Below are 72,089 nucleotides of genomic sequence, written 5' to 3'. Positions count from 1 at the left end.
CTGAAGTCGCGATGGAAGACGACTCGAATCGCCTGTTATTGAGAACATGTTATGACGACGAATTACAAGTAAACGACAATAGTTTATGAAAGACTAGTCTGCAATGTCATGTGTGTCGATTTATATTAAATCATGGAAATTGTTATAGTTTATATGAAATGGGTTTATGATGTGATACTTCTGGTTACTCACCCTTGCATGTTGTGGTTGTGGTTTCCACCTACGATGATCGTACTTGTACGGGAGTAGATGGTATTGCAGATAAAGCTGGATTGGAATAAATCTTCGAGAGAGACGGGAAATAAAACTTGTTGGGATTTTTATAATATTTTCTTATTTATGTTCGTTTGATTTTGTTATTTTAAGAAACAATTAAGATTTGGTTTGTTGTAATGTATGAACTTATGATGTGTGTATGGTTTGTTTATGTGTGGTATATTTAAAAAAAAAAACACTTTCATAAGATTCATGCTTCAAGATTATTAATATTATTATTAATATATCCTATAAGGGGTGTTACAGGCCATTTGGCACGGCCCACCACGGGTTGGTCACTTAGTAAATCAACCCAACCTGACTCATTTATCAGCGAGTCAGAAAAATTCGAACCTGGCCCGACCTACCGCGAGTTGCCTCACTTACAAATTGTTTTTAAATAAAAAAAAATTACAAACTTTCTATAATTTAAATCTAAACAAATTTCACTCCCAAATCATGAGTGTTTAATTAATTTTAAAAATAAGGAACTTAAATAATTTTTTCAAGCAAAATCAAAATAATAAATATTTTTTTATAAAATTAAAATTAAATTTTAATAAAATAAATTAGGTAGGTGGGTTGGTGGACCAACTGGTCCACCACGGATTCAACCTGCATGAGCCGGGTTTAAATGAGTCGGGTTAAAATCTGACCCGTATAAAAAAAAAATACAATTTTTTCAAATCCAATCTAGCTCAAACCCGTAATGAACCGGGTTAGGCCACGAATTGTGATATTTTGACAGCTCTAGATATTATTTTTCTCTAAAGCATCTAAACCTGAAATTTGGTCATTGTACAGAATTATAAAAACAAACGATTTGAAGATGCAAGAAAATGGATAAAAGAAATATAAAGAAAAAATAAAGTGATAAATTAAAGTGGAATTTTTATTTTATTATGACTTAACTAAATATTAGTTACAAGGATATAATATATCAGGAACCATATACACGTAATTGCATACTAAAGTTTAATGTGACATACATCAGGAAGGCTTACAAGTTTATCTTGATGAAAGTTTAGGCCTGGTCCTTCAAACCTAAGACAACTACAAATATCTCTTATACCTTGACCATGGGGATAATCATGGCTCTTTTGAATGCATCTGATGCTGAATTACAGCAGTCTGGATTATGTTTGTTATTAACCAAATACTCTTCACAAAAGCTCAGTAATTTTTCATCCCATTGCATGTTGCAGGAATTTGAGAATAAGCCATTACAAACATCATTACTGCCAATACTTTCTTCTCTCCCATCTTCTCTTCACTATCTATGCCAATCCCAACTTTCTTTTCAATTTTATTCTCATTTCTACCGTACCATTGCTTATATATACACTTTTACTATTTATTTCTATAATCCTCTTGTGCAATCTTTTCTATAAAAACTATTAAATAACATTATTACAAAATAACAAGTTATTATTATATATTTAATTCCTAAGGATGCACAAACGCTTACGTTAAATGGAATTTTCAAAATAATGTCATGTTATTGTGATTTGATTAACCATTTGTAGTATAGCATTGCTTATATATACACTTATAGTATTTATTTCTAGAATAACTTGGAATCCTCTTGCGCAATCTTTTCTATTAAAACTATTAAATAAGATTATTGCAAAATATAATATTAAATGAAAGTTATTATAATATATTTAATTCCTAAGGATACACAAACGTTTACATTAACGTTAAATGAAATTTTCGAAATAAAGTAATGTGATTATTATGAACTTTGACAATAGTGTCAATTAGGTTAACATTATAAATTTCATAATCATTTCCCTTGGGTGTTTTCATTAAACAATAATTAGTATCACCACATTCATAAATATATTCCTTCTATACGTTACTGTTTCCCTCCGTCAAGTTGTGGATTAGAATTGTATTCTGACAACAATTCTTACAATAGTGCAGTTTTCAGTTAACTAAACTGAAAGTATTATAAGTTTAGGTTTATTAAACTGAACTAAATAATAGAATAATTAGTTTTTAGTTAAAATATATTAGTTTTTTTAGTATTAAATAGTGCAGTTAACTATAATTTAATATAGTTAAGTAATTTTTGCAGAGTCGTAATTAAGAGAGTAATTGTGTGGCTATGTAATAAAACTAATATTTTTTGTAAAAGACAACAATAAAAGAACTAATAAATATTTATTTTAATGACTCAATAAAACTTAAAGTAGCTGAACTTTGAGTTTTTCTTAGGATAATGATACTTTAACAACATTTTTTTTATAACATTTTAACATTACCTACGTGTCATTCTGTGATTGGTTCAAAATTACTTCACAATCAATAATAATAATCATAAACACCAACATGGACCAATCACAGAATGACACGTAGATAATGTTAAAATGTTGTTAAAAAATTGTTGTCAAAGTATCATTATCCTGTCTGATACCATGCTTTTGGCCATGTGTATACTACTTCGTTCATAAAATAAAATAAGATGGTCCTCTAAGTATGTTGAAGATCCAAATTGTTAACTTTATTTTTTCTTACCATCGGTCTAATAGTATTTCTATTATGAGAAAATAGAAGATAATAGAAAATATAACTAGATGTTTACATTTATCAAGAAGGATCACTGCATCATTCCCAAATTAATTACTTCATTATCTCTCATATACACCTTTTATGTGTGCATACTTCTTTAGAAAATTTAGCACACTTTGGAATATAATTTATAGTCTTACATAGGGTTCTTGTAAAAGAAAATAGGTTGATTTCAATGTTTTTTTTTTAAAATATGATTAATCAGGGGTTATCTAAAGGTTATTGTTTAATTAATTATTATCTTGGATTTTCAAATTAATCAATATAAATTCTCAATTAATTTATTGGCGTTCTCACTCTTAACCAAAGTACATTTTCAATTAAAAGCAAGAAATTTGTAATTAACCAAAGTAAATCCTTGATTAATACCACTAATCAAAGTACATTCTTAGTTATTGATAAAAACTCATTCAATCACATAAAAGTTTCTAACCTTAATTAAAGTAAATTCTCAATAAAAAATACAAACCCATAGACTTATATAATTGATTTTAACACCATGTTAACTTGTTATAATGTAAAAATCATTACTTTTACTTGATTAAGAAGCAAAAGACATAGATAAAAATAAATTACAACAAGAATCAAAAAACAAACAGATTTATTCATCTAACTTCAAAATCCAAATGATATATCAATTCCAAAATCGTGCATGTAACATTATAAAACGAAAGTTTCTTTAATAAAGGGTATAAGTAACTGAATGATAATGTATCACGGCGAGGACGAATATTACCCGTATAAAAAGATTAGATTAAAATTTTTTTTTAAATGAAATTATTTTAAAATAATTCTTTCAAATATATTTAAATAAAAAATTATCTTTAAAGTATAATCCAAATAAAATGACACAATATAATAGCGTAAAGTAATTTGATTTTTTTAAAAACCAATTTAATAAGCTCTACCACAAGTTTAAAAAATAATTTTAATTTCATAAATAAATGAAAATTTCCACACATGTCTTTTGATATAATTAAATAAGTGTATCACCAAATGAGTACAGTAAAAATCTTGGTGCAAGAAATTTTTCATTTTGATTGGTTTTTAAGCTAGCAAGTTTGGTGGTGAAAGTTGGCTAATTAAGTTGGTGCATGGTGCAAAGATTTGGAAAATTTTCAAAATCTTAGTTTTTAAGATTTAGTGGTTAGAATGCACTCTTTATATCACCAAATGAGTATTGTAAAAATCTTGGTGCAATAAATTTTACATTTTTGTTAGTTTTCAAGTTAGCCAAATTTGGTAGTGAAAGTTGGTTAAATTGGTGTTTGGTGCTAAGATTTGAGAAATTTTCAAAATTTTGGTTTTTGAGATTTAGTGGTTAGAATGCACTCTTTATATCACCAAATGAGTAATGTAAAAATCTTGGTGCAATAAATTTTTCATTTTTGTTAGTTTTCAAGCTAGCCAAATTTAGTGGTGAAAGTTGGTTAAGTTGGTGTTTGGTGCTAAGATTTGAGAAATTTTCAAAATCTTGGTTTTTGAGATTTAATGGTTGGAATGTACTCTTTATATCACTAAATGACTACTATAAGAATTTTTTTATTTTGGTTATTTTTATAGCTAGCGAAGTTTGGTAGTTAAACTTGATTAATTCGGTGTTTGGTGCTAAGATTTAGTAAATTTTAGTTTAAATATATTTACGAAGGTGAGTGTGAAATAATGACACATGAATAAAACTTTGAAAATATACTTTAAATGTAGATTCACTTGATCCACAGGCAAGAATTTATTACTATTAGAATGAATATTTAGAAACTATATGCATTTTATATTAGTTGTTATTAATTCAATTGTTTAACATTAATGTAATTTATTAATTTCTAATTTTTTATTGTAATTTTTTAATTTTATATATATATATATATATATATTAATTATTTTTTATGTTGACTGATTCACGTTCTACCATCATGCAAAAAAACTGTGAATAAACAAATAATATAAAATGTTATTTTTAACTCAAAATTTTAAAATATAATTTTATTGATTTTTTATATATTATGTTTTAACATGAAACTTCTATCTTTAAGTTTAAATTTTTAATAATGTTTATTTTCTTCTTTATAGAATTAAGAGATTATAAAAAAACTATTAAAATGTTATAAAATATTATATATATATATATATATATATATATATATATATATATATATATATATAAAATCAATGATTTATTACAATATAAAAAAAATCACTTGTTATTAATTAAATAATTCATTTATATCTTTTAAAATATTTATTTGATTTTAAAGAAATTAAAAGCTAATTAAGACCAAAAAAATTATTTTATTTATTTAGTATAATATTTTTTACAAAGATTACATTTTATTAAAGAATATGTTAGGAGTAATAACTCAGTTTTTTTTATAAAAATTACTAATTAATAAAATAATTAAATATTTAAGATGATCACACGATAATATATGCGAAAAATATATATAAAGTGTTATTTTATACCTAAAGATCGATATATTTGAGTATGATATAAAGAATATATTTGATTTAATATATGAAAATAAAAAAATGAAATGTTATTATATATTTTATTTAATAATATAATAATAAGTATGATATAAAAATATTAATTTAAATATAATAAAATTACAATATATTAAATTATCTAACAAAATATATAATTTTATATCTACGTGTTTGTTTCTAAAAATTAAGTAAAGTTTTCCGGTGAGTTAACTTGACTCTACTCTAACTTACTTGAAAGTGACTTTGGAGATTAGGACTAATTTTTTTAGCCCATTTGATAAATTATCTAAAATGGAACTTTTTTAAAAATAAATTAAAACTAGCCATAGACTATGGTTGAAAGTGACAACTCACTGTCACAAGTTTTGGTTCTCATTAATCTCATTATAAACTTCATATATATAAAATCTAGAACAATATTTTAACAATCCAATATACTATAATTATGTAACATAAATTCCTATTAATATATAATTTATTTAATATCAAATTTATTATTATAACTTAAACTTTACATATTACTAAAATTGATTATAACCTTAAATGTAATTTATAAATATTATTCTCTTAAAATAATGTATTTCATAATGATATTATTCGAATTTAATCTCTACATCTATTGATTAAGAAACATAAACCTATGTAACAACCTAAATAAATGGTTTTCTTTGAAATTTTATAAGCCACTTAATAAGATAAAATCAAATTATTTATTTTACTTTTATAATGGAGCAGCTCTTACTTTTTGGTATATATCAATAAATTTAAACAATAAAAACTAAAGAAATTACAAATAATATATATATATATATATATATATATATATAATGGTTACCTAAAAACATAGCATAAAAAACTAATATGTGTAAAGATTAAAACATAATAATTTTTAAATATAATTTTTTTAAGATAAGATATTTATACTTAAATAAATTAAAGGAGTTATAATAGAAAAATAAAATCTCCTTAATCTAAGTAGAGTGTTTCTCCCTATACCTCACCCATTTCGTCATGCATCTCCTATTAGACTTATTTACCCTTCATCTCTAAACTCTTTATATAAACCTTGTATGCATCTCCTTCACTAATCATTCTTCATTGTTAAGTTGTTCTTTGTAAAAACTTGTCTTCTTAAGTGCCATAGTAATACACTAGTGGTTATCGTGATCTGGCATTAGTGGTGGCTGTAGTGTGTAGTGTGATTTGTGGAGGAGAAAAGTGGGAAAAGACGGTGAAAGTCATTCGACATTCGAAGTTAGTAGTTATAATCGTAAATATCTTAACTAGCGTTGGAACTGCGATTAAGAGAGCACCAGTGTTCAAACGCCGGTTACATCTTGTTGTACTTCAAAGTTTGACAGACTTCAACCAAACTTTGAAATTCGATAAACCTCAACCGAAATTTGAAATTCGGTTTGACGCATTTCAAATTGCATTATTGTTTTTAGCGCATTTCAAATTTCACTTGTATATGTTTTTGTGTTAAGTTATTTTTTTAATTTTTTTATTTAGTTTTAGTAAAAAATTTTTATATATACTGTGTTGTTTTTTTTAAATAGTTTTATGCTTTTTTATTTGTTTAATACTTTTATGTTTTTTATTTGTTTATTTAAATTGTAATATTTATTTGTTAATCAACATGTTTTTATTTTTTTTCATTATTTCGTTTTTGAAAATTTAACAATGAAATATAAATTTTAAAATAAACAAAAAATATTTAAAAAAATTTCAAAATACGAAACAAATTAAAAATATTCAAATATTAATAAAATTACTAATTAAAAAAATTAAGAAACAAAATAAAAAGTATAAGTCATAAATAAATACATAATAAATAATATTTAAAGAGTTTTAAATTATAAAAAAACACAAAAAATTAAAAATAAATTAACAAACAAATCAAAAAGTCAAAAAATACAACAAATAATTAAATAATAATTCATATTAAAATAAATAAAATATATCAATAAATAATTAGAGATTAAAAAAAACAAACAAATGTAAATTTTGAAATAAACAAAAACTATTTAAAAAATTACAAAATACGAAAAAAATAAATAAAATTTCAAATTGAAAAATATCAAATATTAAAAAAATAAAAATTAATAAAATATTAAGAAATAAATTCAAAAGTATAAAAAAACCATAAATAAATACATAATAAATAATATTTAACCGTAAAACATAACGTACAAATAATAAATACAAATATCATAAAATATATACAAAAATAAATATAAAATATTATAAAAATATTTCAAACATATATTTTAAAAGAAATTTAATAGTATAAATAAATATCAAATAATATAAAAAATGTTAAAAATATAAATAAAAATTAAAAATGTAAAAGAAATCAAATTAAAATATAATTAAACGTAGCATAAGAAATCAAAAAAATTAAAAAAAAAATAACCATTCGAAATGCGACGACACTAAGGGGCAATGGAAATTAAATAAAATTGGAGGTGCAGATGATATTCGAGAGGTGCAGGAAGAATCTCTTGTCCAAGTGTTGTCTTCAACTAAAAGTACGTGTGGAATATTTGATGACTACTGTTCTGAGCAAGAACTCAAACGCTTACACATGATGTCACATTACTCAAAAACTTTTCAAATTCTCTGTTCTCTGTTATCTGTTCTCACACTTTTCTTTTGGTTCAAAGAATTTAACTCAAACAAAGTGAAGGTTGCGTTGTTTTGTGAGCCACGAAATCTTATTCAAATTCAATAGTAGAAGCTTTCCTCTGATCAAGTGCAAGCCATGTTCTAAAGAAAAGAAAGAAGCACAAAATTTGTAAGTTCAAAGGTCATTTTCCGTAGGGTTGTTTCTTATCCATTGAGATTTATGTAACTCTTCTTTCTGTGTTTTCAGGTACTTGCAGATTTTCATCTATAGTATGGAGTCATCACATGACACTGTTATCGAAGCAAAAGAAGAACTCATGGTTTCACCATTATCTGGTGAAAACCCAATTCGCAGAACTGCTTACTTTATCAAACCCTGCATGGAAGGCTCAGCAAATCTTCCTCGTTACATGTTCTCATCTGGGAAAACAGCCACTGTTGCTTCCAACCACGCAAAACTGCCACTTGAAGTGATATACAGCGGATGGCATCGTCCAAATCGAGAATGGAATACATGGGTTCAACAGATGCAACAAAAGTATGAATACATGTGGATAAAGGCTGGGATAGACCAAGCTATCAAAGCTTCTACTTTTCTTATCCATAGAAATGATGAGTTGATTCTTGAGCTTGCACAAAGATGGTGTTCAAAGACTAACACGTTTGTGTTTCCATGGGGAGAAGCAACTATTACCCTGGAGGACCTGAATGTTTGTTGGGGTTACTCTGTCATGGGAGTGCCTTTCTCTACACCTCTTGTGAGTGATGAGGAAACGGAAGTAGAACAAGAGTTGATTACTGTGTTTAGGATGTTTTTCAAATCGAATGCCAAAAGGGCAGATCATAATCCATGGATGGAGTATTTCATGAGTAATGAAAGCCATGTGAAACATGAGGCATTCTTGTCTTTGTGGTTGTCGAGGTTTGTTTTCCCTGGTAGATCATATAAATCCATTCTGAAAAGTGTTTTTCCTATTGCCATACAGTTAGCAAGAGGGACTAAACTAGCTCTTGCACCTGCTGTCTTAGCCAACATTTACAGGGATTTGAGTTTGCTGAATAACAAAATCAGAATTGTCACAGCAGTGAAGTTAAAAGTTACATTGTGGGCTCCTATTCAGTTGGTCCAAGTTTGGGCATTGGAGAGATTTCCCTCGTTGCAGCCGTGTCCTCAAGTAGTTGAGCAAGGCCAACTCTTGATGGCTAAATGGAACACAGTGAAAATGGTTAAAAATGACAACTTGAAATTGATTTTGGACTCTTCAAGAGCTGGAAATGACTTTATCTGGCGTCCCTTCGTGAATTCTCCTTCTCTTCAGCTTTACAATGAAAATGACAAGTGGGTATGCGAAAATCCCAATCTTAATGGTGAATTAGAATCCTTTGCTCGCTGCATGAGAGTCTCAGAGTTGGTGGGTATGGAGTGTGTAGAACATTACTGCCCAAATCGTGTTGCTATGCAGTTTGGGATGGATCAAGACATTCCTGGTATGCTAGTACCTTACAAAGAGAATCCTTGGATAAGTTATAGTGAGCCAGTAACAGATACAAATTTGTACATTGCGTTATGTGCCAGCCAAAAGCCAAATGTTACTTTTAGGTACTATCATTGGTGGAAGCAATCAAATCAAAGTAAGGAAGAAAGCAAACATTATGATTGTGTTGGAAGTAGCCCAAAATATGCGTTACCAATATCATTATCTGTGATGAAAGAGAGCAGCCTATCCTGTGGCCCACCACCTGGTTTTACTTGTAAGATTAAGAGAAAACAAGAACGTGATTTTGATGAAATGGAAAAGCGTCCAGTCATTGAGTTGTCCAGTTCTTCAAGTGAAGATAGAGTCATTGAGTTGTCCAGTTCTTCAAGTGAAGATACATGTGTCGGTGATGAAGAAGTTGAAAATGTTTCCAGTCCTGTATCTATTGTTTTTCCATCAATAAGTGTTGAAGAAGCAAGAAGTGTCAAATACGACAGAAATGGAGTCAAAATCAAGAATTTGTTTGGTGATAGAGATGGTGTCAGTAATGTGGATAGGAAATATGCAAGCTCTTGCATAGAAAAAATAGCTTCTGATCTTGAAAGCCGGATTGGAAGGCTTGAAAGAGTGGTCGCCAAGCTTAAAGGAGAAAATTAGGTCATAAAGTTTAAAATATTGGAGTCAAAGCTGAACCAAAGTGTCCTTTTTTATAAATGAAGACCAAGAATCCTCTTATGCCATTATAGAAAAGAGTTCCTAAATCTAGCTAGTAGAACAATATGTGAAGATTGCTAACTTGTATTGCTGCTTACTTTGATGTGATGTGTAGTTGCCTTTACTTGTTTTTTAGCAATGGTTATGTTAAAATGAGATATTTGAATTTTGTTTAATTCATTGATAATTCTCTTGACCGAAGTAACAATATTCTTTGAAACATGAATATTGTACTTAGAAGCAAATTTAAATTATGTGCAGACTTGTATGGAACTGGTTAAAAGAATAGCTAAGAAAATTACCAAGTGTGTTTGATTCTGCTTTTGCCGCACGTTCATTGCTTAATTCAAATCCATTTCTATCTCAAGTTGTTTTAAGTTTCTATGCCTTAGGATTAACAAGGATTAAATATGTTATAATTTATACACAGTGTAAATTTAAATATGAAAGATGCTACTTGGGAATTTCCTAACTCTATTTGCTCGTGCTTTCTGTGAGATCCCGGAAGATTAGGGACGTAATTAGGTGTCAAATCAGTAATTATTATGCTGCTGATTCACCTAGTAGCTTCCATAAATGAGCCGCGCCACACGTCCAGTGCATTAATTGCGCACTAAACTCTGCATGCACACACGACACTTGTCACGTTGGAAGCTTCCAATTCAGAGTTTGGTATGCAGGTGTCAGCGTGGGAGACGTTCGTTCAAACGAACGTGAGTTAAGCAAAAAGAGTTTTCGAAAACCCTCCACTCACCTGTATCACTCATCTTCTTCCTCTGAAACTAGACTTCCATTTTCTCTGATCTCTCTCTAGAACCAGTAATCTTCTCTCTTCTGTAACTCATCTTCTTCTTCTCCGATTCACTTTCCAGAACCGTAAGAACGTTCGTCCAGCTGTGATCTTTCATTTGGACCGAACAGAACTTGGATCGGAACTGGTAAGTTCTCCTGTCTAAAGCTTCGTCTTTCTGGTCTCATGCGAACCCTAGTATTGGTTGCATGCATGGGTTCTAGGTCTGAATTACATTGATTTTTGGTGTCTTAGTTTTACGTGGGAACTGTTGAGCGAAAACTGGGTGTAAGACGTGGTTAGAGGAAACCCTAAAATCTTGCTTTTGGAAGTTCACTGCTATCCAGGTAAGGGAAGCTTACATATATTTAAATTTATACGTGTATGATTGTATAAAAGCATGATGTGGATTGTCTGTATGAAATCTCTGTATACGTGATTTTCTGATCTGCATGAACGAGCCCTGTTGTGCTGTTATGAATGATACTGATATGATTTTCTGGGTTGTTGAACTGCATGTTGGTTGAAACGTATGAGTGATGGATGAATATTATAATGTATGGATTGTTAATATGTTGATTATTGGATATGAATTAATCTGGAAGTGAAAGTATAAAATTCATCAATTTGAGATTCATTTGAAGTATAAAGTATAAGTTAAATGGTTAAAATCTGGAAAATGGTTAAGGTTGAGAAATCTGCACTTTAATCCTGCCTTTGATAATTGACGCTCGTCACTGTACGGTCTTAGACCGTTCGGTTTTCTTTAAAATAACTTAAAATGGAATTCTTTCATTTGGAAAGAATTCTGCTCGAGAACGAGCGTCCCCATTTGAGTAAATGAGCGTTCGACCTTCTGTCGAGCGTACGTCTTCGATAGCGTTCGACCTTCTGTCGAGCGTACGTCTTTGATAGCGTTCGACCTTCTGTCGAGCGTACGTCTTTGATAGCGTTCGACCTCCTGTCGAGCGTACGTCTTTGATAGCGTTCGACCTTCTGTCGAGCGTACGTCTTCGATAGCGTTCGACCTTCTGTCGAGCGTACGTCTTTGATAGCGTTCGACCTTCTGTCGAGCGTACGTCTTTGATAGCGTTCGACCTCCTGTCGAGCGTACGTCTTTGATAGCGTTCGACCTTCTGTCGAGCGTTCGTCTTCGATAGCGTTCGACCTCATGTCGAGCGTTCATTTTAAATAGCGTTCGTCCTGAATGTCAAATAGCGTGCGTCCTGATTTTTAAATAGCGTTCGTCCTGAATGTCAAATAGCGTGCGTCCTGATTTTTAATAGCGTTCGTCCTGATCTCAAAATAGCGTTCGTCCAAACAGTTAATTAACGTTCGTCTTTTTATGGAAGTGTAATAAAGAATGAAAATGTGATGTTGAGAGAATTATAAAATGAACGAACCCTATATGAGGTGAATTTATGAGATTGATATTTGAACGAGCGTTCCAAGGAGGAACGACTCTGGTTTCTATATTGGATATTATCTTTGGTAAAGTATGACTGTGGATAAGTTAAGACTCGCTGTCCATCCTGATGTTCCGTGATGCGCCTCTTCAAGTAGAAGGGGGTATTCATGTGTGGGAACGGCAGGAGGTCCTTAGTCCATAAGTTAACATGGGCGACGTAAGAACGGACTTACCTCGAGTGGCAGCTGTTTGGTGTTATCCCAGTTACTACATCACTCGGGTGCAAGGACGCTTGTAACTACACAGATTCATACAGTCCGGACGGTCTGTCTAGCATTAGTATATTTATGTTCTGAATGATGTTATATGTATATGTGTTGATTGCGGGACGGTTTGAATACAAATGTTGAAGTATGAATTTAAAATACGTAAGCTTACCCTTGTGTTTTTCCTTGTGTTGTCTTATGGTATCTGTACGTTCGTCTTGTCCTTGCAATGATCATCCGTGTGGATGTGAGCAGAGGGTGGAGCGTCCCTTGAAGCATTGCTGGAAGAAGAAAATTTGGAGGACGCGACACTGGTGGATGTGGAAGTAAAAGCCGAGCCCTAGAGTGCTCGCTCGTGTTTAGTTTTATTTGTATATTTGCGGACGCTCGGTTATAGTCTTGTAAAGCCGTTCGTCCTTAAACTCTCGTTTTATTGTAGCGTTCGTTATTTTTCCGTATGCTTTATGAACGTTCGACACTTTAGTGCTCGTTCGGTTTTTGTAAGACTGCACTGTTTATTATCTTAATGTAATTAATCTTGATTATGGTAATTACTATATTTTGGGATGTTACATTAGCGGTATCAGAGCAGTTTTGTTCTTTTAAGGACACTGTAGGGTTATGAGTGCACTGTGTTTTTGCTGTGTGCTTATTTTATGTTTAATGAGTTATTATTGCTTTAACTCTTAGACATAACTAACGTCCGTTTTTCCTCTGTGTTCAGAGAACGAATGGCACCTAGACTCCCTCCTCCTCCGCAGCCTAACGAACCAGACGCGTCCAACAACGCTAGGTTGTTGGAAACTGTGATAGACCGCCTACAACAACAAAATACCACCCTCATGGAACAAAACGCCACCCTGATGCAGCAAAACCAAGCTGCTATGCAGAGCCTGGAGTCCTCTCGTGCAAATTCTGAAACCACGCAGAGGCAGTTGATGGAGATACTTGCAGCAACTAGAGGTGCGTCTGGAGCATCCTCTTCAAACGCGGCTCAAGCAAATGCTGAATGGAGTTTGGAGAGTTTTCTCCAGCATCACCCGGCTAAATTCAATGGTAAGGGCCTCCCTGATGAGGCGGATCAGTGGCTAAGGGACATGGAGAGAATTTTCAACGCTAAGAGGTGCCCGGACGAGAACAGGTTGGCGTATACGGAATACTTGTTGACGGGAGAAGCAAGCCACTGGTGGGCGAGTACAAGAGCCATCCTGGTAGACGCTCAACGCCCTATTACTTGGGAAGTATTTCGTAATAAATTCTACGAGGAGTATTTCCCTGATAGTGTCAAGTTTGCAAAGGAGGTGGAGTTTTTGCAACTGGTTCAAGGTGGAATGTCGGTTTCAGAATATACCAACAAGTTTAAACACCTTGTCAGATTCAATACCATGGCCACTAGTGAGGAGTGGCAGTGCAGAAAATTTGAGAACGGTCTACGCAGTGATCTGAAGGTGGTGATTTCCAGTTTGTGTATTCGAACGTTCCCTGCCATGGTTGAGAGGGCTAGGGTGTTGGAGAAGAATTTGGCAGAGGCGGAACGGCACAAGAAACAGCAAACTATAAGAGGGCCGATTGTCTCAAGGGGAAATGTGAATCAGAGAGGATCCCCTTACGCTCGTCCAGCAGCCAACACGAGTGGATCTCAAGCCTTGGTTCCTGCCGGACAGTCTGGGCAGCAAGGTAGTGTGGTATGTTACAAGTGTGGAGGGCCACATTATCGTTCGTCATGTCCTCAACTGGTTGGAGTAAAATATTGCACTTGGTGTAGGCGAAATGGCCATCTGGAGAATGAGTGTAATATGGGCGGACGTGCAGTGATGAGGCCGCCGAACGCAGGAAGAAATCAGCAAGGGAGGGGTGGTCGAGCCCAAGCTACTGGGCGTGTATATGCAATCACTGGAGCGGAGGCAGCGAGCTCAGGTACGCTCGTCACTGGTACCTGTTTAGTTCATGGAATACCCTGCTGTGTGTTGTTTGATTCTGGGGCGACACACTCCTTCATCTCGAAGGCGTGTGTTGAAAAGCTGGGAATTGTGGAGAGAGATATGCAGTTCAACTTGGTGGTATTAACACCAGCGGCTGGAGAGCTTAGGACATCTACCGTATGCATTAGATGTCCTGTTGTGGTTGAGGGACATAATTATAAGGTGAACTTGATCTGTTTACCTTTGAAGGACTTGGAAATAATCCTAGGCATGGATTGGTTGTCTACCAATCATATTATCATAGATTGTGGCAATAAAGAGTTAGTATTTCCTGAAGAAGATGAGGAATGTTTGAGTGTGACGCTCGGTCAGTTAAAAGAAGATATTATGGAGGGCGCGGCTTGTTTTATCATCATGACGCATGAGGACCAAGAGCTGGGAAATTTAAGGCAAGAGCGAACGTCCATTTTGGAGGAGTTTCAGGACGTTTTTCCAGAGGAAATACCTGGGTTACCTCCTGTTAGGGAAGTTGAATTCACCATTGATTTGATGACAACAGCTGCACCTATCTCAGTTCAACCATACCGTATGGCGCCTGCAGAGTTGGTTGAACTCAAGAAACAGATTGAAGAACTCATGGAGAAGCAGTTCATCAGGCCGAGCGTGTCCCCTTGGGGAGCGCCTGTACTCTTGGTGAAGAAGAAGGATGGCAGCTCTCGGTTATGTATAGACTACAGACAATTAAACAAGCTGACCATCAAGAACAAATACCCGTTGCCAAGGATTGATGACTTGTTGGATCAACTGCATGGGGCAACGGTGTTCTCTAAGATTGATCTGCGTTCGGGATATCACCAAATCAGGGTGAAGGAGGATGACATCCAGAAGACAGCATTCAGGTCGCGTTATGGACACTACGAGTACGTGGTGATGCCATTTGGAGTAACGAACGCTCCTGCAGTGTTCATGGATTATATGAACCGCATTTTCAGGCCGTATCTGGACAAATTTGTGGTCGTTTTTATTGATGATATTCTCATCTACTCGAAGACCAATGACGAACACGAAGAACACTTGAGGGCAGTACTAAACGTGTTGAGAGAGAAGGAGTTGTATGCAAAACTGTCCAAGTGTGAATTCTGGATGAAGGAGGTGCAGTTTCTTGGTCATATTGTGTCCGCTGGAGGGATCTCGGTAGATCCAGCCAAGGTGCGTGCAGTTATGGAATGGGAACGTCCTCGTTCAGTCACGGAAGTGAGAAGCTTTGTTGGTCTTGCGGGCTACTATAGGCGTTTCATTGAAGGGTTTTCCAAGATAGTAGCACCGTTGACGCAGCTTACAAGGAAAGACCAGCCGTTTGCTTGGACTGACTTGTGTGAGGAACGTTTCCAGGAGTTGAAAGTGAAGTTGACGAGTGCTCCAGTGCTGATTATTCCAGACACGTCCAAGCCCTTTGAAGTTTACTGTGACACGTCTCATCAAGGGTTGGGCTGTGTACTGACGCAAGAGAAACGAGCAGTAGCTTACGCATCCCGCCAATTGAAAATTCATGAGAAGAACTATCCCACACACGACCTGGAATTGGCAGCTGTCGTGTTCGCATTGAAAATTTGGAGGCATTATCTATACGGATCCACCTTCCAAGTCTTCAGTGATCACAAGAGTCTCAAGTACCTCTTTGATCAGAAGGAGTTGAATATGAGGCAGAGGAGGTGGCTTGAGTTCTTGAAGGATTATGATTTCGAGCTGCTCTATCATCCAGGAAAAGCGAACGTGGTAGCGGACGCTCTGAGCAGAAAAGTGGTGCATATGTCGTCTATGATGGTGCGCGAGTTGAGCTTGGTGGAGAGTTTCAGAGATCTAAGGTTACAGTTTGAGTTTGAACCGAACAGCATCAAGTGCAGTAACCTTAGAATAGCTAGCAATGTGTTTGATCGAATCAGAATGAAGCAGCGTGAGGATGAAGATCTGGTGAAGATATTAAACTCGCTCGTTTCAAAGAAAGATAAGGAATTCAATACAGGAACGGATGACATGCTGCGTTACAAGGGTAGGACGTGCGTTCCTAACGATGGCGAGCTGAAGCGGATTATTTTGGAGGAAGGCCATCACAGTCGTCTTAGTATACACCCTGGCATGACCAAGATGTATCAAGACCTCCGAAAATCGTTTTGGTGGCCTGGAATGAAGGGTGATGTCGCTCGTTTTGTGGCATCATGTCTAACCTGTCAACGAGCGAAGGCAGAATATCAAAGACCTGGCGGCTTGCTTCAACAGTTGGAAATTCCCGAATGGAAGTGGGATAGCATATCCATGGATTTCGTGACTCATCCACCACGCACGGTCAGAAATCATGATTCAATCTGGGTGATCGTGGATAGGCTAACCAAGAGCGCCCACTTCCTAGCTGTCAACTTGAAGATGTCGTTAGCCAACTTAGCTAAGTTGTATATCCAGGAGATCGTTCGTCTGCATGGAGTACCTTCGAGCATAATTTCCGATCGTGATACAAGGTTCACTTCACGGTTTTGGCAGTCACTTCAAAGCGAGCTCGGTAGTAGGTTGCAAATGAGTTCAGCTTACCACCCTCAAACGGACGGCCAGTCTGAGCGAACCATCCAGACGTTAGAAGATTTGCTGAGGACGTGCGTCCTAGATCACTTAGGCGCATGGGATGAGGTTCTGCCGCTAGTGGAGTTCACGTATAACAACAGTTTCCAGGCGAGCATTGGAATGGCACCGTTCGAAGCACTCTATGGGAGGAAATGCCGAACGCCACTTTGTTGGTTCAAGGAAGGAGAGAACGTGCTAACTGGACCTGAGCTTATCCAACAAACGACCGAGAAAGTCAAGCAAATCCAGGAGAGGTTGAAGACGTCTTTGAGCAGGCAGAAGTCGTACGCGGATAAAAGGAGAAGACCGTTGGAGTTCGCTGCAGGAGATCATGTATTCCTTCGACTCAATCCAGTCACTGGTGTGGGACGAGCCGTTCCTCCAAAGAAGTTATCTCCCAAGTTCATTGGACCCTACCAGATATTGAGGAAGATCGGACCAGTGGCGTACGAGCTTGCGTTGCCACCCCAACTATCCAACCTTCACCCTGTCTTCCACGTCTCTCAACTTCGAAAGTATATAGCAAACCCGACACACGTACTGGAGTTAGAAGACATTCAGCTACGTCCAGACCGAACGTTAGAACTGCATCCAGTCTACGTTGAAGATAGCCGCACCAAGTGCTACAAAGGCAAGGAAGTTCGTCTGGTGAAGATAGTGTGGGACGCTAAGACGGGTGATTCAACATGGGAAGTTGAGAGCGCCATGAAGGACTTGTATCCTAATCTGTTTTTGGGTAAGTCTCTAATTTTCGAGGTCGAAAATTTTTGTAGATAGGTGGAATGTGAGATCCCGGAAGATTAGGGACGTAATTAGGTGTCAAATCAGTAATTATTATGCTGCTGATTCACCTAGTAGCTTCCATAAATGAGCCGCGCCACACGTCCAGTGCATTAATTGCGCACTAAACTCTGCATGCACACACGACACTTGTCGCGTTGGAAGCTTCCAATTCAGAGTTTGGTATGCAGGTGTCAGCGTGGGAGACGTTCGTTCAAACGAACGTGAGTTAAGCAAAAAGAGTTTTCGAAAACCCTCCACTCACCTGTATCACTCATCTTCTTCCTCTAAAACCAGACTTCCATTTTCTCTGATCTCTCTCTAGAACCAGTAATCTTCTCTCTTCTGTAACTCATCTTCTTCTTCTCCGATTCACTTTCCAGAACCGTAAGAACGTTCGTCCAGCTGTGATCTTTCATTTGGACCGAACAGAACTTGGATCGGAACTGGTAAGTTCTCCTGTCTAAAGCTTCGTCTTTCTGGTCTCATGCGAACCCTAGTATTGGTTGCATGCATGGGTTCTAGGTTTGAATTACATTGATTTTTGGTGTCTTAGTTTTACGTGGGAACTGTTGAGCGAAAACTGGGTGTAAGACGTGGTTAGAGGAAACCCTAAAATCTTGCTTTTGGAAGTTCACTGCTATCCAGGTAAGGGAAGCTTACATATATTTAAATTTATATGTGTATGATTGTATAAAAGCATGATGTGGATTGTCTGTATGAAATCTCTGTATACGTGATTTTCTGATCTGCATGAACGAGCCCTGTTGTGCTGTTATGAATGATACTGATATGATTTTCTGGGTTGTTGAACTGCATGTTGGTTGAAACGTATGAGTGATGGATGAATATTATAATGTATGGATTGTTAATATGTTGATTATTGGATATGAATTAATCTGGAAGTGAAAGTATAAAATTCATCAATTTGAGATTCATTTGAAGTATAAAGTATAAGTTAAATGGTTAAAATCTGGAAAATGGTTAAGGTTGAGAAATCTGCACTTTAATCCTGCCTTTGATAATTGACGCTCGTCACTGTACGGTCTTAGACCGTTCGGTTTTCTTTAAAATAACTTAAAATGGAATTCTTTCATTTGGAAAGAATTCTGCTCGAGAACGAGCGTCCCCATTTGAGTAAATGAGCGTTCGACCTTCTGTCGAGCGTACGTCTTCGATAGCGTTCGACCTTCTGTCGAGCGTACGTCTTTGATAGCGTTCGACCTTCTGTCGAGCGTACGTCTTTGATAGCGTTCGACCTTCTGTCGAGCGTACGTCTTTGATAGCGTTCGACCTCCTGTCGAGCGTACGTCTTTGATAGCGTTCGACCTTCTGTCGAGCGTACGTCTTCGATAGCGTTCGACCTTCTGTCGAGCGTACGTCTTTGATAGCGTTCGACCTTCTGTCGAGCGTACGTCTTTGATAGCGTTCGACCTCCTGTCGAGCGTACGTCTTTGATAGCGTTCGACCTTCTGTCGAGCGTTCGTCTTCGATAGCGTTCGACCTCATGTCGAGCGTTCATTTTAAATAGCGTTCGTCCTGAATGTCAAATAGCGTGCGTCCTGATTTTTAAATAGCGTTCGTCCTGAATGTCAAATAGCGTGCGTCCTGATTTTTAATAGCGTTCGTCCTGATCTCAAAATAGCGTTCGTCCAAACAGTTAATTAACGTTCGTCTTTTTATGGAAGTGTAATAAAGAATGAAAATGTGATGTTGAGAGAATTATAAAATGAACGAACCCTATATGAGGTGAATTTATGAGATTGATATTTGAACGAGCGTTCCAAGGAGGAACGACTCTGGTTTCTATATTGGATATTATCTTTGGTAAAGTATGACTGTGGATAAGTTAAGACTCGCTGTCCATCCTGATGTTCCGTGATGCGCCTCTTCAAGTAGAAGGGGGTATTCATGTGTGGGAACGGCAGGAGGTCCTTAGTCCATAAGTTAACATGGGCGACGTAAGAACGGACTTACCTCGAGTGGCAGCTGTTTGGTGTTATCCCAGTTACTACATCACTCGGGTGCAAGGACGCTTGTAACTACACAGATTCATACAGTCCGGACGGTCTGTCTAGCATTAGTATATTTATGTTCTGAATGATGTTATATGTATATGTGTTGATTGCGGGACGGTTTGAATACAAATGTTGAAGTATGAATTTAAAATACGTAAGCTTACCCTTGTGTTTTTCCTTGTGTTGTCTTATGGTATCTGTACGTTCGTCTTGTCCTTGCAATGATCATCCGTGTGGATGTGAGCAGAGGGTGGAGCGTCCCTTGAAGCATTGCTGGAAGAAGAAAATTTGGAGGACGCGACACTGGTGGATGTGGAAGTAAAAGCCGAGCCCTAGAGTGCTCGCTCGTGTTTAGTTTTATTTGTATATTTGCGGACGCTCGGTTATAGTCTTGTAAAGCCGTTCGTCCTTAAACTCTCGTTTTATTGTAGCGTTCGTTATTTTTCCGTATGCTTTATGAACGTTCGACACTTTAGTGCTCGTTCGGTTTTTGTAAGACTGCACTGTTTATTATCTTAATGTAATTAATCTTGATTATGGTAATTACTATATTTTGGGATGTTACACTTTCCAGAATTTGTCCTTGAGGAGAAGGCTAATTTTATAGAGGTTGACATTGATATGAACCATGCCTTAAAATTGGATAAGCCATTTCAGACTTATCATCGAAAGTCCAAGCCCAAATCTAGTTAATAATTTGTGTTTTTCTTTTGTGAAAGTTAGAAGGGGTAGAAAGAGAAATTTTTGTTGCATAGATTGTGATGTGTGCATTTCTGTTATAAACAATGTAGTGATGAAGAGGTATACTTTTGGAGGATCATAATTAGAAATTGGATCACAGAATTTATCATGCTTGTGGGATCTTTGACTCTCGTCCACTCCCATCCTTTCTTTTCTCTTAACTGCAGCTGTTTGTCACAATTATTATTTTTTATGTAACTTTGATATATCAAAAAGTTCATTTAATTTTTTTTCTTCTTATTTTCTCTCCTAACTAAGATTGTTAAACTCGAAAGTTTATATAAACTCGTGAAAGCCAATTAAACTCGACTCCTAACCCGTTGCATGAAAAACATATATAAATAACATCCTAATTCAAATAAGTAAACAAAATTATATAAATTCAAATATATAAGTTCATAGAAATATTGTAAAACATAAATTGAAATGTCAAAGTCTCTATGTCTAATCCTCTAATAATGTCATCATCATTTTCGTCATCATCTTCATCCAACTCTTTCTCTGATGAATGTTGTGCATCCTCATTGTCCCCAAATGTTATGTTATCAAGATCAAGAGTATCTAAAGTAGGATCTCTTGTTGCTCCATCTAAGTGAACATTTTCACCTTCAACTAGCTCAATCTCCATAACATCATCTGCCTCTTCAGTTATCCATTCATTATCTGATTCAATGTCATCAAATGGAAGAGCAACAATTTTTCGAATTTGTCTACTTTTCAACTTGGAGTTATTTATCACAAACTAAATCATTCATCTTTTTTTGATGCAAACGATTCCTTCTTTTTATATGAACCTAAAATGAAATATAATATTTTTATTGAAGATATAAACATAATAAAGAAAATTATAAATTAAAATAATTTAAATTACCATTTCAAATAAGCCCCAATTACACTCACATTCAGAAGAACTACAAGTCAAGCTTAGAATTCGAATAGCAAATCTCTTCAACTCTAGAGTCCCACCATTCCCTAGGATTTAACTCTTTCATGCACTCTTTTGCATCTTCCATTCCAAAAAGTCCTCTACCATAATGAAATTCAACAATTTGTAAATTAATTTTTCTTCTTTCTGCCATATCTGGTACCAATCTTCTCATGCACATATACAATCCTTCTTTCACCTCTCCACCATTATCACATCTAAAGTTAGGTTCATAGTGGAAATGGGGGTTCAAAAAATAGGCAGCTGCATGCAAAGGTCTAGGAAGTTGATTAGCCTATCAAGCATCAATTGTTCTCCAAACCTCTTCATAACTACATCAATTCTGCTATATTAGAGACAATTTCACACATAAGTAATTAAACTTTGAATGAGTAAGAGTTTGAAAATTTACCTCTTTTTGATATTGTTAAAGTTCAACCTAATCTTTTCTTTTGCACAATCCATCTCTTCATAAATGAAACCCATTACAGGTGTTACATCTGAGTCCACTAATCTTAAGACCACCATAAGAGGTGCAACAAATTTTAGGCATGTGGAGATATTCTTCCAAAACCAACTATCTAATACCACATGTTCTACTTTTCTCCCCTCTTGTGAAGTTCCAAACTTGTTTGTCTTCCACTCCTCAAAGCTAAACATGGTCAACAATGATGCCATCAATTCATGAAGACAAGAAAGAGTTAAATAAACCGTGACAAATCTAGTCACTCCCGGTCTTATCACCTCTCTACCTTTAGTGAACTTTTTTAACAAGGAAATCAACATTAATCTTCTAAATGTAAGTGGTAATCTTTCTTCATTTCTTAATTGTCAATTGATTGACCTTTAAATTTTTTTCTTCAAAATCTTCAAAATCTTCAAATATCAAATCAATGCAATGTGCCGTGCATGGAGTCCAATACAATTTTCCCTCTTTTGCATCAACAACTCTCGAGCTGCTTGAAATTTGCATCATTATCAGCGACAACTTGAACAACATTTTCTTCTCCAACAAACTTGACAACATCATCTAACATTTTGAAAACTTTATTAGTTATTTTTGGGTTTTTTTTTGGAATTTGATTCTTGCATTTTGGGGCTAGGGTTCTGGATTGTGATTTGGGAATTTGGGGTTTTTGTGCTTGCAAATTGTTCTTGTAGTTTGGGGAATTAGGGTTTCCTGAAATTGGGAAATTAGAGATTTTCTGGTGTATTGGGAATGAAAATGAATGAAATTGGGTTTATGATCTTGTTATGTTTTGCGATTAACGATTGTAGGGTTTTCGTGTTCAAATTGGGGGGTGGTTCTATTTTCGCGTTTTGGGTTTTTCGTTGATTTACGTTGGAAGGTTCTTTCTCACGGTGGTGGTTGCGCGAGCGGCGTCAATGTAGGTGTTGATGGGTGCGGCCATGGGTGTTACGGTGGTTGGCCCGTGGAGTCCTTTGTGGGTTTGACTTGGCCTGAGGTGTGTTTTGAATTAGGCTGGACTAAATGAGGTTGAACTAATTGGGCCGTAAGACTCATCGAACATATTTGAAATTGCAATTGCAGGAACCCAAATAATAAGAATAAGACAAAGGGAATTCAAAATAAAAACTTATGTCTTTAAAATTAAAATAATGGAAAATAAAATTAATTAAAAATGAAATTAGAGTTAATTGGATTTAAAGAGGAAATTAATGATGTTATAATGACAATTATATTAATATATGATTTTTTTTTGCTTGATATGAATGACATTTATTCATTCTGTAACCTATTGTTTGAGTGGACTCATGAGAGGTCCATATTGTACACACTGAATATTTTAAAGACACTTTAGATAATAATGAATGTATAATGTTAAGTAGAGAATAAGAATAGTTATTATATTTAGAGTTAGGATAGACGTTTGATTGATGTTGGAACACGAGTGAGTGTTGGAGTGCACCTGAGTGTGCGGTTGATGAACATAAGAGTGAGGATAGGTCCACTTGTTGTACCTAGTAAATGCTGAGACTATCGATCGTCTGATGGGAGATAACGACTCCCTTTGGCCGTGTGTGCGAAAAGGAGATGCTCGGGTATTGAACCTTCTTTGTGTGGAGGTGATGGTATTTGCCTTGACCTTGTGTGGCAGGAAACATGTTCCTTAGACAAGATGGGGTTTCTCAAGAAGATAGTAATGTCAACTAAACTATCCTATTATTGAGTTGAAGTTTAATCATTTTCAGTGGGATTAAACCTATGATGTTGTCTTGTTTTTCTTAGTATGAGTGTTCAATATTTCACGCTGGTTGGTGAAAGAACATGATATACTTTAATGTTTTATTATTGTTCTATGTTAATGCCAATTAGTTTATAATACACTCCTAAGTCTCAGTAATTTTGATCAATTTTATTGTTGTCATGTGTTTGTATGCATTGCAACTATAGTAATTGTTATGATGTCTTATTCATTGAATTATATTAATGAAAAACTGGTGTACAATGATTTTAATTTCTATCTTGTGGTGTTGTTAACGATTCTTATTTTATTTTATTTTTTTATGATGAATGTTAATTTTATTGTTGTTCAATATTTTTTTTGGCTATTGTTTTTATTTTTTTTCTCTGGGGTGTAGCTGGGTCAAACTTTAATTCTCGTACAATTATTTCTTTTGATGTGCCATGCCTATGTTTGAGTTACGACTGGAAATTGGATTAACTTTATTAGAATTAAACCATTAAGTTGTTTTTAGAATTGATGCATGCTACTGAGAAATAAAAGCTGACGCATGGTTTAATTATTATTACTTTTATTTAAAAGTATTTTAACACCGAAAAAAAGTGACGCATTGTACCATGTTTTTTTTTCTTTCTAATTTATAACGGTATTTGGGTATTGAAAGCTTTTAGGCAGATAATATTAAAGTTTAAAATATTATTTTATGGATTAACAATGGTTGCCCTGATTTAAAAATGACCTTGGTGCATAGATATTTTTTAATCGCTGGATAGAATTGAAATTGATTATGTTTGGTGCACTTTTTAGATGATACATTAGTTTTTTTTTATTCAATCCAATTTAGTGTTGTAATATTGTTACTTAGTAGTTCACATAAGTTTATATATATATATATATATATATATATATATATATATATATATATATATAAAATAGCACATTGAGAATCATGGTTTAATGCCTTTAATTGATGTTATGCAAAAGATGAAGCACTATTATATTTTAGAAATAAATGCTGGAAATTTTTAGCTGAATTAGAAATTTAATAATTGTCATTTTATAATATATTTTCTTATAATTTTTAGCCGAATTAATGTTTCAATGCATAATTTTGTTATTGGTTCTTATATAGATCTTTGGAATTTTTTTAAAAGGGAAAGCACGTATAGATGCATATAATTTACGATTTTGAATTTGATACAAAGTAATAGACTTGAATTATTAATATTCACTAGTGCAAAGAAAAGAACGCGGGTAATAGGTCTCGGTTTCCAGAAAATCGAAGCATATTTAAAGGCGGTGACGTTTTTGCAATTTAAACGAATTTCCGGGAACCGAGGCATAAAGGTCAAATTACCTCGGTTAATGGCCAAACCGAAGCGTAATGTTATGCTATTTCCCACCTAAATCTGAATCTTTCACTGACAACTTTTTGAATTTAACCTACTGCCTCGGTTGGTCAGAAGAATGAGGCAGAAGAGTTTTGTAATTTTACATGTGGCCTTGACTCTTGGCTGGCAATAACCTAAAAAAGAACCTACAACATCGGTTCCATTTAAACCCGAGACAGTAGAGCAACGTACGACATCTTGTCCAAATGCTGAGGGTTAGACTTTTGAACGTTGTTGACTTTTGAGCCTTTTAGGCTTCAATTTCACCCAGACCCGAAGCGTATAGGGTGAGTATAGGCATCGGTTTAAGGAAGGAACCGAGGCAGTATCCGTGTATTACCTCGGTTAAGATGATAACCGAGGCAATATAGGTTTTTTATCTTCACCCCACGAAGGAAGTTACCCTACTCTACACTGTTGTCTTATTCTTCCTTTGCTCCCACGAACTCCTCCATTGCATCCAACCTCTTCTTCATCGCGGTCGCTATAGGGTCGTCGCTCCGTCATCGCCGCTTCGTTGCCGCCGCTACATTATTATCGCGTTGCCTCTTCTTCTTCCACATTGGTGGTTCCATATCCCTACCGCTGTCTCGCCGCTGCCTCGCCGTCGCGTTGTCAAGACGAAGTTGCCGCCTGTTCTAGTGTGGCCTCCTTTTCGCGCAGTCCCCTCCTTGGCTCTCGCCGCCGCGCTATTTCTTATTGCCGTCGTCCTCGCTTCTCGACTTAGTAAGTTAAATTTTTTTTGGATATTTTATTCCTTGTTAGTTTGAGATGATCTGTTTTTTGTTGGGGCCATTGAGATGAAAATGGACCAATGGGGACTTTGGGTTTTCATGTTGGGACGGCTTGGACATTTTTGTGTTGTTCATGTTTTGCACTTTATAGTCTGAGCCTTGCATTAGGTCATTTCTTTAAAAAGTTTAAAAAGTTGTGGATTGGTGATTCCCTCTCAACCCATGGTCAATTTTTGCAGGGTCTTTAGAGATTGGATTACAAGATTTTAGTAATTAAGAGAGAAAGAAAACGAATGCTATTGAATGCTCCATTGAGCTACAATAGGCCTTATGCCAACCAAAAAAGGTTTCACTTTAACAACATCATCCTCCATTTATAATTATGTTGTAATTGTACAATGGTCCACCCTAAAATAAGTTCAAGAAATTTGCCATAGGGTAAAATTGGTTAGAATTATAATTTAGGGATTTACAAGTTATGTTCGGTCATTGACAAGAAGAATTAAGTTGGGTGTTGGAATGAAGCTAAAATAATGAACTTAGTAAAATTGTAGTTGTTGTTATTATTAAACCAAGATAGGAACGCGTGTGATGGATTTAGTATTACAAACATGTTCAAGAATCTATTTTAATGTCACTCATTAATTTATTGTTTGTTTTTGTCCAGATATTGTATTTTTGTGGTGAGATTTGATGGCTTCTAAAACGCCGATATTCTCCATTGTTGATCGACTTTCACACTCCCAAGTCAATATTCTTAAAATTTTCCTTTTAATATGAACATTTAATTGTTTGTTTGAATCAATATATTGTTTGCTTGAATATATTGTATGTTGCATATTTAATTATTTGTTTGCTTGAATATATTGTTTGCTTCAATATATTGTATATGTTGCATATGTAATTATTTGTTTGCTTGAGTATATTGCTTACTTGAATATATTGCATGTTGCGTATGTAATTATTTGTTTGCTTGAATATATATTGTTGTTGTGAATTAGCCTTAGTTTCCTGTTTGAGATTCAATGCAAAAATTATTTACTATCTCCAGATTGTTTTGAACAAATGTACTTTTTACAAATGAATAGAGAGGAGATGATAATACTAATTTACAAGTATTGAATCTTGAATTGTCCGGTTGGATAGTTTAAGAAGAGTAATAACATTTTCATAGTTTATTAATACATATAAATTTTAATATACATGTCTTAAATTTCATGAAAATTTGCAGTTGTGTTTTGTATTGATCTTTGAGTGCATATTTGATTGTGATTTATAATTACTTTCATTTCGTCTAACCTGAAAACCAATGCGAAATGCTAGCAAAATTTCGTGAAATTTTAGATATGTTGTTTAAAATTTATATGTTTAATAAACTAAAAAAAAGTGAATCTTCTTGAATGGGATAGGGTCACACCTTGAATCCAAAAAGGATCAAAGTGATCATTAAGATCAGGGGTGGATTAATTTACCATGCATCAACACTAAGCGAGAGAGGGGTAGAAGAATTTATAGAGTATGCGCAACGTAATGCGAGTACAAGTGATGATGAAGTTAAGTTTAGATGTCCTTGTGTGAACTGTTTGAATGAGAGGAAGTTGAACGCAACTGATATTAGGGAACATGTTATCTGTGATGGTTTCGTACAAAGTTATACAACATGGATATGGCACGGTGAATTAACAGACTTTCCAACTGTCTCTCCAACTGAAAATGTATATGATTCCACAATGGATATGGAAGATCGACCGAAAGAAGACAAGTTAGAGGACATGATCCACAATGTTGGCGTAGAAGCTTTTTCCCAAGCACATGTGTATGAAACGATGTTCACTGATGCAGAGACTTCTTTGTATGCCGGTTCAACTAAGTTCACACGATTGTCAGCAGTGTTAAGACTCATGAATTTAAAGGCGAGCAATGAATGAACTAATAAGAGTTTTAGAGAGTTGTTGAATGAAGTAATTATGATGCAAAAAAAATTATGATGAGTATGAAGGGTATGAAGTATAAACGAATACATGCATGTCCGAATGATTGCATATTATATATGAATGAGTATGAAGTTTTGACAAAGTGTCCAAAATGTGGGTTATCATGATACAAGTAAAAAAACAACAGTGAAGATAATGGTCACACATAAAAGAATGGTTATGCTTTGAAAGTAGTTTGGTACCTTCCACTCGTAGCCATACTTAACCGTTTGTTCGCGAATCCCAAAGACGTTAAAAACCTAAGATGACATGCAGATGAGAGAACAAATGATGGGCTGCTTCGTCATCCAACTGATTCAAAGCAATGGAAAAATATTGATCAATAATTCCTCCAATTTGGTCAAGAATGTAGAAATCTTTGGTTTGGCTTAGCTACTGATGAAATGAACCCATTTGGTAATTTAAGTACCAATCACAGTTGTTGGCCTGTTATACTAATAATTTACAACTTATCTCTTGGATTATGCATGAAAAGAAAGTACATGATGTTGTCAATGTTGATATATGGTCTAAAGTAGCCCGGAAATGACATAAATGTTTATCTCATGCCACTAATTGAAGACTTGAAGTTGTTGTGAGTTTATGGGATTGAAATATTTGATGCCTTTGCTTCAAAACTTTCATGATGCATGCCATGTTATTTTGCACCATTAATGACTTCCTAAGTTACGGTAATTTGCCGGGGTACAATGTGAAGGGTCATAAAGCATGTCCTATATGTGAAGAAAACACTACATCTCATCAATTAAAACACGGAAGGAATACAATGTATATGCGTCATCGGTGATTTTTACAATCTAATAATCCATATCGAAGGTTAAAGAAAGCATTCAATGGACAAAAAGAGAAAGACAATGCACACATTCCAGTTACTAGACTTGAAGTTCTTGAAAAAGTTAATAGAGCACATCATGAATTTGCGAAAATGTCCAAGTCTTTGTAACGACCCCTTGGAAGAAGAAATCAATATTCTTTGATCTTCCATATTGGTCAAAGTTAGATGTTAGACATTGGATAGATGTCATGCATGTAGAACAAAATGTTTGTGATAGCTTGATTGGTACACTACTAAACATCTAGGGAAAAACAAAAGATGAAGTGAATGCTCGTTTGGATTATTGATTGACATGAAGATCCGAGAAGAGTTAGCACCAAGAGAGATTGGTAAACGTACTTATTTGCCCTCTACATGTTACACAATGTCCAGTCAAGAGAAGATAAGTTTTTGCCTTTGTTTAAAAAGTATCAAGGTACCACAAGGATACTCTTCAAATATCAAGAACTTAGTGTCAATGCAGGATTTAAAGCTTGTTGGACTCAAGTCTCACGATTGCCACATCTTAATGCAACAATTGTTACCGGTGGCAATTCGTGGAATTTTTCCCAAAAAAGTTAGGCAGACCATAACTCGATTGTGCTCATTTTTCTCGTCAATTTGTAGTAAAGTCATCGATCCTACAAAGTTAGATGAACTTCAAAGCCACATTATCATCATCTTGTGTCAGCTAGAAATGTTTTTCCCTCTATCCTTTTTGACATCATGGCACATTTATATGTTCATTTGGTCAGAGAAATCAAGTTGTGTGGACCAGTATACTTAAGATGGTTGTATCCTATTGAGTGTTATATGAAGATTTTGAAAGGGTACGTCAAAAATCAATATAGTCCAGAAGGTTCAATGATTGAAAGATATATTACTGAAGAAAGTATCGAGTTTTGCTTTGATTATATGACTAAAGCAAATCTGATAGGAGTCCCTTGGACATCATGGTTGAATAGATGTTCTACAAGTAAAAACATTCGAGGTGTGAATGTGGTGACGAAAAGTCGTGAAGAATTTATGCAAGCACATTTGTACATATTAAAAAAAACAGATGAGGTGATCTCGTTTTTGCAAGCACACAAAGCCGTTGTAAAGGACAATCATCCAAGACAATCAGAGAAAGGAGAGTTGATGGAGCATAACATAACGTTCTTATCCTGGTTCAAATATGAAGTTTTGAAAGAATCAAGGTCATCTGAGACTTTGTTGTAGCTAGTAAATGGTTTGAAGTTTGATGTTGTATGTTGTACATGCTATGAAATTAATAATTGCACATTCTATACAAAAACTTTGGATGATAAAAGCACAATACAAAATAGTGGCGTCAGTGTAGAAGTTGAGTCACTACAATTTCCCACATCCAAAGATCAAAATCCTGTAATTGGATCAATGAGATATTATGGTAGAATAAAAGAGATATGGGAGGTTGATTACACTAAGTTTTCTGTTGCACTCTTCAAATGTCAGTGGGTTGACAATAAGAGTGGTGTCAAAATAGATGAATCTGGTATGACACTAGTTGATTTTCGAAAGGTTGGTTATGGAGACAAACCGTTTATCATGGGATATCAAGCAAGTCGGGTTTTTTCTGTCAAAGATCCTGCGTCTGACCATTGGTATGTCGCTTTTCAAGGAAAACGACAAATTGAAGATAAAGAAGAGAATCTAAGTAATATTCATATTGCTCACAACCATCCATTTAAACCGACAATAAATTTGGATGTTGACCCTCTAGTTGATGATGTACATGCAATTCGGGAAGATCACAATGGGGAAATATACATATGACTAATCCATATGATTATGTATGAATTTCATATTTTTGTAAAAATTTATGGCTTTTGTTAAATGTAATATGTTATTTTGTAAGTCTTTTATTAATCTTTCATCTTATTTTTTGTGATAGATATATGGTTGAGACACCACATTCGTCTGGGGATGAAGTCCCCACTTCTAGACTCACTAGAGGAGCGACGAGGTGTAGACAACTTCAACTTAGAAGAAATGCAGGTGAGAGGAAACCTACCATTATTGACATGGTCACCGAAGTAGCATTTGGACCAAATGCAAATGAATTTAGGTCTTACGTTGGAGTACTAGCACATGATCGTATCTCTATACTTACTCCATCCTTTGACCATATATCTAAGGCTGATCAGAATCTTATTTGGCAAGATATATTGGTAAGTTAATCAATATTGCTCCAAATTCTACTTTAATTATATTGATAAATTTGTATTGATATAAGGTTATTACTTTCTTTATTGCAGATGACATTTGATATCCCAAATGTCGCCAGCCTAAGAAGTAGGTGTTTATCTGCAATTGGAGAAAGATTTCGAGGGTTTAAGATAAAATTGACGTCCAAATATATATTTGGACCAAAAAGTAATGAAACACCATGTTCCAAATATTCTGCAATTGACGAAGAAACATGGCGTCAGTTTGTACAACTTCGTTCATCTGAGACGTGACAGGTAAGTGTAGGTAAAAACCATTCAATTAATCATTCATAATTTTATATCATAACACTTGTTTCATATAGTAGACTTCCACTTTTTGAGGATAGTGACCCTCCTCCTCCTCCTCCTCCTTCACCACCATCTCAGCACGAGAAATGGAAGTTAGCCCATATAAGATCATCAAGCTCCTACACTTCCGACACTACCAGAGAGATATATGAAAGAACTGTAAGATGTCATTTCTCATATTTTTACAACATTTTTGTTATATATATTAGGTTTAATAGGTTCGGAGGTCCCTATATTTGTGGGTTCGTTTCAATTGGGTCCTCCAATTTTGAAAGTGATCAATTTGGTCCCTAATTTAACAAAATTGAGTCAATAATACCCTTTCCGTTAAATGCAATGGACATCATTAACTTTTTAAACATGTGGTATGTTGAAGCATCCTTCAAATAAAACTGTGCCACCTGCAAATAAAAGGATGCCTCAACATGCCACATGTTTAAAAAGTTAACACCGTCCATTATATTTAACGGAAAGGGTATTATTGACTCAATTTTGTTAAATTAGGGACCAAATTGATCACTTTCAAAATTGGAGGACCCAATTGAAACGAACCCACAAATATAAGGACCTCCGAACCTATTAAACCTATATATTACATAGATCTTTCAAATAAGTATGAAATTTTGTTATGTTACAGCACTCCCTGGTTGAGTAGAGCTCCCAAGGTCAATTCACACAAGTAGGTCGCCAGAATACTCTTGCCACAACTATTGGGCGACCTAAGCACCCAGGACGGGTGCATGCTACTAGGACTGACATAAGCATACGACAATTCTTTGGGTCTTCCTCGCATCCATCTTCATACGAAAAGCTGAAGGAGAACACCAGAAAAGAGATGACGTAGGAGATCACAAAGAAGGTCTGGGCATAGTTGTATGATGAAGTTACTGAAATGGTTGCACGCCAGTTCCAACAGCAGTATGAGCATTATGGCAATCGTCCTCCACCATCTCTTGTAGCGGAACATGCTGTGGCTCCTATAGGTAAAATTAATAATCATTTTTGTTTATTAATTTACATTTTTTATAACCTAACATTTAATTTCACAGGTAGAAGCGACAAAGGAAGTTGCTTAGCTGCCGGTGCCCTAGGGGATGACATGGACGACACTCGTCCATGTCACCTATATATTCTCTCTCCTACCGGGACCATGCTAGTGGCTGGTGGCACAATGTATGAGACAACCACTATAGTGCATGGTGTAGAGCTAGCAGAAGATGAGGTCAAGGTCACGGTGGATGAAGTTGTCGTACTAGATGCCCTTGTTCCCATGCCTACAGAGGAGTTTTTCACTGTGGAAGAGGCATTTAAGTCCTTTATCGCCTGACCTAAACATTTGGTTGGTGATGTATCTGACCCCCTAGTAAACACTCCTACTATATACTTCTCAAAATTAGGGACCAAATTGATCACTTTCAAAATTGGAGGACCCAATTGAAACGAACCCACAAATATAAGGACCTCCGAACCTATTAAACCTATATATTACATAGATCTTTCAAATAAGTATGAAATTTTGTTATGTTACAGCACTCCCTGGTTGAGTAGAGCTCCCAAGGTCAATTCACACAAGTAGGTCGCCAGAATACTCTTGCCACAACTATTGGGCGACCTAAGCACCCAGGACGGGTGCATGCTACTAGGACTGACATAAGCATACGACAATTCTTTGGGTCTTCCTCGCATCCATCTTCATACGAAAAGCTGAAGGAGAACACCAGAAAAGAGATGACGTAGGAGATCACAAAGAAGGTCTGGGCATAGTTGTATGATGAAGTTACTGAAATGGTTGCACGCCAGTTCCAACAGCAGTATGAGCATTATGGCAATCGTCCTCCACCATCTCTTGTAGCGGAACATGCTGTGGCTCCTATAGGTAAAATTAATAATCATTTTTGTTTATTAATTTACATTTTTTATAACCTAACATTTAATTTCACAGGTAGAAGCGACAAAGGAAGTTGCTTAGCTGCCGGTGCCCTAGGGGATGACATGGACGACACTCGTCCATGTCACCTATATATTCTCTCTCCTACCGGGACCATGCTAGTGGCTGGTGGCACAATGTATGAGACAACCACTATAGTGCATGGTGTAGAGCTAGCAGAAGATGAGGTCAAGGTCACGGTGGATGAAGTTGTCGTACTAGATGCCCTTGTTCCCATGCCTACAGAGGAGTTTTTCACTGTGGAAGAGGCATTTAAGTCCTTTATCGCCTGACCTAAACATTTGGTTGGTGATGTATCTGACCCCCTAGTAAACACTCCTACTATATACTTCTCAATTTTAATATGGTTTAATAGGTTCGGAGGTCCTTATATTTGTGGGTTCATTTCAATTGGGTCCTCCAATTTTGAAAGTGATCAATTTGGTCCCTAATTTAACAAAATTGAGTCAATAATACCCTTTCCGTTAAATGTAATGGACGACGTTAACTTTTTAAACATGTGGCATGTTGAGGCATCCTTTTATTTGCAGGTGGCACAGTGTTATTTGAAGGATGCTTCAACATACCACATGTTTACAAAGTTAATGTCGTCCATTGCATTTAACGGAAAGGGTATTATTGACTCAATTTTGTTAAATTAGGGACCAAATTGATCACTTTCAAAATTGGAGGACCCAATTGAAACGAACCCACAAATATAGGGACCTTTAAACCTATTAAACCTTTTAATATTTACTTCTTATTGACGTCAGAACATAACCATTTTTTCATGTAACAGCAGACATGTCAAGAGGAAAGTCCTACACCGAAGAAGACTCATTTATCTGAAGACGACCCTCTTGGTGCGTTAGACGAGCTTGTTAACATCATTTCAGATACGCCGATGATTGTACCATGAGATTCTACTACATTTGGAAGAGATGCTTATATCCCATTGTTCTTGCATCAGCAAGATGTTAGGGAGCTTGCGTCGGGGAGAGAAGAAATTAATATTGCACTCATTCAGTTGTGGATGATGTAAGTTTATGAGGACTTTTTTATATAACTTTTTTTATGAAGTTACTTATATCAAATCATTTCTTCATTTCAGGTATATGTTTGATGTCAGTAACAAGATGGTGTTCAATGATGTATATGGGTTCATTGAGCCCTATATGACTCATGAAAAAAATAAATTTGATGATATCCAAGCATACATCACTACCTGTTTTGCAATGGGGAAGAACATATATTTTCTCCCTTATATACTTGGGTAAGTGAAGTTTGTTAACTTTAAAGTTTCATTTATTAATTTTGGTATATGAAATTTAAGTTATTACCAATTTCAGGTGTCATTGACAGCTACTTGTGATCTCCATACCGGAGAACATTACTGTATGATTTTGTTCATTGCACAAGTCTCCTCCTAGCCCTCTTAGAAATGTAGTAAATTGGTAAGAACCTCAATGTTTCAACTTTCTTTGTTATATAAATGTATGCTAAAGCAATTTTTTTAAATAGTTCCCTTGCAACACATATGATGTTGTTTGGGAGATCTACTGCTACAGCTAAAAAGCTTGCATTGGTGAACCTTAAGGTTTGGTATTTTAGTCCATACTTTGTTACATTTTGTACCATTCCAATGATGTTACTTAACATTTTATAATTATGATGATATATTGTAGTGTAATAGACAAACCAGGTCATATGAGTGTGGTCACTATGTCATGTATTGGATAATGACCACTATTCGTACACATTACACCAATGAATGGAAAACAATAATATTTAGGTTTGAATTTTATTTTCTCTGTAGTTTAGATTTCATATACACTAATTGAAATCATTGTGGTTTATGAAGAGATTCAATATGACTACTCCAATTCCAGAGAAGTCACTTAAACTCGTGAGGAAAACACTGACTAAATATGTAATTCAACTATGTGATAATATGTAGTAGATATTAGGATATAATAAGTTCTAAGTTTATGCTTCTAAGTTGTTTTATGCTTTTGTACATTATTATTAGTTTAACTTTGTACATTGGATTGATTTATGCTTCAAAGTTGATTTATGATTACATTGAATTGATTTATGCTTCTAAGAAGTTGATTTATGATTAGATTGAATGCATTTATGTTTTAATATAATTTTTATTGAAAATATATGCTTCTTGATTGTTCTGGACTCTTCTGACTTGAAATATATATGCAGGTCTATTTCTGCAGTTGGGAATGTTGTAGAAACATACCTGTTCTTAAAAAAAACGGGGGAATACGCCTCGGTTGTGACCATAACCGAGGCAAAAAGCTCCTCTATGGCATCGGTTAAGATCACAACCGAGGTAGAAAGTCAGCGAAAAAGCAAAAATAAAAAATAAAAAATAAAAAAACACATTACTGCCTCGGTTCTGGTCCTAACCAAGGCACTAGAGACCGCCATACTGCCTCGGTTCAAAAGGAACCAAGGCCTAAAGACGTTGGAAAAAAAATAAAAAAACAAAAACTCTACTGCTTCGGTTACCTTTGAACCGAGACAAAATCCTATCCTTTTATGCCTCGGTTCTGACCGAGACATAAAAGGGTAGACATTTTGCCTCGCTTGTATATGCCTCAGTTCAGGAACCACTGCATATAGGCGAATATAACCGCTGTCATTGCCCTTGACTACACCAGTGATTTATAGGTACCGACCATTTTAATATATAATAGGTATTATATATATATATATATATATATATATATATATATATATATATTTACATTATATGATAAAGTTGGATATACGTGCTATAATAAATATATTTTTATAAAAGATTGGGAAATTGAGATTGATGATTAGAGAATTTAGTATTATTATAATACTAAAGGCATATAAATTATAAAATTCTTTTACTTTGATTTGTGATTGGTCGTTTTATTATTTTATTTTTCGGTAGTTGTGTTTTTTTATGTGAGTTGTTAAATATATGTGAAAATGTTTTATATAAGTATAAATTTTGAGATTTATGTACTTCATTTAATTATGTATCATAAGTGGTTATAATATGTGATATATAAATGAAGTTTGGTATGAAGTGCTCTACTAATAATTAAATGTTATTTTATTGAGACAAACCTTTATGTAGTGAATAGTTATTAAAAGTTTAATATGTTACCTATTTTATTTTTATAATAAGTGGTAGTGTATTCAGAAAATTATCAGATATTATAATAAATAATATAATTTTTATTTCAAAAGTGCAAAATAATTTGGGGTTATTAAATAATGGGTGCAGTAAAAGTAATTTATTAGGCCATAGTGACGTGATAATCGGATATGTTGCATTAAGTTTTGGGGACGAAAATTCTTTTGAGGTGGAGTGAATGTAAGACCCGAGAAAATGTAGAGCTTATAAATAAGACTTGAGTATGTTTTATTATGATCTGGATGAGTTCACAAGGTGTTGTGTAACTTAGTTAGTGTGCAAGTTTTGAGTAGAACATAAAGTTCTATGTTATTTATTTATTTTGTTTATATAAATGCAACACATGTTATTGTATGATTGTTAAATTTGTGATGTCTTATATTTTTAATGTGATGTGTTGGTTTGTTGGTAGAGATGATCTTTTGGTCGCAAAAATTATAAATAAAGGTGTAAGAAATAAAGACAAGTACTTTAAATAATAGAAGTTGTTGAAAATTAGAAAATATAACGTGGAATCTAGCAGTTGTGTTTTTTTCAAACCACTGGAGATATTATAAGAAGTACTATGTAGGTAGTTTCTTTTAGTTATAATATAATTTATTGAAAACAAAAGTTTTATTGAATTAGAATAAAAAAAGAGGGAGCGTAAAAAAGAGAGACACGTAAAAATTGAGAGAAAGAGAGCAATGTGAGACAAAGGGACTGAATAAGAGAAATGAATTTTTAGATAAGATAGCAGAAGCATGAGAGTCTGCGATTAATTAATCTGGTATTGATAAAGCCCTATAATTGGAAAAGGTATGAGAAGCTTACCTTACTTAATTATTTGTTTAAGTAACTGTTAATTTAATTTTGAATGCCTTGAATGATTTGTTAGAATATTGGTGATTTATTTGGGTGATTTGTGAGATTTAGAAGTTTCTATACCATGAATGTGTGGTGGTCTCCGTTCTTGGGCTCTTTCGTGGCGAAAGGACTTGCGGGGGGATGTGTTGCAATTTTGAGGCTTTTTGTTCTCATTTTTGGCTCGCGATTTGGGGTTGCTTTTTATTTCTATTTCTTCTCTGAATTTGAAGAAAATGTAATGTTGGCAGCCCAAGGTTGAGGGTTTTGGTCTTGTAACTTGGGGGGTATAATTTTAGGGTTTCTGAATTTGAGAATTTTTCCTTTAGGGTTTCTGTTTTCTATTTTTCTAATATTGCAGATGCTCCAGCATGATAGAGATGTGAGTTTGAGAAGACTTGGGTTATTTAAAGTTTTTGGGCTATGAATTTTGGAAACAATGTAATTGAGTTTACTTTATTTCTTTTTTATTTTATTAATTTTGGTATTATATAATTAGATTTCCGCAATGGTATTATAATTTTTAAATTTTTAAATTCCACTCCCAAAAATCCGGATGTTACATTTGGTATAAAGAGATTTAGAAAGATAAAAAAATAATGATTAAAAAAATAAGTTGATTTCACTACCTTTTCAAAATAGGATTTATCATTGGTTATCTAAAGATTATTGTTCAATTAATTATTATCTTAGATTTTCAAATTAATCCATGTAAATTCTCCAGATGCATGATAGAGATGTGAGTTTGAGAAGACTTGGGTTATTTAAAGTTTTTGGGCTATGAATTTTGGAAACAATGTAATTGAGTTTACTTTATTTCTTTTTTATTTTATTAATTTCGGTATTATATAATTAGATTTCCGCAATGGTATTATAATTTTTAAATTTTTAAATTTCACTCCCAAAAATCGGGATGTTACATTTGGTATAAAGAGATTTAGAAAGATAAAAAAATAATGATTAAAAAAATAAGTTGATTTCACTACTCTTTCAAAATAGGATTTATCATTGGTTATCTAAAGATTATTGTTCAATTAATTATTATCTTAGATTTTCAAATTAATCCATGTAAATTCTCAATTAATTTATTGGATTTCTCACTCTTAACCAAAATACATTCTCAATTAAAAGCAAGAATTTTGTAGATCAATCATAGTAAATTTAACCAAAGTACATTCTCAATTAAATATTACTATGCATAATCATGTGTATTCTTTTACCTCTTATATCAAGTAAAAAAAAATTAACCAAAGTACATTCTTGATTAACTTTTGTTAAAGTTTTTATCATTAATCAAAGTACATTATCCAATATTGGCAAAAACACATTCAATCATATGCAAGGTTCTAACTTTAATCAAAGTAAACTCTCAATTAAAATTGAAAACCCTTTGACTCATATGATTGATATGTTATGTAGATTTGACACCATGTTAAATTTCCATAATATAAAAATCATTATGTTTACTTGATTAAGAAGCAAAAGACATAGATAAAAAAAATCACAACAAGAATCAAAACAACAAACAAATTTATGCATCTAGGCTTATAATCTAGTTAAGAAATTACAGCACAATCAACCCAAAGGTTTAATACTCCATGGAATGTTGAAATAACATGAAAATAGAAGAAGAGAGGGTGGAGAACATGAGATAATAGAGGGTGGATGAAATTTGAACCCCCCAAAGGGTTCCTAAGCTCCCTAATGTGTTTCCTTAAGTCTCTTTATATAGAAATTGGATTGAGCTTTGAGGCTTTTTTGTTGTTGTAATCTTCTTTATGATAATTTAACCTCCTCCAATTATCTTCTAAATAATCCAATATCTTAAAAATATATTTGATTGTTATGAAGATCTAAAAATATTTGAGATGCTATATGCTAGATTAATAAAAGATTTGGTAAATATTATCTTTTGATATTTATTGAAATAGTTAAATAAGGTAATTATTTAACAATATCAAATAAAATATCTTAAAACATATTTTCCCCAAATTCTTTTAATCATAAACATTTATCAATTATCAAAACCAATTTAGTAGAAAAAAATAGAGAAAACCGCAAGATCCAATTTTTGTTGCATCTTCCCTCTTCTTGGCTTAGCCAAATTTCTTCACTTTTTCATGTTATGCTTGGATTGACTCCTTGTGATCTTGATTATTTGTTATTCTTGGATTTATCTTTAACATGTTTTTTTGTATTTCATGCTAAATAAACCCAATTATAACAAATCCTAATTAAAATATTCTATTTAAGTACAAAAACCAATTATAAATCCAATATTAAAGACTAAATGAGGGCATAAATATGAACTTATAAACTATTCTCCAAGAAGTTGCAAATAGAATGCATTTTTCTATCTGTCCAACCATCATACATAATTGTACATCCAGTTCTCTTCCACTCCTACTTATAATCCTCAAGGATTTCATATGTTTTATTCATAGCTGTTTCAAGAGCTTTTCTCTAATGTCATATGATAATATGATGGTTTGTATCTAACCCCATACTTACCAATCATTTCACATATCTTTGCAAATGCTAGATTTCTAATTACATTAAAAAGAATGACACTAGTGTAAAAAAGTTCATCCACATGAGCATCAACTTCTCATTTGTATCATTTTTTCATCATTTGATTTATATTTGCATGGACTCCCCCCTTGTTAGTAGTAGCAATTTTTTTCCTTTAAAACCAAATACCATGTGTCCTCCTTCAACACTTTCACTTTCTTCCTCGTCTTCACCGATATTTAACTTTCTTTTCTTTGATGAAGCATTCTTAGCTTCAACAACTATTTTTATCATCAAATTTTTAATTTCATCCGAAATAGAAGCACAAGGTTCAGAATCCTCCCTGGTTCCAACAAGATGGTGTTTAAATATAAATATACCTCCACTCACAATCTTTGAGCAACAGTTACATTTCACTTTTCTTCCATTACCATTAAAATCAAACCTATGTTTCCATCCAATATCAGATCGATTTCTCGAAGCATTTTTGCTTTTATTCTTAACGGCCTAAACCCTAAACCCTAAACCCTAAACATGGCAAAAGAGGACTAATTTAATATTAAATATTTTCTTTTACATACTAAAATAATACAAAAACACAACACTGCCTAAAGATACGTATAATGATTTTCATTATGAAATTAGGATTTCATTTATATAATTAAAGCAAAGTGGCAGACAATGGTGATGTCTCATTTCTTTAATGAAATTAGGATTTCATTTATATAACAAAAGTATAGTGGCAGGCTATGGTCACGTCTCATTTCTTTAATGAAATTGGGATTTCATTTATATAATAAAACATAGTTACAGGAGCAGTGGTCACAGACTTTTAAAATGAAAAAAAGTTTCACTCACCACCAGCACACAATGCTCGAATGACGTGACATCAGGAGCGGTAGTGGCAAGCACGTCGGCGATCACGACTTTGAATGGGGCCTGGCCACACCAAGGCGTACGGTAACTGCGAACCATGCAAACGACGAACAAACGAAGCGTGCGACTTCTAGCCAATGAAGCGAAACCAAGAAACACAACGATTACCTAATGGAGCGTAGTGGCGATAGCAAAGGAGAAGGGCATAGGGAGAGATGCACGACAACAAACACAATGGTCGAGAAAAACACAACGAAAATGAATAAAAATAGTAGAGTCAAGTCATTAAATCCTAAACTCAAAACGATATTCCATTTATTCATTTCTTCTTTATTTAAACTCGCAAAATCATGACAAAATCACGATTCTACATATTCCCACCGAGTTCAGTTACATGTCGAGTTTACTCAAAAATCAAGTTAACTTGGAAACCAAGACTGGGAACACAAACTCATCCGAGTTAATGAGTTAACTCGCAAGTTTGATAACCATGCTCCTAACATATCTAAGTCAACATAAGTTTTACTTATGCATAAGAGATTTTTAACATTAAAGGTTCTCAACAAAGCCTTAAAGCTTTTCACTAAAATAAAAACTCTTATGTCATATGGGAATTCCGGTCTCACACAACCTACTTATTGTCACTAAATTACTAATGGGTAATATTACAATTCCTTGAGTGAATAGAAGTTTGAGAAACATGTATGCACGTCAAATCTGATAGTAACTGGTAGCTACTAGTAGGAGTCTTTGTTTTTTTGGACTAAAATCTTGACAAACATACATCAACATCATTATAGATGATTTTGGCGAAGAACTCGATGCTGGTTCATAAATGACGAGCTCCTGTTGTTCATCCATTCATTAGGTGTCTATAGGAAAGATGATTTTTGCACCTCCTCATTGTTAACTTTCACATTTGCATATGTACAATACCTACGGACCGGTCATACAACCAAGAGTAGCATAACAACTTATAGATTGATCAGTCATATTGATTGTCGATTTCGAACTTGACCGATTAGTAGACATCCAATGTGATTAATTAATATATTAAAAGCAACTTAATACAAATAAGATAAGTAATAATATTAAGACATTATTGAAGTATAATTAGATCGGTTGTAAGTAAAAGTCTATTACCAATAATATAAATTGAAGGTCTAAGGTAAATTTTTACATTGATGACTACATTTAATACCCTTGCACTCGAATACCTACTTACTTAAATATAAGAGCACCTTTTGCATGTATCACTTAAGGGGTTCACGATGAACAAAACACACTTGATAATGGACAAATTGGAGACAAGAGTGACCAGAAGACTAATACATCAAGGAGGTGAGAGTGCCCGACCGGTCCTATAGAAATGACATATAATGTGTCATTCAAGTCTAGGACCAAAACTTCATCTGTTGAAATATTCATGAAGCTTTCTGTATTGATAACGAGTAATGAAGATTTTTTTAGCCTTGTATGAATTTGATAATCATCAGATATATTGTTTTTTTCACACTATAAATGTGATATGATAATGTTCCTCAAACTTTACATCTTTGTTATGATATTGTGCCTTAAATTTTAAAAATCCTATAACTTGACTTGATAAAGTGCCCCCAATTTTGAATTTCAAACAACTTTTGTTGATGTTGTGTCTCCAATTTTGAAAGTCCTATAAAATTACTTGTATTTCCAATGAAAATTTTAGATGCTTATATTTGAGTTGTTACTTAAAATTCAATTGTGAGATGAATGCTTATATTCATAGTCTTTGTAATGAATAAGTATATTTAAGTTAACACTTTGAATAATTTTGCAAGATGAAAATTTTAATAATAAAAAAAATAATGATAGTTTGTGAACCTTGTTTCATGTGGAATTTATAAATTAAAATTAAGCTATATATTTAATTTATGGATAACAAAGATTTCTTTTAGCATATGGAAGGTTTTTGGATTATAATTTGACTCCATATTTATTAATTTGACAAATATGAGCTGGGCGTGCACTCTAAGTGTAATTGACAGAATACTATGAGAGTTTGACTATTTTTGAAATTTTTGGATGAGTATATGTAAGTTGTCCCTTATAAGATATTCTTAATTTTTAGTGAATCTTTTTCACGAATTAGTTATGAATTCTTCATCTTAGGATTGGGTTATTTAGAAGAATAAGGAAAGAGAAATGGAACAAACAATTGTGTTCTTTAGATAAGTTAATTTTTAAAGCACATTTATATATATCTATTACTGTTTATGTTTATATTATGTTGGTAGTGTCAATTTAATCACTAGTACAGTAAAAGGAAACGACAGCGGTTATTTTTGCCTATCCGCACCGGTTCTGTAACCGAGGTATATAAAGGCGAGGTAAAAAGTCTATCATTTTTTGCCTCGGTTATGAACCGAAGCAAAAAAGTGTATGTTTTTGTCTCGGTTCAAATGAAACCGAGGTAGTAAAAGGTGTTCATTTTTTTACTCTTTTTTTCGTGGACTTTTGACCTCGGTTTCTGATGAACCGAGGTAGTAAATGGGAATCTTATGCATCGGTTTAGAGTTTAACCGAGGCAATAGAAACTGCAAAAATATTAAAACTAATATTTTATTCAAAAGCATCACATATTTTCAGAATTTTACTTTTAACACTCTCTCCAGAATAAAAGACGACAAATACATTTTAATGAACCTGTAAAAAAGGAAGGCTATGACTGTATGGACCAAAAAGCTAAGAAGATAGAAGTGGTAGCAATACAAGAGTACATTTCCATAATAAAAAAAAAGTAATTATATATACAATTATGTCAAAGCAGATTTGTCCCTGCTGGTTCATATATTTTTAAATAAAAGGAGGAACATAGATGATCTAGTACTATATTACATATCTAATTGCAAGAGGCTTAAGACTTAGATTTCACAATTTAAACCTCCTCTGACGAAAGATCAAGAACAAAATGATCAACCACAGCCCTATTTGAGAAACACGTTTCCCCTAGTAGCACGAAATAAAATTCTTTCGAAAGGAACTGATTTTTCCCTTGAAACAACTCCACTGATAAAGCCCAACTTAATTTGCTTTGTTGACGTCTCCTCCTGAGCATAAATTTACCAAGTGTGAGAAAGAGAATAAATCTGTAATATGTTAGATTTCATAATATCTAGCTAATAATATGCTAGATTATAAGAACAACCATAAACCCAGTAAGGATTGTACCTCCATTTTCTTCATCTCCATTTCAGCTTTTCTAATCTGGTGATTTTCCCAGGCTTGAATCTTCACCTCTTCACGCTTGAACCTAAATAAAGGTTTAACAAACAAACTTTGTTAACAGTCAACATTGGAATAAGATAAACCCTCAACATCTCCACCATTGATTTAGTTCCATGTACAGAGAGATTGGGTTTGTATTTGATATTTCATATGCTAAGTATAATGAAATTTTCATATCAAATCTAGTAAGACCCGCAAGTTACTCTTTCTACCATAAATATTCAACATGCTACATAAGAGAAAAAAAATTATATATTATAGATGATACATTTGATAAAGAAGAAAGATAAAAAAGTAACAAGTGTTGAATATATATATATATATATATATATGTCATCTTTAATGAAACCGTCATGTATCCGTAAAAAGGAAAAAAAAAGAGTCATGGCTACTGTCAAAATCCAGTAGTATAAGAAATGTGCGATTATCTTTGATTGAATAGTTATGTCAATACTACGAGCAAATCAATACATCATTGGCCAAATATCAATATTACACATGCACTTACCAACATAGCATTTAAAGCAGGCTACCCCAAGATGAGGTTATATCAAATTAAATAATTGTATAAAATTGCTCATCAGTTAAGAAAAGTGATAAATATTGCTCTTAGACACATTGGATCGTCAAAATTTAACTTGTTAATAATCTCAGTCTATATCATGAAAATTGGTTATGCATAAGAGAGATTCCCAAAGACAAATCACCATCCTTAGCATAAGTACTGATGTCCCTGTCTAACTTATCGCCACATGCAAATCGTATAATGGAACTTGAAACAACCCGTGCAAATACTTCCTTAAAAAAAGTTACAAAATAAACACAAACACATCAGAGAGATTCCCATTAGACCAAGTCAACATTCTCCTTTGAAGTGTTGATGTCCCTATCTATTTTTCCGTCATCTGCGTATGACTAAAACATTTAGAGTCTCTAATTGTTTTAATATTCACACTAAACAGCAGAAGCTAGATCACAAGCCATGCAATCGCACGCAGTAACTTAGAACAACAACATCACAATTGCAATCACAATTGCAATTCAATCATGCTAAGAAATATTAAAAAAAAACAATAAAAAAAAACAAAACAAAACAATAGAAGTTTTAGCAGCACAAGTAGTGTAGCAAAACCATTAAAACACTTTACTTTACGAATCATCGAAGAAGATAAAGCTAATGCCTCATATCGAAGTTTATATCATAGAAATGAATCTCATCCCAAGAACAAGCTTTCCTTCAATACATTCAGTTGATAAAAAACAAGCTCAATAGTTAAGTAATTACCTGCCTCATCCCAAGCCATTGCTCGACTTTCTAGTGGACTCAACTTTCTAGCTTGATCTTCAATCCTCTTGCAGGGCCTTGTTGATCCTCTTCCTCTTCCTTCTTACTACTTGAGTAATCATGCTCCTTCTGTGGCACAGGAGCTATCAGTCTCAAATCATCTGCGTTTGAGTTTCTTGGTCTGTTTCTGGAGTGACTTTTCTCTCCTCCTTTTGACAATCCCAAAAGCCACTTTTGTGCATCATCCCACTTAGAAGGGGTTGGTTTTCCCATAGTTGTTCGATGGTGGTGGGGGATACGACGGCAGCTTAATCTGCCAAAACGCAAACCACCAAACTGTAATCCTGACCGGACCGCTCAAAATAAAAAGAAAAATCAAAACAAACAAAAAGGAGAGAAAGGGGATAACAGCTGAAGCAATGTAGATCTGAGACTGTTCACCATGCAGCACTAAAATTGGGGATAGGGATCTGGATTAGAACCCTAGGAGTTGTTATCAAGAAGCTGCTTCACTCCCAACGGCCACCGCTTGCTCTTTAATCCAGAGGCGACGCACTCCCAGGCGAGGTGGAAGCCGCGCTCGCAGCCGTCGAACACGACGAGGTGTTGATGGCTCCCAGTGGCGGCGTGGCAGGGCTTGGAGCAAGCAGCGCAAGGAGCAAGGCCACCGCTTAGGAAGGAAGCGGGGGCTCCCGGCGGCGGAGTCCGGTAGGGTTTCGGCAAACAAGGAAGGCGAAGGGATCTCGATCGATTCCAAGAACGAGCGTCCTGGTGGTGGTTGATGTGTAGTGGCTGCGACGGGCGTTAACGGAGGAATAGGCTTCCGTGGGAGCAGGTTGGATGTGCGGCGATAACGGAGCGGTGGAAGAAGAACTGAGGAGAAGCAGAGGAAGAAGAACTGCGCGGAGTAGAGAAAGATGAACTGGAGATTAGGGTAGTTCACTTCATGGTTGAAGATGAAAAGATAATACTCACACGCTTCTTTGTCAAACCCGATGTCTAAAACAATAATACTGACTCGGTTGTTTATCAAACCCGATGTCTATGCTATTTTACTGTCTCTGTCCAGTTCAACCGATGCTGTAGGTCAATTTAAAAAAGGATTATGCCTCGTTTTAATAGTTAACCGAGGTAATTTGGCATTTATGGCTCGGTTGAAGGAGAACCGAGGCCTATAAGTTCATTTAAATTGCAAAAATGCCACCGCCTTTATATATACTTCGGTTTTTTGAAAACCGCGACATATTATCCGTCTTCTTTTCCGCGTTTTGTACTAGTGAATGTCTGAGATATGATAAATATTTATTACAGGTGTTAGAAATTCAGGATTAAAACTACTCTATAGTAATCAATTATATAAGTTGTCTAATCGATTAAAACAAAAAGCAATACCATTATCTGTTTTATAAGTGAGTAAATCTGTTTAAAATGGAAATTGGATTGAAAATTTGCTTAAGTACAAGATTAATCGGTTACATAAGTTGACTAATTGATTAAAACAATTTACTTTGTTTAATCCAGTTCATTTAATAGATTGATCTGTTATAACCGTCATTTGAATTTGTAACTTGCTTATGTGATTTTATAATTGATTACATGCTCAGAATAATCTATTAAAACAAAAGAAAAATTGTTAAAACATAAGCAAAAGCTTCACAAATTACATAAAAACCTTAATCGATTATATTGCATTAGGATTCAGAAAATCCTATATATATGCGACTTGAGCTTTGTTTTAAATGAATCAATTGTTGTCATTTTCAAGTACTAACATTTACATTGAGTTTTGAATACAATAGCATTCAAGAAGAGATCTTGGAGAATCAAGGCTACATTGGTTGCTTATACATCAAGATTCTTTTAACAAAGTTGGCTAAAACCTGTTCTGATTTGATTTGCACCAAGAGGAGTTTGACTTGAAGATCCTAATCATCATAGACATTCTGTATTTGTGTACTTGTGTGGTTTGGCCAGGTGTTGAGAGATGTGAGTGTTCTCAAGTGTTGTAAGATAGTGAGGTTATTCATCTCTTGTATTTATATATTGATTTTGGGTGTGGTGAGAAGTGCATTGAGAGGGATATTTCTGTATGTCTGTAAACTCAATCAATTTTATAGTGGAATCCCTTCAAATGAGGTTGTTGAAGGAGGATTGGATGTAGGCTTGGGATTAACCGAACCAATATAAATGGTCTATGTTGATATTTCTCTTTACTTTCTCTCTTTTATTGTTGATTCATCACTTATTGTTTATTGACTTCAAGAAAGCCAAAGATTTCACAAATATTTTGAAAAGAACAATTTTTAAGGCTTAAACGAATTCACCCCCTCTTGCCTTGAGATATAAGGCATGTCTTTTCTTATAGTGATGAAGGAATCATGCTTGGTTACTTTGAAACCACCAAAGCTCGAACATCTAAGGTAGAAGAGGCCATACATGTTAAATTTAACAATTATGAGTATGACAATAAAATGTCAAAGCTAGACGAAGCTTTTGCAGCTATGCAGATTGTGATAAAACGTTGAAGGTGCCAGATGGGTCAACTAAAGTAGACACGTCGAGACAAGAACACGAGTGTCATGATGAGAAGAAAACCTTGTGGGTTGCATCATCTAGTGGTCAAGAATCATCCGCTGGAGAAGATCATAGGTGATCTCAAGGAAGATATCAAGAACATGGCATATTTTAAGCAACAACCAATTGTTCTTATCTCACACATTGAGTCATCGAACATCAATGAAGCGTTGGAAGATGACTTTTGAGTCCAAGCCATCTAGGAAGAGTTAGATCAATTTCAAAAGAACGATGTTTTATAACTTGTTGAGCAACCTCAAGGGAAACACATTGTTGGAGTAAAGTGGTTCTTTAGAAACAAGCTGGGCTAAGATGGAAAGGTTGTGAGGAATAAAGCCAGGCTCATCACCAAGTCTACTATCAATAGGAAGGTATTGATTACACATAAACATATGAACCTGTTGTGAGGTTAAAAGCTATTCAAATTTTACTTTCTTTTGTAACTTACAGTAAAATTAAGTTATACCATATGGATATTAGAAGTGCTTTTCTAAACAATGACATCAAAGAAGACGTTTATGTGGAACAACCTTCTAATTTTGAGTGCTCTACTAATTCCAAACATGTTTTAAAACTAAAAAAAGTGTTGTATGGTTTAAAACAAGCTCCTAGAGCTTGGTATGAACGCTTAAGTTCTTTCTTAATTTAAAACAAATTTTCTAAAGGAAAACTAAACACCACACTATTAAGCAAAAACTAAACAATAATTTCATCATTGTTCAAATTTATGTCTGTGATATTATTTTCGGTGCTACTAACGAATCTCTGCCAATAATTCTCTAACATAATGCAAAATAAGTTCAAAATGAGCACGATGGGAGAACTAAAGTTCTTCCTAGGGCTACAAATCAAGCAAGAGCAGAACATTATCCTCATACATCAGTAGAAGTTTATAAAAAAAGCTGCTTAAAAAGCTTAAGTTGGACGAGGCAAAGGAGATTAAGACTTCAATGCATCCAACGACTAACTTAGGGCTAGACGAGAACTCTAGAAAAGTGGACAACATCGTTTATCAATAGATGATAGGCTTACTTATGAATCTAACTGTGTCTAGACCTAATATAATTCTTAGTGTTTAATTATGTGCTAAATTTCAGTCAGACTCGAGGAAAACCCATATGATTGTCATTAAATGCATATTTCATTATCTTATTGGGACAAGTAATCTTGGTCTTTGCTTTAAAGGAAGAGAAAATTTTAGGTTGCTGGGATACTGCAATGCTGACTATACTTAAGGCAGGATTGAGAAAAAAAGCACCAGTGGAGGATGCCACTTCATTGGAGGCAACCTTGTTTCCTGGATGAGCAAGAAACAAAGGACAATAGCCCTCTCAACAAGTGAAGCAGAATATATCTCAAATATGAGTTATTACTCTCAACTTCTGTGGATCAAAAACCAACTCGAAGACTATGATGTTTATGAGATCAAACATCATTTTATACGAGATTATTTACAAAAAGGTACTATGAATTTACAATATGTAAACATAGAAGATAAACTTGCTGATATATTTACAAAACCCTTAGTTGAATGAGTAGGTTTGAATTAACGCGTTTATCATGTATGTCATGTAGCGTTAAGGGCTAAGCCTCTAAGACATATCGTCTAAAGACGTCATATTCAATTATATCGTCTAAGACAATTCATCTAAGGACACATCATCCATGCAAAACACATGTTCAACATTGAGCCTAACAAGTTGGCCCAATAAGGATCATCTAGGTCAAAGATGATTCAAATTCCTGCCAGCTCAACATAATGTACAACAAAGCATTAAATAATAGTTGATGTTCTAAAACCCTACCGATTGTGGTTCTCAATAAAGTTGAGCCTCTTAAAGAAAAAATCGTCTATATAAACAAACAATCTCATGTTTTGAAGTTTAATCAAATAACGTTAAAACAGGTTAAAGATCAAAAAGTAACGTATGATAAAAACATAGAGCCAAAACTCCAAAAAAACAAAAACTAGAACATGAAGTTCATACTTAGAAATCATAGGAAAACACTTAGGTCCTAAGAAATAGAAAAACACTCAGGCTAGAACATAGACGCGTGACTAGAAGATGTCTTGTCTAAAGTCGTCCAAGAGAGAACTAAGCTAAACGCTCAAGGCTTAAATACCTGAAGTAAGTATTTGGCTTCTCTCGGAAACAGAAACGGGCCAAGACAATGTTTTTAACTAAAACAATTAAAAGACATAATTGTTAAAAGACATAAGAAAGTCTGAGCAAGTTAAACGTTATCTTTCTACAAAGTGACAAAAACAATAGAAGCGTTTACTTGAGTTAAGTTGATACCGTAAGTAAAATAGACATGTCATCTAGTGATGAAGCATCTACACAATTGGTATCTTCAAGTTAAAAGAGATTAATTGTAAAACTACACAACAGTAGGAATAAAAAAACACTTTGTTGTTCTGAGCGAGAATTAAATTACATTAAATGACCAACATTCGAAAATAACAAAAGTGATAAGAAAAGTCATATCTGTTGCATGCATAGTTTACTCTAATTTTGTAGATAAGCAATCACTAGTGCATAAAAGGTCTTTAATGTCACCCTTTAGACGTCCGACCCTCGAATATCCAACGTAAAAAATAACTGGTGGCATTTTTCGTAAATAAAAAAACCATATAAACGTCTGATGTGGGGGGAACAAACTTCTATATACTAATTTTTGAAATCTAAAAAGTCACTTTTTGATTCCATTTAGATGTCAAATCCCGCCAATCCGACTTTTAAAGCCATATAGACGTCTGATGTGGGGGAACAAACTTCTATATATTCATTTTTGAAATCTAAAAGGTCACTTTTTCACTCTATTTACACGTCAAATCCCCCCAATCCGACTAATACAGCCATATAGACGTCAAATGTGGGGGAACTGACTTCTATATACTCGTTTTTGAAATCTAAAAGTTACTTTTTAACTCCATTTAGACGTCCGATCCGGCCAATCCGACTTCTACAGCCATATAAACATCCGATGTGGGGGGAACCGACTTCTATATACTCATTTTTGAAATCTAAAAGGTCACTTTTTAACTCCATTTAGATGTCTGATCCCGCCAATCCGACTTCTACAACCATATAGACGTCTGATGTGGGGGAATCGACTTCTATTGGCTTTATTAAAACACCGCAAACGTGAGGCAACAGTTACGCGTACTTAATGTTCATCATCTTCCTCGTGTTTTCTCTCTATGTGTTACGCTTTTCAGGTTCGTTTTCTCACTTTTACACTGTTTTAAATTAATTTTACTCCGATTCAATCACTCTTTGATGCATTATCTTTCATTTGAACCGATTAAAATGCGTTTTCGTTGGGTTTTGGTGCAGTTTTGCTCGTGTCCTCAGGCATTGTTCTTAGCGGTGATTTCTTGCGTTTTGCACTCCTCCAATTCTCTCCACTACGTTTTTAAAACCATCCAATACAAAAAAAAGTACAATACATTCTCTTCAACTAAAATATAAAGTTGTAAACTTGAATCACCATGAGTTAGGAGCAACCCGAGAGGCCTCAAACGGAAAAAGATCCAATCAAATATGGCAACATTTTAGACGTCTGATATATGTTGTCAGATGTCTATATAGACGTTTGACTTGTATGGATCGGACGTCTATATAGACGTCTGACCTATTAGGTCGGACGTCTATATAGACGTCTAACCTATTGGGTCCGACGTCTCATTAACGTCACCCATATAGATGTTGGACAGAGATCAGACGTTAAAAGCCCAAAATAACAGACGTCTAAAGCCCTTTATGCACTATTGTATTCTACACACATCCACGATGCTACAGATCAAATATGAAATGTGGACGTCAAAGAAAAAAGAGATAATCATGGAATGTTCCTCACTTGAAGCAAAGTCTAAAAAGATCGTACAACATACTTCAAGAAAAAGGACTAAAAAAGCATGCATGCTCTGAAATAGTAGGCTTGTTTATATGCACTTATTCTTTCTGTCTTCTCTTGATGCAATAATCTATACATAGCCTTCTTTGAGAAAGAACCGTTAGATTGAGAGTTACGTTCCATGTAGACTTCATAATCTTTTTAGGTAGGTAGTCACACTCAGGTGTATGTTGCAAAGCTACTGTGTTTTGTTAGAGCTTTTACAAAAGTAACTTGTACGATTTTGCAGAACTTGAAGCTTTAAGGAAACATTCTCATAATGTTTTCCTATCTCTTAATGTCTTTATCCATCTTGTGCAGGAGTTTGAGTAAAGGTCTTGTACTTTCAAGGTCTATGGAGATAAAGAGAACAAAGTATAAAAGAAAGAGGTGTTTTTTCGTACATGCAATAAATGTTTTAAATGTTGGTAACCGTTTAGTCAAATTGCACATTTAAAACATATTGGCACATGTCATATCATTTGATAAAAGCATCTTTTAGGAAGGAAAACATTTAATATATGATCTTCAGATGTTCAAATGTGATTTTATGGCTGCAACATCACAATTTTTTATTAAGCAACATTCAATAATTTTAAAGTTGCAACGATCATTTTCCTCTATTGTAAGGTGCTTTATATGTTCTATAAATAGAACAACTATTTTTATTCCAAAACACATCAAAATTATTTCTCTCATCCTCTCATTTTCTCTTCCCTTTTTTCCTCTTCTAAAAATATTCTGGATTGTTTTATACTTTTGTTAGAGATCCTTGCTAGTTCTAAGATCCTCATAGATATTCTGGGAAATTCCTATTGTATCCTGAGGGACTTGTGCAATACACCACGGATAAGTCTTTAAGGACATTGAAACTACACGCCTCAGGAAATTATGTTCGTGTTTCTGTCAGCTTTTATCGAACAATCTTAAGAACTTATAGTTGACATCAACAACATGCCTTCGGAGAGCCAAACCTTTGTTTCCGAAACTCAGACGATCTTCGCAAAATCACTTACGAACATGTCAAAAGCCAAGGTCTTCTCTAGACAAAACTTCCGGAGGCTAGCAAGATGCTCGCAACAACGATGGCTTCTGATCGCATTTGTAGGAACCATGGATGAGGATGAAGAAGAGGGAGACGAGGCAACAACTTGAACTTCGTTGAAGTTAGGATGATGAACCTTAATTTCATGTGTCGTGCCTTTACAATGTTTGAGGAAAGGTGGAAAAGATTTTCTCAAAGAAATAAGAAGATAAGGTACTTGAGTAATTTTTCGTATACTTTACCTACAAATGGAGAAGCACAACCAGATATTTTCTCGTTTACCAATCTTAAATATTTTAAAACTGTGGGGTGTAGGTAATTTTACTTAATTACTTGAAGAAATAAATTTTGCTTTTCACCTAATGATATTGATAATATTCTAAATTTGAAAGTAGAGAATATGTCATTTTGTATGTGAATGACATGTTAATTTCTGATACATGCAATGAGATTGTTGCTAGAGCTAAATTGTTTCTAGGATCAAATTCGAAATGAAAGACATGGGTGAAGCCAATGTAATTTTAGGTGTTAAAATCATAAGGAAGGGAGATAGTATATTACTATCCCAAGAACAATACATTGAGAAACTTATTAAGAAGTTTAGGTATTATGATTTCAAACCCGTGAGTACCCCTTATGATGCTAACTCTAAATTAATGAAAAATAGCGGAGAATCATTATTTAGCCTCAGTATGCCCAGATAATTGGAAGCTTACTACACTTGATGAGTTTTTGTAGACTTGATATTGCTTATGCAGTAGGTAGACTGAGTAGGTACACTTAATGTCCAAACCAGAGGAACATTGGGATGCACTTGCTAGACTTATGAGACAATTAAGAGGTTCAATGGATTATGCTATTGGATATACTGGATTTCCCGCTGTACTAGAAGGGTACAATGATGCTAACCGAATCTCTGATTCAGATGAGACAAAATCTACTAGTGGTTATGTATTCACACTTGGGGGTGGTGCATTTACATGGAGATTAGTTAGGCAACCAATTATTGCATGATCAACAATGGAATCTGAGTTTGTTGCTCTTGAGATGGCTGATAGTGAGGCTAAATGGTTGAAAAACTTCTTAGCAAACATTACACTAGGAATGAAACCAACCCCATCGGTGTCAACACACTATGATTGCCAATCGGCAATAGCTATAGCTAAAAACAAGAATTACAATGGAAAGAATAGAGATATACAATTGAGACACAATTTGGTGAAGTGGTTGCTAAAGACTGGAACTATTTTCATTGATTATGTGAAGTTAAAACGGAATCTAGCAAATTCTCTGACAAAACCCCTGGAAGACAAATGATATTAGAAACATCGAGGGGAATGAGACTTAAGCCACTTGCAAACAAACAAGTGATGGTAACCCAACCTTTATGATTGGAGATCCCATGAATAAGGTTCATATGGGTAAAAACAAGTCACTTGTTAGTTCCGATAGCACTAAATTGATTTTAATCAATTATGTCTCATCTTATGGTGTGTTTATGAAAGTGCTAAAGACTGCATTATTGAGAGGCTAAATTTTGTCATTAAAATTCTATGTGGTGAAAGAATTTTAGCTTAAACAAAACTTTTAATGATTTTCATATCCCTTATGGGTGGTGTATGATTTGTAGCATACACTTGATGAAATCACCTATATGAGTGTTGAGTGGGGCCGCTTGCATGAGATATTAGCATGATCTCTAGAGCACTCATGAATACCGGGCACGCGCATGGCCTAGTAAGCACAACACATCAATAACAACAAGGATTATGAGGGTGTATTGTGATTGATAAACCTCTAACACACGTCAAGTGTCTTTGGTTCATATAGCTTGCTATACCAACTTTAATGCCTTACATCCTATGAGACCCAAGATAAAAGTTTCTTACCTTTCTTTTCGTGTTTGAACTATTTGAGTCAAAAGATTTTTTTTTCTTTCAACTATTTGAACTATTTGAGTCAAAAGAAGGAAGCAAACATTATGATTGTGTTGAAAGTAGCTCAAAACATGCATTACCGATATCATTATCTGTGAAAAAAGAGAGCAGCCTATCTTCTGGCCCACCACCTGGTTTTACTTGCAAGATTAAGAGTAAACAAGAACACGATTTTGATAAAATGAAAAGGTTTCAATCATTTAGTTGTCTAGTTCTTCAAGTGAAGGTACATGTGTGTTGGGAATCCAAGTGTGAGTCTAAGTCCCACATTGAATATAAATGAGAAAGTAGAGCACCTTATAAAGGTGAAGACCCATTAACCCATTGTCTTAAGGTTTTGGGTAAAGAGTGGTGTCGATCCCTTATATAGTTGGCTCAGATGTTATTGGTGTTTGTGTAACCCATAGGTAACCTCCTCCTCGATAGACCCAACAATGTGTTGCGATGAAGAAAGCCAGATTGGGAGGCTTGAAAGAGTGGTTGCCAAGCTTAAAGCAGAAAAATTAGGTTATAAAGTTTAAAATATTGGAGTCAAAGCTGAAACATAGTGTCCTTTTATGTAAATGAAGACCAAGAGTCGTTTTTTGCCATTATAGAACAGAGTTCTTAAATCTAGCTAGTAGAACAGAATGTGTAGATTGCTAACTTGTATTGCTGCTTATTTTGATGTGATGGTCCCTTTTTTGGTACAACTTGTGTAGTTGCCTTTTCTTGTCTTTTAGCAATGGTTATGGTAAAATGAGATATTTCAATTTTGTTTAATTCATTGATATTTCTCTGGACCGAAGTAACAACATTCTTTGAAACATGAATTTTGTCTTGTACTCAGAAACAACATTCTTTGAAACATTGATAGGAACCATGCCTTAAAGTGGGATAAGCCATTTTAGATTTATCAACGAAAGTCCAAGCCCAAATCTAGTTAATAGATTTGTGTTTTTCTTTTGTGAAAGTTAGAAGGGGTAGAAAGAGGAATTTTGGTTGCATGGAGTGTGATGTGTGCATATCTGTTATAAGAAATGATGTAGTGATGAAGAGGTATCTTTTTGGAGGATCATAATTAGAAATTGAAGCATGCTTGAGTGAGCTTTGACTCTCATCCACTCCCATCCTTTCTTTTCTCTTAACTGCTGCGGTTTGTCACTCATTTTTTTTTCCTTCTTATTTTTCTCTCCTTAAAGTTTTTCCAAACATATCCTAAGTCAACATGATTTTTACTTATGCGTAAGATATTTTTAATATCAAGTTTAGGTACTCAGCAAAGCCTTCAAGCTTTTCACTAAAATAAAAGATCTTATGTCATTTGGGAATTCCTGTCTCACACAACATACTTATTGTCACTAATAGGTAGTATTGCAAAGACTACAAAAATCACAGACATACATCAACATCAATCTGTGAAATGGAGATGATTTTGGGGAAGAACTGGATGCTGGTTCACAGATGATGAGCTCCTGTTGTTCATCTATTTGTCAGGTGACTGCAGGAAAGATGATTTTTGTTCCTCCTCGTTTGCAACTTTAACATTTTCATATAATGTGTCATTCAAATCTAGGACCAAAAGTTATGTTAGAACAGATTTCCATGCACATAGCTTACTTTATGTTACAAAAGATGAAAGAAAACATACCTTCAAGTTTGAGATTCTGAATGCATTTGACAATATCCGAGCTAAGAATTGATTGTACTGCTTTATGCTCTATTGGAGAAGGTAAAAAAACAGCATACATACTGAGTCCACCTGTGCATAGCATAACACAGCATACATAATGAGCCCACCTGTGCATAGCATACATATTATCAAAGCATAATTATTCCAATGCATATTCTGTTATATCTCACATAACCTATAGACAAAGGAGAAAAATGTTTCCTTTATTTAATTATTTTCTCATCCTAAGCCACTTAAGAAGGATTCCTCTTGTTTTAATTAAACCAGCTTATATTTAGACATCGTTCAGGTACACATTATTGGTAGTAAAAAATTAGAAACAATAATGAGTGGGAGAGTCTCTACAAGGTCGTTTAATTGTTGCAAAATTTATATTAGGACTTCACAATATAGTATAATTGATCTATAACCATCATCCAACATTTGAGATGTCATGGTTAAAGTAGATGCCATGCTTTAAGTAGAAGTCATGATTTAAGTTAACTCATTCAAAATACACAAAAGCAGAGGTTAAGGTTTTGGTGATATATCAAATTTTCCTCAGTGTTTCTTATGCATGGAAGCAAAATTGGGGATGTGCACCAATGAAGAGGGACAATGAACTTACACTTTTTTATGGCAATGTAAGCAATCTTTGCTGCATCCTCTTCCGCCTCTCTCTTGGATCTACATCCCTTTCCATGAAATTCCACACCCTCTACTTCCAAGGTAGAGAAGAAAGTTGGCATGTAGGGACATCCAGCTTGCATAGTCTTATATGTTGGTTTGTGAAAGCCTTCTTTCTCAGTTAATTTCATTATTGAAGTCTTGAATGAATCAGAGTCACCCTGAATAAGAGGATACAACTCCATATTCAATGGTATCAATTTTTAATGAAGACAGAACACACAAACATACAGGTGAACACACCAAAACATTTGACCTTTGAATGAAGTTGATCTACTGTTGTTAATAAATCATGCTATCATCTATTTAAAATCTAAATGTCTTCCACAGATAAACTATTCTTCACACCGAATGATAAGTAAACATTCAAATATTACATATAATATAGAGATCCATCAACTATTCTTAAACTGATTTATATATATATATATATATATATATATATATACATTCTACAAAAGATAAGAAAAAAGAAACTTACCAAGACATTCTATATTTTACCAGAAAAACATCAGTATAAAATAACAGGAATTAAGATGGTGGTTTAACATCAGTATAAAGTATTTCTTGGTCATAGTAAGTTTTAAAACTGTATCTTCACAAAAAATACTAAAACAGAGTTCACTTTTGGTAATTGAACTATATAGGTCATCAGAAATTTTTTCTCCAACATTCTTCTTAGTTAGTAACAATGTAAGAAATTATAAGGATAGTTGCCTTCTCAAAGATGTCAGGTGATAATGACATTAAATCAGAAGCCCGCTCTGTCTCTTTTATAGTGTTGGCAACTGAAGGACTTTCAATAGAATGCCCATCAACTAGCAATGTGGCCTTAAAGTCATTGGCAGGAGGCAGCTCCTCAGTTTTACATGCAAACACAGGTGAATCAAGATTGTTCATTCGAGCATTGTTCTGCAACTGAATTTTGTGAATACAGTCCATATCTAGAGAATTGAGTTGAGTGATGTTGTTAGAAGAAGAAATGGAAACAGAAGATGGTAACAATCATAGTATAACTATCACTCACAGATATGCTAATAAGTAGTGAATAAAATGAAAGGAAGTCAACAAACAACTTCAAAAGATTCCACCGGAACACAATGAACTTGAGTTTACCGTTAGAATAAGTTTATCAGTAGTTTCTTTGAATATATGTAGAAACTATTGTTGTAACTATGACTCTGAAAGTCAGTGAAAGTGTTTGCTCATTGAGATAAAGATAACAATAACACTGAAATAAAGATAAAAATAACCTTTGAAATACCAGACATTAGGATTGACATAAGTTATTTGCAGTAGATATACACAGACAAGAATGCGGATTCATTTGACCTATGTTAAATGAAGAAGATCTAGTAACAACTCTACTCACAGTGTTTGACATGGAAATATGAGATTTAAGTTATGAAGTACAACAGGGAAAGGTGTAGGATACAATTTCTAAAATTAATCTAGTATTTGTTTTACACCTTATAGCTTTCCTAATTCACAAAGCTAGAATGATTGCATAAAAGAGAATCCAACCACGTTTTGAGGGCCTGATGTTAATATATTGTTCATTAAAATTGAACTAGAAGGAAAGTAAAAGTAAAGTATTGTTTTTCTTTATTAAATCGTTAGAATCATATACAGAAGAGCTTGCAAACTAAGTTCAAAAAGTAAGGAGAAAAGTCATCATTCACCATCTATAACGACTGAAGATTGTGCTGGAATTGAACTGCCCTGAGGTTTCACTTCTCTAATTTGCTCTTTTGTATCCTGTTCAGAAGTTTGTGTTGAAGATCCTAAAGGGTCATAATAAAGAACAAAATTAATTGGTGCACAATTGTATAAAATTAGGTCAACAAATTCTACCCTATAATATGAACTTGACGTAACATTACTAGTTTCTACCATCGTATTATTTTCTGCATCATTTTTTTATTACAAGGCATGATATTAAGAATGAGAACTAAACAGAAGTTTTTTTGACAGCATTCATTTAAATAGTTATAGAATATAAGATAGGATGCCAAATTTCATACTTAAATTCTATTTGTTTATTATGAAATCAATTAAGGTTAGAAAAAAAAAAAATCATTACCAGTGCTAACTTCAACTCAAGTGCAACTTATAGTCTACTTCTGATCAAACAGTTTTATAGTTTCTCAAACCATTTCACATAACAAAGTGATAGTTTCCAACCCAAAATCTCAAATAACTCCTGAAAATTATTATAATAATAAGCTATGATTGTATATGAACACAAACACAGAGCAATCTAAGGAATAGAGCATACAACTCCCTTCACATAACAGGAATTCCCTACTTCAAGACCTTCATCTTCATCAAGAAAAAACAGTAAAGAAACCAACTTTCCAAGGAAACAAACAAAAGCAAGAAAGGAAAAGAGATGGGGTACCAGAACAGAAGCTGAGGAAAGCAACCATGGCAGCTTTGTTTTTAGCTTCTTTAAGGGAACTAGAGGCACCGGAAGAAGTGAAGATGACACCATGGACATGAACAGAAGCCTTAAAGCTTGGTATATGATCTGGACCATCTTTCATGGCAGAGTACCTTGGCAAACCCCACTCTCTCTTGTGGCAAAGCTCTTGTAGCTTTGTCTTGTACATTTTCACTTTCACACACAAGAAAAGAAAAATTCTCATCGAATAATACATACATGAGAGGAAGAACTACTGTTGATGATTGGATTAGTTTTAAGTAAAATCAAATTCAGTTTAAAACCTATGCATAAAGGACTTTTAAAATCAGTTAAAAGAAATCATATTAGGAATAGCTTCTAAGAAAATTATTGTAAAAGACAATGAAGTTTGCTAGGCATGTGAATTCTAAGGATCAATATATGTTAACAAGTGCATTAACACTTTAGTCACTTATCATATATAATCAATTTTAAGTAAAATTAACCTCAAACTTTAAAGGACGATTATATGATAAGATTGTTTTTTCTTATCCTAATATTTTGTGTTTGATTAGATTCTATGAGAAGAAATGCTTCCTGCGTGAAGGAGAGCGATTGTTGGTTGGTTGTTTATTTTGTGCTGTTTGTTTAGAAAATCATGTGGAATGTATGGTCTCCTTTTTTACTTTTAATTAGAAGAAAATTTGAAAACATGTTTTTCAAAAGGGATTCTTATTGTTGTTTAATTAAAACATATACACTAAAAAAAGCCTATATTTAGAAATTTGGCCTTTTAGTTTCGTTAAAAAGGGTTAGAAAGTTTATTTCACTTGTCTACTGTAAAATACATATTTCTAATTAATTGAACAGATATTAAATAACTGTAAAACGTTATTCAATCCCTTGTAATAAAAATCATAGTTTTATTTATCTTTATTAAAAAACACACATATAAAGTTTTATTTATTTTTGGAGTAAGTAGAATAATTTATTTTTACTCTTAACCTTTCACTCTACTTTTAACTTAAGGTTTATATACGTAACCCTAGACAATGAACTTACACTTTTTTAAGGCAATGTAAGCAATCTTTGCAGCATCCTGTTCCGCCTCTCTCTTGGATCTACATCCCTTTCCATGAAATTCCACACCCTCTACTTCCAAGGTAGAGAAGAAAGTTGGCATGTAGGGACATCCAGCTTGCATAGTCTTATATGTTGGTTTGTGAAAGCCTTCTTTCTCAGTTAATTTCATTATTGAAGTCTTGAATGAATTCAGAGTCACCCTGAATAAGAGGACACAACTCCATATTCAATGGTATCAATTTTTAATGAAGACAGCACACACAAACATACAGGTGAACACACCAAAACATTTGACCTTTGAATGAAGTTGATCTACTGTTGTTAATAAATCATGCTATCATCTATTTAAAATCTAAATGTCTTCCACAGATAAACTATTCTTCACACCGAATGATAAGTAAACATTCAAATATTACATATAATATAGAGATCCAGCAACTATTCTTAACACCGATTTATATATATATATATATATATATATATATATATATATATATATACAAAAGATAAGAAAAAAGAAACTTACCAAGACATTATATATTTTACCAGAAAAACATCAGTATAAAATAACAGGAATTAAGATGGCGGTTTAACATCAGTATAAAGTATTTCTTTGTCATAGTAAGTTTTAAAACTGTATCTTCACAAAAAATACTTAAACAGAGTTCACTTTTGGTAATTGAACTATATGGGTCATCAGAAATTTTTTCTCCAACATTCTTCTTAGTTAGTAACAATGTAAGAAATTATAAGGATAGTTGCCTTCTCAAAGATGTCAGGTGATAATGACATTAAATCAGAAGCCCGCTCTGTCTCTTTTATAGTGTTGGCAACTGAAGGACTTTCAATAGAATGCCCATCAACTAGCAATGTGGCCTTAAAGTCATTGACAGGAGGCAGCTCCTCAGTTTTACATGCAAACACAGGGGAATCAAGATTGTTCATTCGAGCATTGTTCTGCAACTGAATTTTGTGAATACAGTCCATATCTAGAGAATTGAGTTGAGTGATGTTGTTAGAAGAAGAAATGGAAACAGAAAATGGTAACAATCATAGTATAACTATCACTCACAGATATGCTAATAAGTAGTGAATAAAATGAAAGGAAGTCAACAAACAACTTCTAAAGATTCCACCGGAACACAATGAACTTGAGTTTATCGTTAGAATAAGTTCATCAGTAGTTTCTTTGAATATATGTAGAAACTATTGTTGTAGTTATCTTAAATAAGGAGAATCATCATTCAAACCAAGTATTGAGATTACAGTACAGAGGAAGAAAAACAGAGAAACAAAAATAGTTTGTGTATTATATCGATTCTGTATAATGCAGATACAAATATTTACACATCAAGATTATAACAAAATTAGTTATAATTCTATCTAATCTACCAAATATAAACAGAATAATAACAAACAAAAATAATAACAAGCAAGATTTTAAATCCTAACAAGATATTAAATCATAACAGATATTAAATCCTAACAGCCCCCTCAAGCTGGAGAATGAATGTCAATCATTCCCAGCTTGGAAACCAGAAATTTGAAAGTTGTGGGAGAAAGTCCTTTTGTGTAGATATCAGCTAACTGGCATGCAGAAGGAATCGGCAGTAGTTTAAGTAAGCTAGAAGAAAGTTTTTCCCTTACAATATGACAATCTATTTCAATGTGCTTCGTGCGTTCATGGAAAACCAGATTTACAGCAATATGAAGGGCATATTTGTTATCACAGAACAAGACTGCTGGTTGTTGAAAAGTTACGTGAAGATCCTATAGAAGAAAAGTTAACTATTGAATTTCACAAGTAGCTGTGGCAAGAGCTCTGCATTCAGCTTCTGAGGAACTTTTGGATATAGTGGCTTGTTTCTTCGATTTCCATAAAATAAGTGAGGAGCCAAGATAGATAGAGTAACCAGTGATACTTCGTCTGGTATCAATGCAGCCTGCCCAATCATAATCGTTGAAGCCTTTCAACTGTATGATGTTATTGCTGGGAAAGAAAATCCCTTTTCCAGGAGCACCTTTAGGCCTTGTTCTTTTGAGTGGATTTGAAGATAATTTTTTTTGTCGTTTTTTTGAGCAAATTTAGAGGTAAATGAGAGTGAATTTGAAAATAAAATTTGTGAGAATTAGTATAGAATTGTATTGACGTGACAAATTAAAAATATTATTTTCAAATTCACTCTCATTTACCTCCAAATTCGTTCAAAAATACGACAAAAAAAATTATCTTCAAATCCTCTCAAATCCCCTCAAATCCACTCCCTCAAATATACTCAAAAGAGCAAGCCCTTAAGGTATCTAAGAATCCTGGAAGCTGCTTATTGATGATCTGTGTTGGGATTTAAGAGAAATTGACTTAATTGTTGTACTGCAAATGAAATATCTGGTCTAGTGTTGGTGAGATATAATAATCTACCAATCAATCATCTATAAGAAGATGAAGGTGCATCATTTAGAGGTTGGCCAGAATTTGTGTTGAGCTTTGTACGATAGTCAGAAGGAGTGGAAACGAGCTTAGAGTTTAAGTAACCTTCATCTTTGAGAATGTCCAGAGTATATTGTCTTTGGGAAATGGAAATACCTTCTTTGTTTCCAGCCACTTCAAGACCAAGAAAGAATTTAAGATTGCCAAGGTCTTTAATCTTAAATGTTGCGTCAAGAAGATGGGTAATATGAGTGATTTTTGTGAGATCATTTCCTGTGAGTACTATATCATCAACACAAACCACTAAAATAGTGACATTGGAAGCAGAATGTTTGGTGAACAAGGAATGATCAGATGCAGATTGGAGGAAGCCATTAGATAAGAGGAAATAAGATAAATACCACTATTTGCCTACTTGTTTAAGACCATAAAGTGATTTTTGTAACTTACGTACTTGATTGGGTTTGATACAATTGAGCCCTGGAGGAGGTATCATATAAACTTCTTCATTTAATGTACCATGAAGAAAAACATTACTAACATCTAGTTGCTTAAGATGCCAATTATGTGTTGCCGCAAGAGTTATAACCAGTCTAACTGTTGTGATTTTAACCACTGGAGAAAAGGTATCTAGGTAGTCTTGACCTTCAATTTGAGTGTAACCCTTAGTTACCAATCTAGCTTTATATTTCAATGCTTCCATCAGCCTTGTGCTTGATTTTGAAAACCCATTTGCAGCCTACAATAGTTTTGTCAACAGGTAAATCTGTGATTTCCTAAGTGTCATTTCTGGCCAAAGCAGCAAGCTCATCATCCATGGCTCTAACCCAGTGAGGATATTGGGATGTCTCAGAATAAGATCTAGGCTCAATATTAGTAGAGATATGCATAATAAATCCATAATAAGGTGCTACAAGTTTCTTATATGAAATGACATAAGGAAGAGGATGTTTGATACTTGAAGAATGAGAGGTAATAGTTGATGCATAAGAAGTTTCAAATTCATATAGTCTTGAAGGTCTGTTTTTAGGTCGGGTGGATCTTCTAATGTTAGGAGCAGGTAAAGTGGAAGGTGAACTGAGTGGAGAAGGTGCGAAGGATCTGTATGAGGTGTGGGCATACATTGGTCAATATAGAACAAAGGTGGGTGGGTGATAAGGTGGGAATTAGAAGTGGTGTATGATTCATTGTGGTAAGGAAAACAAGTTTCATGGAAGATAACATTTCTAGAAATCTCAATGGCCCTGGTCTTGAGGTTGAAGGTGATGAAGCCTTTTTTGTGTGGTTTATAGCCAAGAAAAATAGCGGGTAAGGCTTTTGGATCAGGTTTATGTCTATTGTTTGACAAGGTGTTGACAAAGGCAAAGACAACCAAAGACAACCAAAGACTTTAAGGGTGGTGATATCAAAAGAAGAACTGTATAATTGTTGGTGTGGAGAATGGTTATTTAGGAGAGGAGTGAGAAGGCAATTAATGAGGGTAAAGGCATGAATAAGAGCATAAGACCAAAAAATGTTTGGTAAGTGTGCTTGAAAAAGAAGAGAGCAGGTAACATTTAATAAGTGCTTGTGTTTTCTCTCAACTAAGCCATTTTGTTAGGGGGTTTCAACACAAGTTGTTTGGTGAACAATTCCAGTATTTTTATAAAATTCGGCCATAATAAACTCAGTTTCATTGTCAGATCTAATGGTTAGGACATTGATTTTAAATTGTCTTTCAGCATAGGTAATGAAAGATTGTAAATGTGACTGAGTTTCAGCTTTTGAGATTAAAGGAAACACCCATACATATCTAGAAAAATCATCAACAATGGTTAAAATATATTTATGACCATGAATGGAAGTAGTAGCACAAGGACCCCAAATATCAACATGTAATAAGGAAAAAATAGAAGAAGCATGAGAAGTACTATGAGGAAAAAAATGTTTTCTTTGTTTAGCCATATGACAAGGAGTACATATAAAAGAGTGATCAAAATTAATCATAGGATATAACTATTGCATTACATGTAATCTATCATGAGATGGGTGCCCTAATCTGTAATGCCAAATATCAATGGCTTCCTTATTACAAATTATGGTGTTGATGGAGCTAAAAGAAGTCTTGAGTGTATACAATCCATCTTGTGCATCAACTATACCAATCATCCTCTTGTTGTGTCTATTTTGTATAAAACATTGATTGTCAAGAAATATTAGTTGACAATTATGGGTTGTGGTAAGCTTGGAAACAGATATAAGATTGAAATTAAATTTTGGAAGATATAGGACATTAGAAATAGACAAAGAATCGTTAATCTTTACCGTTCAAAAATATGAGGCTATGGTTTGTCGTCCATTTGGTAGTTTTACTGTGATGGGATCAATAGCCTTATAGGATGAGTACAGATTCAGGGAAGAAGATACATGATCACTGGCTCCTGAGTCTATAATCCATATGACATGGTTTGTAGCATGAGAAATTGATAGCACATTACCTATAAAAGAAGTACTTGGAGAGAAAGTTGTACCAATTTGATTTATGTGGGAAGTAGTTGTAGAGGATCCCAATTATGTTTGCTGTTGCAGCAGGGCTATCAAATGTTGATATTATTGAGGAGTGATTTTTAACTCATTCGAGTCAGATACTTGAGTGTGATCAATGAGTCCTTCAGTGTTACTTGTGGCAACATTGTTCACCATAACAGGTCTGTGCAATTTATGCCTAGGAGGGTAACCATGCTTCTTAAAGCATTCATCAACAATGTGTCCAGTGATATTGCAAAAAGTGCAAACCTTTGAGTTGTATGAACCTGAATTTGATCTTCTGCCAAAGCTTCCTCTATTTGATGAATAGCCTCGACCTCCTCTTATCCCTTTGTTGTATGAGGATCCTGAAGATCTTGATAAATAGCCATTCTTTTTGTAACAATTTTCAGTCGTGTGGTAATCTTTTTCACAGAATGTGCAAGATACCTTGTTACTGGCATTTGTTGTGGCTGTATTTAGCATACTCATATTACTCATGGTAAGATTAGTACATTGCCTTTCTTGCTTAACAACATAAGAAAAAACCTTAGAAATAGGAGGAAGAGGATCCATCATCACAATGTTCGTTCTTACATCATTATATTGATCATTTAATCCACCTAGGAACTGCATAATCTGATCCTGCTGCTTTCTTTCAATACTTTCAGCGAGTGCTTTACACGAACATGCTGGTATGCAGTTGCAAGACAAATATGGTCTATAACATTCCAATCCATTCTAGATTACACGTAGCTTAGAAAAATACTCTGAAATAGATGTATCACCTTGTTTTATTGATGCAGCTTCTTGTTGCAGTTCTGCTATTCTTAGTAAATCACCTTGAGAGTACCTTGACTTCAAATCCTTCCAAATATTATCAACTTGATTCATCCATAATATGCTTTGACGAATTGAAGGCGAAACTGAATGCACCAGCCATGAGACTACCATGTTATTGCATCTTTTCCATGTAGGATATAGGGCATCATTCGTGGATGGTTTAGGCAGAGTTTTATCCATGAATTCTAATTTATTCTTTGCACTCAAAGCAGTGAGCATACTTCGGCTCCATGAATTGTAATTGGTTGGATCCGAAAGAGGAGAAACCAACGGTGCCGAGGGGTTTTCTCCAGGATGTAAATAGTAAGGGCTATTCTGATCAATGATAGCCATGAGTTGGTTTGGTAAATAAAAAAAACGCAAAGAAATCAAGAAGGGACAAGAATCGAATGAAGATCGGAGGCACAGCAGAACTCTTCAATTGAAGAGCTCTGATACCATCTTAAATAATGAGAATCATCATTCAAACCAAGTATTGAGATTGCAATGCAGAGGAAGAAAAACAGAGAAGCAAAAATAGTTTGTGTATTATATCGATTATGCATAATGCAGATACAGATATTTATACATCAAAATTATAACAAAATTAGTTATAGTTCTATCTAATCTACCATATATAAACAGAATAATAACAAACAAAAATAATAACAAGCCAGATTTTAAATCTTAACAAGATATTAAATCATAACAGATATTAAATCCTAACAAGACTCTGAAAGTCAGTGAAAATGTTTGATCATTAAGATAAAGATAACAATAACACTGAAATAAAGATAAAAATAACCTTTGAAATACCGGATATTAGGATTGACATAAATAATTTGCAGTAGATATATACATACAAGAATGCATTGGATTCATTTGACCTATGTTAAATGAAAAAGATCTAGTAACAACTCTACTCTCAGTGTTTGACATGGAAATATGAGATTTAAGTTATGAAGTACAACAGGGAAAGGTGTAGGATACAATTTCTAAAATTAATCTAGTATGTGTTTTACACCTTATAGCTTTCCTAATTCACAAAGCTAGAATGATTGCATAAAAGAGAATCCAACCAGGTTTTGAGGGGCTGATGTTAATATATTGTTCATTAAAATGGAACTAAAGTAAAAGTAAAGTACTGTTTTTCTTTATTAAATCGTTAGAATCCATATACAGCAGAGCTTACAAACTAAGCTCAAAAAGTAAGAAGGGAAGTCATCATTCACCATCTATAATGACTGAAGATTGTGCTGGAATTGAACTGCCCTGAGGTTTCACTGCTCTAATTTGCTCTTTTGTATCCTGTTCAGAAGTTTGTGTTGAAGATCCTAACGGTCATAATAAAGAACAAAATTAATTGGTGCACTATTGTATAAAATTAGGTCAACAAATTCTACCCTTTAATATGAACTTGATGTAACATTACTAGTTTCTACCATCGTATTATTTTCTGCATCATTTTGTTATTACAAGGCATGATATTAAGAATGAGAACTAAACAGAAGTTTTTCTGACAGGATTCATTTAAATAGTTATAGAATATAAGACAGGATGCCAAATTTCATACTTAAATTCTATTTGTTTATTATGAAATCAATTAAGGTTAGAAAAAAAAAATCATTGCCAGTGCTAACTTCAACTCAAGTGCAACTTATAGTCTACTTCTGATCAAACAGTTTTATAGTTTCTCAAACCATTTCACATAACAAAGTGATAGTTTCCAACCCAAAATCTCAAATAACTCCTGAAAACTATTATAATAATAAGCTATGATTGTATATGAACACAAACACAGAGCAATCTAAGGAATAGAGCATACAACTCCCTTCACATAACAGGAATTCCCTACTTCAAGACCTTCATCTTCATCAAGAAAAAACAGTAAAGAAACCAACTTTCCAAGGGAACAAACAAAAGCAAGAAAGGAAAAGAGATGGGGTACCAGAACAGAAGCTGAGGAAAGCAACCATGGCAGCTTTGTTTTTAGCTTCTTTAAGGGAACTAGAGGCACCGGAAGAAGTGAAGATGACACCACGGACATGAACAGAAGCCTTAAAGCTTGGTATATGATCTGGACCATCTTTCAGGGCAGAGTACCTTGGCAAACCCCATTTTCTCTTGTGGCAAAGCTCTTGTAGCTTTGTCTTGTACATTTTCACTTTCACACACATGAAAAGAAAAATTCTCATCGAATAATACATACATGAGAGGAAGAACTAATGTTGATGATTGGATTAGTTTCAAGTAAAGGACTTTTAAACTCAATTAAAAGAAATCATATTAGGAACACCTTTTAAGAAAATTATTGTAAAAGACAATGAAGTTTGCTGGGCATGTGAAATCAAAGGATCAATATATGTTAACATGTGCATTAACACTTTAGTCACTTATCATACATGATCGATTTTAAATAAATTTAATCTCAAGCTTTAAAGGATGATTATACGATAAGATTGTTTTTTCTTATCCTAATATTTTGTGTTTGATTAGATTCTCTGAGAAGAAATGCTTCCTGCATGAAGGAGACCGATTATTGGTTGGTTGTTTATTTTTTGCTGTTTGCTTAGAAAATCACGTGGAATGTATGGTCTCCTTTTTACTTTGAATTAGAGAAAATTTGAAAACATGATTCTATCAAAAGGGATTGTTACTGTTGTTTAACTAAAACATATACACTAAACAAAGCCTATATTTAGAAATTTGGCCTTTTAGTTGTTAAAAAGAGTTAGAAAGTTGATTTCACTTATCTATTGTAAAATACATACTTCTAATTAATTGAACAGATATGAAATAACTGTAAAACGTTATTCAATCCCCTGTAATAAAAAACATATAGTTTTATTCTTTTCTATATATAAAAAAGCACACACACATTTATTTATGGGTAGCGATATTCCAACAACGCAAATTTGACAAAAATTTGACAACGCCACGTGTCAACTTTTAAGTGGTCGAAATTTGAATGTTATTTGTAATTAAAAATCTGATGCTGAGGGGCTAGAAGTTAGTTTTCCGAAATTGCCTTCTTCATTTTCGAACTGTAAGTTCTGTCCTTATCAAGCTGTTCTCTCTCCATTTTAGGGATTTCAAAATCATTTGAAGTTGTGTGTTCATAACAGTGTTGTTCGTCCTCCATTGTAAGGGTTTCGTTTGTTTTGAAGATCTCTCTGTCCCGCTTCCCTGTGACCATTTTTGTTGGTTTGAATGTGTGTGGAGATTGGGTATGTTTGTTTGAGTTGTAGATCACCGTTGTCTCCTTCGGTGTCTCTGTGAACTCGTCTTCTTTGTTTGAGTTAGAGATTAGCGTTGTGTCGTTGGGTGTGGATTTGGTGGAAGTTGTTAATTTTATTGTGCAATGGGTTCGTTCGGTGACAATGGTTGTTCGAACAAGGTATGAACTTTTTCGTCTCTCCGTATTCGTATTTTGGGGAGGGGATTTTGGTGCTGCATGTGTTGGTAATTTTTTTGGTGTGTGTTGGTTTTGGGTTGTGACTTACGTTGGTTATTTGTACCAAAAAACACTTTTTTTTTGCAGCTGTTTGTTCGTCACTCATTGAAAACGAAACGTATTGCTTCTTTGAATGACATTTTGAGTGAGGAGCAGAAGTCCATAATCTCCAAGACTCACTTTCGATGGTTTTTAGAATTACATGGTAATATTAAGATTGGAAGGAATATTCTGAGCGATTTACTGATTAGATGGGATGATGACAGAGGTGGTTTTAGTTTTAGAGATAAATTTGTTGAATTCAAGGAAATAGATGTCAGCTTAAGCCTAGGGTTGGGTTTGGTGGGTGAGCAGATTAAATTGAATGAAAACAAACTCAGTGAAAGTCATTGTCGCAAGTACTTTGGTGATGGAAAATATGAATTGGATTTGGTATATGAATTTATTTTTAAGCATCACAAAAAGTTGCCTTCAATAGATGTTTGTAGGTTGTACATTTTGGTAGCAATTAGTGAAGTACTGTTTCCTAATCGCAGCAGAACAATATTCCCAATTTTGTTTGAAATTGTTGATAGAATCAGTGATCTGGGAACTTTTTGTTGGGCTCGTATAGTGTACCATTATCTACTTAGCAGTCTGTGCAAAGCTTGTACAGCGTGGAATAGAGGAAAAGGTGCAACCACTGTTTATGTGGATGGTTGTGTATACGTGTTCCAGGTAAATTTGTTCCATTGATTGTTTGCTGTTTGTGAATAGAGATGACTAATTATGACGTCTATGATGTATTTCAGGTATGGTTTTGTGATCGTTTCATTCCTTCCAATGTTTGTGTACATAAATATCCAAGATTTTTGCATTGGATGAATATAAATGTTGGTGACAAGTTCATTAAACGTGCAATGGAGACGGGTGTGGTATGTACTTTATCATTTTATTACATTTGTTTGAATGAATGTTTGATGTAATGGTAATTGTGATGAAATTGCAGATGCTCGATGATTATGGTGCATCAAGGACAGAAAACAGTGAAACATGTGTCAAAGCATCAGTTAGTTCAAATGGAGAGGAATTGAATCAAGAAGACAAATCAACAATCAATATGAAACTGATAAAAGATATTAATGATGCTTTAGAGGAACAAGATGGTGTAATTGAAGAACTTGAAGAAGAGTTATCTAGATTGCAGGCTGAGCTGCTTGAAGGGAATAATAAAGATGAAGGTGGTTACAGTACACCGTGTAACCAACATGATTTTGACATTAACTTTGACTGTGAGGGAGGAGTTTACAGCCATGAAAGCGTTATGAAGGAAAGAGTACGTCGAAAACATTACAAAAGCCATGTTTGTAGAACTCCCTACACTGGATATAGTCCGAAACTTGATTGATTAATGTAATTTCTGATTATTGCAGTATTAGGATTATGTTTAATTATGGATAGTTGTATTTGGAACAATTTGCTTTGGTATTGTTGATAAAGAAAGTGGTTGTTTCAGTTTTGAATGTTATAATAATTCCATTTGTTGTTTGGTAGCAGTGGGAAGTTCAAATTGTGGTAGTTATATGAAATGTCCAGGTCTCAGGAAGCTGTAATCGATTACAGGAGAGTTAATCGATTACTAGTCCAGAAATGGGAATGTTTACCAAAAGTATGTCCGCGATACCCAAAAATGGGTAAATAACTCCCCTGTAGTGTTTGGTCGTGTTTTTTCAGCGTTGTTAAAAGGTTTTGTGCACGGTCTTCGTCATTGTGCAAGGTTTTGTGAACCATAATGCGTTTGGAAGAGGAAACGAAGGTGTTACCAGCTTCAGAGTTCCTGGCATGGAAACCTGGGACAGACTAACGGTGTTGTAATCGATTACCAGGGACCCGTAATCGATTAATATAACAACGATCTCATTCTGCACCAAAAGTCTGACTGGTCTACCCACATAAGATTGAATAACTCTCCAGTAATGTCTGTAACCCTTTTTTCAGTGTTTGGCAGGTTCCGATATCATGTCAGGGAAACCTGGGGAACAACTAACGGTGCTGTAATCGATTACCTGGTACTCGTAATCGATTAATATAACAACTATCTCATTGTGTGCCAAAAGTATGACTGGTGTACCCACACAGGGCTGACAAACTCCCCAGTAGTGTATGGTAGCGTTTTTTGATTGTTTGCCAGGTTCACAGATCATTCCAGGGAAACCTGGGACAAAGTAACGGTGGTGTAATCGATTAACGGGGAGTCATAATCGATTAATTTACCAATAATCTCATTGTGTACTAGAAGTGTGTGTGGTCTCCCCAAACAGGGTTAATTAACTCCCCAGTAGTTTTTTATTTTTGTGTTTGCCAACTTCAGAGATCATGGCAGGGAAACCTGGGAATAACAAACGTTGCTGTAATCGATTAAAAGGGACCCGTAATCGATTAATATAA

The 72,089-nt window shown here is 34.3% G+C and overlaps 3 protein-coding genes, 2 non-coding genes and 2 pseudogenes across 6 annotated transcripts; 2 read left to right on the top strand and 5 right to left on the bottom strand.

Annotated features, from left to right (window-relative positions):
• The first annotated feature begins 8,213 nt into the window (after positions 1 to 8,213).
• LOC148192592 (uncharacterized) lies at positions 8,214 to 10,132 on the top strand (annotated as a pseudogene).
• Positions 10,133 to 13,328: 3,196 nt separating this feature from the next.
• LOC148192591 (uncharacterized) lies at positions 13,329 to 14,836 on the top strand. The gene is made up of 2 exons (XM_088099242.1): positions 13,329 to 14,514; positions 14,769 to 14,836. Exons 1-2 carry the CDS (start codon positions 13,329 to 13,331, stop codon positions 14,834 to 14,836), a joined length of 1,254 nt encoding a protein of 417 aa, XP_087955368.1.
• Positions 14,837 to 43,359: 28,523 nt separating this feature from the next.
• Positions 43,360 to 46,216, bottom strand: LOC148192590 (uncharacterized; annotated as a pseudogene). Its single transcript, XR_015782283.1, has 6 exons — positions 45,582 to 46,216; positions 45,173 to 45,485; positions 45,036 to 45,061; positions 44,588 to 44,685; positions 43,831 to 43,912; positions 43,360 to 43,709 (listed from the first exon to the last, which is right to left on the bottom strand). The product of XR_015782283.1 is annotated as an uncharacterized LOC148192590 (transcript).
• LOC124821832 (small nucleolar RNA R44/J54/Z268 family) lies at positions 44,562 to 44,646 on the bottom strand. The gene has a single exon (XR_007027497.1). It is a non-coding gene; the product is annotated as a small nucleolar RNA R44/J54/Z268 family (small nucleolar RNA).
• LOC124821831 (small nucleolar RNA R44/J54/Z268 family) lies at positions 44,713 to 44,799 on the bottom strand. The gene has a single exon (XR_007027496.1). It is a non-coding gene; the product is annotated as a small nucleolar RNA R44/J54/Z268 family (small nucleolar RNA).
• Positions 46,217 to 56,788: 10,572 nt separating the features above from the next.
• LOC148192589 (double-stranded RNA-binding protein 4-like) lies at positions 56,789 to 57,908 on the bottom strand. Its single transcript, XM_088099241.1, has 2 exons — positions 57,684 to 57,908; positions 56,789 to 57,127 (listed from the first exon to the last, which is right to left on the bottom strand). Exons 1-2 carry the CDS (start codon positions 57,906 to 57,908, stop codon positions 56,789 to 56,791), a joined length of 564 nt encoding a protein of 187 aa, XP_087955367.1.
• A 2,507-nt stretch (positions 57,909 to 60,415) lies between these two features.
• LOC148192588 (double-stranded RNA-binding protein 1-like) lies at positions 60,416 to 68,367 on the bottom strand. Its single transcript, XM_088099240.1, is given in 5 exon segments — positions 60,416 to 60,643; positions 60,645 to 60,653; positions 61,216 to 61,442; positions 67,441 to 67,542; positions 68,157 to 68,367. Coding segments are annotated over 5 exon segments (777 nt in total).
• Positions 68,368 to 72,089: the final 3,722 nt, after the last annotated feature.

This window comes from Vigna umbellata, chromosome 9 (genome assembly GCF_029865625.1).
Source record: "Vigna umbellata cultivar VRB3 chromosome 9, Vumbellata_1.0, whole genome shotgun sequence".
NCBI lineage: Eukaryota > Viridiplantae > Streptophyta > Magnoliopsida > Fabales > Fabaceae > Vigna > Vigna umbellata.
The sequence above is the reverse complement of the archived record's forward strand: the minus strand, read 5'-3'. Positions and strand labels throughout refer to the sequence as shown.

Excerpts from the sequence above, each read along its gene's own strand:
- LOC148192591 (XM_088099242.1), top strand. The coding sequence starts at position 13,329 with ATGGCACCTAGACTCCCTCCTCCTCCGCAGCCTAACGAACCAGACGCG. Across the intron at positions 14,515-14,768 it reads AGCGGAGGCAGCGAGCTCAG|GACTTGGAAATAATCCTAGG; the intron begins GTACGCTCGTCA and ends TTACCTTTGAAG.
- LOC148192589 (XM_088099241.1), bottom strand. The coding sequence starts at position 57,908 with ATGGACTGTATTCACAAAATTCAGTTGCAGAACAATGCTCGAATGAAC. Across the intron at positions 57,128-57,683 it reads CACCTGACATCTTTGAGAAG|GGTGACTCTGATTCATTCAA; the intron begins GCAACTATCCTT and ends CCTCTTATTCAG.